This window comes from Pan paniscus, chromosome Y (genome assembly GCF_029289425.2).
Source record: "Pan paniscus chromosome Y, NHGRI_mPanPan1-v2.0_pri, whole genome shotgun sequence".
NCBI lineage: Eukaryota > Metazoa > Chordata > Mammalia > Primates > Hominidae > Pan > Pan paniscus.
Window position 1 is genome coordinate 21,726,205 of NC_073273.2, and position 60,948 is coordinate 21,787,152.

A 60,948-nucleotide genomic window follows, 5' to 3' on the forward strand; every position below is an offset into this window, starting at 1 on the left:
CCATTCCTTTTCAGCCGAGTCACATCCCATCACATGGGTACACCACATTGTTTATTTATTACTCAGCTGACAGACATCTGACTGAGTCCACTTTTGGGCTATTATAAATAATGCTGCCATGAGCATGTATGTAAACATTTTCACTCGTACCTATGATTCCATTTCTCTTGGGGACACACCCAGGAGTGGGACTGCTGGCTCATGTGCTAACTCCACATTTAACTTCACTCTACATTTGACTTCACTCTACGTTTGACTTCACTCTACATTTAACATAACTCTACATTTAACTTCACTCTACATTTAACTTTTTTTTAGGGCTTGCCAGGCCGTCTTCCTCAGCGGCAGCCACATGTTAACCGATACCAGGGTTATGGCTCAGACAGTAATTCTCTTCCCACTGCTGTCATTTGGTCTTCAAGCCTTTATCTGCATGCTCAGTCAGGAGCTTCACACCGTGGTCAGATGTGTTTGCCCTCAGTCACCAGACCTCAGAGAGGTATCAAGTCTCAATTAATACACATACGCACACACACACACACACATGCACACACACACATTTCAGATCCTTATTTTAGTGACTGTCATATGGGGAAAACCCTACGTGTAAAAAAAGGTATGTGCTCAAAGCTTTGTTCAGTGGTGCATTCAACCAATATTGGGCACCTGCAATCTGGCAGGGCCTGCCACGGGCCCCGAGGATGCATCAGTAAACAACATAAAGCCCACACACCGACCTCCCCTGAGCCATCAAAGAGACAGACATGATAGTGACAGTTTAAGACAATTAGCAGTGCCCAAAAATTCCTCTCAAGATGGAAAATTAATCTTCCAGTCAGGCCATGAGGAGCTCCTGCAGATGACAGGCATTCATCTCCCTCAACTGTTCCTTATCCACAGCAACCACGTGCCCTCTCCCATATTCCAACTTGACAAAGCCGTGGAAACCTGAGGCACTGCAAAGAGAGAGGCCTCGGCTACGAGAAGCACCTCTGCCCTCATGGATATATGAGATCCGTTGTGATCCCAAGGATGAGCATATCCTTCCATGCCTCAGGAGAGCTGCGCTGCCTGCCACTGCCTGCCCAGAGATTGTGCTGAGCTGGCATGTGCCACAAAGGGTGATCACCACACTGTGTCCACTGCACTCCAATGCCACGATGGTTGGAGCTGCTGCTGCTGCTACTCACTTGGTCACAGATGGCGGTCACCTGCACAGCAGGGGCTCATGAGTGAGGGTCCCTATGAGCCAGTTCTCTTTCAAGCCCAGACACCAATGACTTCAGCTTTAAGATAAATCAAGTGACTATTCCCATTTTATAGATAAGAAAAGCAAGGCTGAGAAGTATAGGTCACAGGTTCACAGCCAGAGTGGGTACAAAGCTGAGACATGTCCACGCCCAGCACACAGGGTAGTGGGGCTGGCTTTTAAGTCCAGAAGGAGCACATCATCTCCCGCCAGAGGATGGCGGATGAATCTGTGGGAAGGAGGCAGGGACGAGGCACCTACTCCAGTTCCTCCAGCCACCCTGACCCAGGGAAAAAACCTGCCTCCTGGAAAATGCCCAGTGGCTTCTGTCAATGCCAAATTTCAGAGGCATAGCCATGAGCCCTCCAAATGGATTAGGGTCCCCTGTTCTACAGGATACTGACCAATTATTGTTATTTGTACAAGTCCTGGTTTATCTGATTCTCTGATTCTTCACAGCTGTGTGGAAGACGGTTGTACCCACATGGCTCACGGGTACACAGTAGGTGCTTTATCTCTGTGTGCCAAGTGAATGAATGGCTGCTTGGCAATGAGGGTGCAAGGCGCATAAACAACTCCCTGCCTTTAAGGCATCTGCATGGGCCTGGTGGACATATCCTTCTGCCGGGTGGCAGCCCGGATCAGGACCTCACCCCAGAGGCCACTGGTTCCCCAGCCCCATCCCCTCCTCATTCCTCCCCTCGGGGCCTAGACAGGTCATGGAACCACATCTCAGAATGTGCACAGAAGCACAGAGGGGACACAACCAGCCACTCTCTGCAGCTCAGGTCCTTGTACCTTAAGAACTGCCTATCTGGTGGGTGGGCAGGTGACTGAACCCATTTCAGAGATCCATAGACTGAGGTCAGAGAGGTGAGGGTGCTCCCAGCCCCTCAGCCAGACAAGGCAGAGCTAGGACCCGGGTCTTCCAACTCCATGCTCAACATCATACCCACATCTCAGACTACGCATCCTCAGGAGCTGGCTTCCAGGTGGCTCTGCCCAGGTGTCAAAAGGGGTCGATGTTGGCCAGAATGACACATTGGGAAAGCAGCCAGCACACAGAGTCACTAAAGGTGACCTTTGGAAAGTCTCTGAGTCATAGGCCAGCCAGAGCACACTATGGACAATCCTCTTGTCCATGTGGGATTCCTGACCAGGTCCCACCCAAAGGGCACAGCAAGGCTGTCTCCATCCACCTGGCCAGCTCCACTGCCCGCTGTGCCAAAGTCACCTGCCCTGGTTAAGTCAATGAGCATGCAAGGGGCAACAATGAGCATGGCACTGACGCAGGGTCAAAGCCATGGGAAACTGCCTCGGAAAAAAACGGAGCCAGATGCCACCAGGATAGTTGCCACTGGGGCTGGGTGACTTTGACCCATTTTCTCTGTTTTCCAAATTTTCTGTGGGGCAGCAAAATAAGAAGTAAATTGAGATTTGGAAAATACTATGTGTCCGCAGGACTGCACACACAGGCATGTTCACGGAGCAGGTGGGCCTGTGGGGTTCCAGTGAGCTCAGGTACCACCTGCAAGGGTGGGGTCAGCTTTTGGAATCAAGGGTCACACCAGCGTAATGACCATCTGTGAGAGGGAGGTGCAGGGTCTAGGGAGACGTGCCCAATTGTCTGCTGGAGATGGTGAGGAGGCAGTGAACTTTTGCCAAGACTTTAGTGGTCAGCATTTGCCAACAAGTCGATCTCCCACATGCGTAAGAGATAAGTGCTATGATAACCCCTATTTCAACAAGAAAATAATCAGATATAAGAAGTATCTAAATCTGAGAGCTAATAAATGGTCAAACCAAGATTTGATCCTGTGCAGCTTGGACCAGATGCCAGACATTTTAATACTATGGTGCAATAAAGGGTTAACTCAGCAGGCCTGGGTTGTCCAAACCCCACACACTTCAAAGAAATACTGGGTCCCCAGGAGAATTGCTTGAACTGGGGAGGCAGAGGTTGCAGTGAGCCAAGATTGCACCACTGCATTCCAGGCAACAGACCAAGACTCTATCTCAAAAGAAAAAGAAAGAAAAGAAAGAAAGACAGGGTCCTTACCCAGCTCATGGGAGATCCCCTCTGAGCCCTGGTAATATCCTTTGTGGTAAGAGTGCCTCAGTTCACCTGGGGCCTTGAGCAACATCAGACGGCCTGTGCTAACAGGCATTACAGTGGGGACCCCAGTCCACATGGCAGCAGCATGACCTCTGGGGTCCTAGGGACTAAGGCCAGTCATACCTATGTGAAGAACCCCCAGGAAAAGCCCTGGCTCCAAGGCTCTGAAGCAGGGTGCCGGGGGCTGGACTCCTTGTGTGCTGTCACACATCTTTGGGGGGAGCCATCTATGTGCTGCCCCAGGAGAGAACACGGGAAGCGGGTGCCTGGTCTCTCCTGGACTCTGCCCCACATGCCTTTTGCTTTTGCTGATTCCACCCTTCGCTGTGATGAACCCTGCCTGTCGCTAAAACAGCTTCACTAAGGACTCTGTGAGTCCTTCTCATGAATCAGTGAACCAAGTTGGGGGGAGGTCTTGGGTAGCCCTGAACACAGCTGTCCTGTTCCGAGGAAAACTGCAGGCCAGGGGTGGGGAAACTGAGGTCTGGCTGGATTTACAAGAACATAAGTTACTTTTATAAAAGTCAAAGATGTAAATCCAAAAAATCCCCATAAACTCCATGGAAATGATCTGGAAGGGGAGTGCTCCCATGGTAACTGCAGCACCAGGCAGCCAGCTCAGGGCACAGGCAGAGGGCCCCTGCTGGGCTGGTGGTGTGGCTTGATAGGAGTGTCCCATGGGCAGGTAACAGGACCCGGCACACCTCCCATCTGCGCTGCCTCTGTAAAGTGAGCCTGTGTCAGGAAGGGACCCCATGGACACGTTCTCGGGTGACAGGCTCCAATGTGAAGAGGCACCACAGGATGCTGCTTGCTCACCTCCTCTCCCCTGGGTGAAGGCTGTGGCAAGGGACTGTTGAGGCAGGTGCACTTCACCCTGACACCTGGACACCTGTACCCTGCCAGCCATGCCCTTGCACTTTAGGGGAAGATGGGGTTTCTGAGAACAGGGTCCCCTCAAGGTTTCAGCTGGGGCCACTGTCTCCTTCCTAGACAGGCCCAGTCTAAGCCTGACCAGAGACACAGAAAACAAGACCAAGAATGCACTCATTCTGGGACCGCTAAGTGATGAGGGCCACCCTGGAGCCACGCCTGGACAAGTCCTGGGAAGGGGGCAGGAGGCAGGGGCTTGGAGCACTCCACCTCCCCAATGGCCCATCCACAGGATGCTGACCACGGTCAGACAGGGAAGGGACACCTGGTCCCAAGTAGGAGGGTCCCTCTGCAGATGGAGATGGCGGAGGCAGGGGACAGCCAGCTCGGGTGATGTCAGTCTTGGGTTATGTCAGCCTGGCCTCCCTCCCTCCCTCCATCACCTGCCCTCTCTCCTCTTCCCCATGAAGGCAGCCCCAGCAGGGTCCCCCAGTTAACACCAGAGGCAGGAAGGCCCCAAGTGCCCAGGGAGTCCCAGCCCTGGATTCTGTAGCACCCTTGTGTAATGAGCTACTCAGACCCAAGTTCCCGTGGCCTTTGCGGCCAGAGGCCTGACCACAGAAGTACCCCAGGCCACGGCCTCTCAGCACGGGCCCATCCTGTGGGGTAGCCCCTTTTCTCACAGTCACCACCCCGCATCCAGCCCACATTCTCCCCAGCTTTGGGTCATCTGAAAATCTGGTGGTCATGCCTCTCTCTGGTCAGAGGGTGCTGACCAGGGCCACCCTGACCCTCAATCAGTGGCAAATCCAGCAGAGTCCTGTGACTCTGTCTCATACCCCTGCTGGGCACTCCTGCAAGAACCTCCAGCCTCCAGCTCCTGCCTGTGCCCCTCTTGCTGGGTTCCAGTAGAGGCTGCACAGCCCCTCAGGAGGCAGTGCCAGGAGACCCCCGTGCCAGGAGGGAGAGTCCCCTTCAGCCTCCTTCCCCAGTCCCTCTAGCTGTTTGTCAACTTTGGGAAGTCCAAGTTTGGCCACCCAAAGGTTTCCAAGATGTCACGGAATCACCACACTTCCAAATTTTACCAGGAGGAAAGTTCCAGAGAAGAGTAGGTCTGCTAATGCTCCCTCCCTCACACCTACCAAGCCACTCCTAATGTGCATCTGGGCATGTTGGGTCAGGCGTGTTATTTATCCAGTTGTTGGTGGCAGGGTGGTGGCAGAGTCCACAGGGTCACTGTGGGAAGATGGCCAGGGACAGTCTGGGACAGCATCTTGGGGCCATGTCAAGAGTCATTTCTGGATGGCTGCTGAGATCTGGGAGAAAGGAAAGGCCCCTTAGCCCTGTGTCCCCCCAGGGCTGCAGCAGGTGAAATGAGGTTGGGGTCCTCTGGGGAGAAAAGCTCCAATCAGGGCTGAGCTCTCATCGGCCCCATCCCCATCCAGACAGGAGCCAGGTCCAATTTCTCTCCGTGTGCCCCACGCCAGCCTGCATGGAACCCTCCATGTTTCCTAAAGTGGCTACTCCACGAACACAAGGGGAAAGAATAAGTGAACGCACTCTGCAAAGTACACATCTGCCCATGCTGATGGAAGAAGAAGGATGCTAGTGCAAAGTCTTCTGTTTCTGAATTCCCTCCCATTGCTTCCCTCTCCGGACAGGCACACACACAGGGCGACTCCAGAAAGGGCTGGGACAACACCTGCATGTGATCAACAGCATCCGCCCACCCGGATCTCCTCTGCGCGTTTTAGTTAACTATTCCTTAGAGGTTACATTGTGACTGTTAAACAGCTATTGGAAGCCAACTCTTCCCTCTGAAAACATCCAGACAGAATTAACACTGGAAGGTGGATCTGCAACTGCCACTCAGAGTGGCAGGAAGCACAGGAGCGTAAATATTTAGAGAAAGCCGGGAGACAGCAGTGCCGCACCCCCGCCAGCCTACATCCAGACAGACAGAGAGATCGCACTATTCTCAAATCCACAGTTACGGAACCACAGTAAAATTACAGAGCTCATGTCCCCATACCTCCAAAAGACTAGCTTGCTACCTCGGTAAACAGTCGATAATTTGTAATATAATAAAAACATCAAGGCTGCGTGCAGTGGTTCATGTCTGTAGCCCCAGCACTTTGCAAGGCCCAGGCAGGAGGGTCACTCGAGGCCAGGCATTTGAGATCACCTGGGCACCATAGCAAGACGCAGCAACTATAAAAAATAAAAGTAAAAAAACTAGACGGACGTGGTGGCACACCCCTGTAGTCCCAGCTACTCGGGAGGTTGAGGTGGGAGGCTCGCTTGAGGCCAGGAGTTTGAAACCACCCTGGGAGACACAGCAAGACCCTGGTCTCTACAAAAAGTGAAAGTAAAAAAAAGATTAGCCAGGAATGGTGGTGCATGCCTGTAGTCCCAGCTCCTCAAGAAGGTGGGGAGTGAGGATTGCTTTAGCCCAGGAGGTCGAGGGTGCAGCAAGCTATGATTGGGCCACTTTGCCCCAGCCTGAGTGACAGAGTGAGGCCCTGCCTCAAAATAAAAAAAAAGAAAAGAAAAAAATCATAGAATGAAAGAAAAAGAGAACAAGAACATTTGGATTCAACCAACACTTTAAATTCTTTTCTTTTTTTTTTTTTTTTTTGAGACAGTCTTCCTCTATCAACCAGGCTGGGGTGCAGTGGCACAATCTCAGCTCACTACAACCTCTGCCTCCAGGGTTCAAGTGACTCTATGGCTTCAGCCTCCCGAACAGCTGGGATTATAGCCTTCCACTACCACATCCAGCTAATTTTGTATTTCTAGTAGAGACAGGATTTCAAGATGTTGGCCAGGCTGATTTTGAACTCTGGACCTCAGGTGATCCACCCACCTTGACCTCCCAAAATGCTGGGATTACAGGCATGAGACATCATGCCCAGCCCATTTTAAATGTTATTTCTAACAGTCTCAGATAGGCCAAGCCTCCTACATTAGGTTTGTTTGCTTGTTGTGGTGAATTACATTCTGATTCTTCCCTTCTTGTTTCCAAGAAAAGGGGAAACTAGCAAGTTTCTAATCTATTTTCTGTGCTTTGCTGACATGCAGGCAAAGTTTAACCAAGAAGCAAAAACAAATCAACAGATCAGGACAGCACTGACTCCAGGGCCAGCTTCCCCGTGTGACCCCATGTCTCTCCCTCAGCCAGGTCTTCCAGTCCTTGTTTCCAGAATCTAAACAGCTCTAACTAGTCCTCAGTGTGACACCATGGCTGGAGGCTGACACTGCACCAGGCCTCTCTGGAAGGTGGCACACTCAGGGTCACTCTTGCCTCTCCAGGCTGGAGAGTGAAATGCTGAGAAAAGAATTCCTCTGCGTTCCTGCCTGCTTCTGAGGCAGGCTTACTGAAATTTCAACAAATTCCACTAAAAAAAAAAAAAAGAAAGATTGGCGTCTGAGGGGTACACTGGGTTTGGCAGTCTGAGGGCTCCCAAGAAAGCTTTTAAGGGCCTTAAGACACCTAAAACCCACACATGAAGAAATTCACAGCTGCCCTGAACATCCAACTATTCCAGTGTCCCTGTACTTAAATCTGAGGGGGGGGTGGGCAGAGAAAGCCATGCAGTGGTGTTCCCAGGGGCCCCACTGTGCACCCGGTGTGGCAGGAGGGTGCCCTGGAGGGGCATGAGCTTGAAGTGGGCATTGCTGGTTGAGTGGGATGTGCCAGGGCAGGAAGAAGCTGTCCTGGGAAAGAGGGCAGCCCCAGTAGAAGTGTCAGGGGAGATGGGGAAGTGGGGGGGAGAAGGGACACACACCAGAGCCAAGTATGTGCAGAAGGCTCCAAGGCTGGACTGGGTGAGGCTATGGAACAAGGGGAGAAAGAATCTCAACCCCATAAACCCTGGCCCAATGCTGCTTTCCAAATCTCAGATAGCTCCACCGGATGTTACCTTGCCAGGACAGGGCTGTGCACCCAAGTGTTCCTCCCCAGCCTCCCTTCCCGAGTCCTAGGCAGGTGCTGTGGACAGTACAGGTGCGTACAAAACAGCCCTGCCTCAAGGGAGCTCCCAGGATAGAGTGGCTCGCATGGCTAAGGGGACTAACAGGCAGTCTCTGGGATACGAAACACTGGCTTGGAATCCTGATTCCGATTCCCCTAGTTGTGATCCTTGGTGAGTTACTGAATCTCCAGTCTCAGTTTCCTTATCCATCCAAGGCACCCTCCAAGCCTCTTGGAGGCTTAACAAGAGAGTCTAGGAAGACTGGACTTTTTATTGAGACAGAAGTGCTCAATAAATTGCATCTAAGGCACGCACACACACACACCCTGTGACTTAGAGCAGAGGTTGCTAAACTCTGGGCGATCACAGGCCAGGAAAAAGAAGAAAAAGAAATTTCATCATCCTGTTGGGATGACCAACATTATATGTCTCCAGGAAAAGGCATCTGCAGAAGTGAGATGCACCATCAGCCACCGTTCCTCACCAGAGAGGACACTCGGCCCCATTCTCAGGGGAAAGGTCAGAGCAGAATAAAGCCCAGTCCTCTGAGTCTAAGCCACTGTGCTTCAAAAGCAGAACATCCCTCTCAGGCCCTGGCTCTTCTCATCTCACCACAGATGGAAGGAGCTGGTCAGGAACCAGCCAGGCTGAATCAGGAAGCAGGAGTCTCCTCCAGCCCAATCCCCAGGCCAGGATAAATGTCGCTCTAGGTGAGGACTTGAGGAAAACCACAGGGCCTTGCAAGGACTGTCATGATTGTTCTCATCAAGAAATCCCCTTCACAATTTGTACTGGGCCACTCCCGACACAGGCCAATCAGACACACCCTCCCACGCCCTGCCTCAAGAAAACCCACGTGCAGGGCTGAGCCAGGAGGGAGCTTCGGTTCACAGAAGCCCAGCCAAGCATGGTGTGGAGGTTCAGGTCTCAGGCTTCCCTGTCCAGGGACACACCTGGGTGCTCGCCTTTGCATAGGTCATGCCTCCTCTCAGAATCGGGAACAGCCATGGCGCTCCCTCCCACCAGCACATGCGTGGTCATACCCAGACCCAGCTCCTCACTCTTGACTCAGTGAACTTCTGAGAGAGCTGCAAAACCAGGCAGCAGCTGTCCCTTGTGGCAGAACACACAGCAGACAGGAGCCCTGTGTCGGTGTCAATGTGCTGGGTGCTCCTGCAGGAGACCCTCCGTGCTGCATGTCCCTGGACTACCAAACAGCGCATCTGCTCTGGAGGTGAGGGTCTTCATCCCATTCCATCAACAGAGCACCTACTGTGAGCTGCCTAGAGAGATATACTGGGGGGTCTCTGCCAGACTAGATCCCAGAGGCCTGCCTGGCACTCCTTGGGGGCTCTCTGGGACAGCAGGACGCGTCCATTCTTCACAAGACTCATCAGATGACTGGCGCCCCGTTGGGTATCTCTGGTAGTGGCAATAAACCACTGAGGATTCAACACAGGATGTGGGTGTGTGCCGAGGCATCCATTCTTCACAAGACTCATCAAATGCTCAAACGAGTCCGTGACCCCAAAATGTGAAGAACAGAAGCTTTCGATCATCTGCAAGGGAACTTCAGAAGGCAGCCTCAGTCCCAAGGGGTCTCCAGGGGCTGCAAAACCATCCCTGGTGCTTAGTGGTACATACTTGGTCTCAGCCCTTGCCACCTGGTCCTCTTCATTGGAAATCCACAGGTATATGTGTGTATATATATATATTTTTAATTTTTTAATTAATTAATTAGGTTTTTTTTGAGACAGTCTCACTCTGTTGCCCAGGCTGGAGTGCAGTAGTGTGATCTTGGCTCACTGCAAGCTCTGCCTCCCCGGTTCACACCATTCTCCTGCCTCAGCCTCCTGAGTAGCTGGGACTTCAGGTGCCCACCACCACACCCGGCTAATTTTTTTTGTATTTTTATTAGACATGGGGTTTCATCATGTTAGCCAGGATGGTCTCAATCTCCTGACCTCATGATCCACCCTCCTCAGCCTCCCAAAGTGCTGGGATTACACATGTGAGCCACCGCGCCCGGCCCAGATATACATTTATATTCATGTAATGTGCTTTCGTTTCTGTTCACACTTGGCTCACTTCTTCCCTACCAGCAGACTGTTCTGCAAGTGACAGGAAATCCACTGCAACTGGAGACCAGATCACTCCATCCACCCACTTCCCTCCACTTGACCTGGGGCTCAGTGGATACCGAGAGACCCAGGTGTCTGCTGAAGGAACTGGGGACAGAGCACCATTGTCCTAAATAAAACGTTCTACACCTGGACAGCACTCTCCCTGCTCCAAGAATGAGCCTGGCAGCCCCAGGACTGAAGAGAAAAACATCTCCAGGGCAGTGAAGAGAGAGTGATGAAGCGCCGGCACTCCCCTCGTCATCACAGATTTGGGGAAACACAACGGTGTCCAAGACAGAAGCAGGAGGAGAGGACAGGGGTGTATTCCAGCTCAGTCCATCTACACCACTGACAGGATCCTGCCACTTGACCCCTCGGGATCCTGTTTCAGGGGGTCCCCCGGGGCTGCTGCAGCCCTAATTGCTCCCCTTACCAAGTTCACGATGACAGCTCCTTGAGACACTCACAGGCCCCGTGGCTACTCCATACTCCCTGGCACCCAACCCTGGATTCAGTCCAGCACACTGAGTCCTATTGGTCAATTTCCTTTTTTTTTTTTTTTTTTGGAAAAAAAATTGAGATTTTAAAATTCACACATCATCAAATTCACCCATTTAAAGCATGTAACTCAGTGCTCCCAGAACTTTGGGAGGCCGAGGAGGGCAGATCGCTTGAGCTCAGGTGTTCAAGACCAGCCCAGGAAACATGGAGAAACCCTATCTCTGCAAAAACATAAAAATTAGCCAGGCATGGTAGTGTGCGCCTGTAGTCCCAGCTACCTGGGGGGCTGAGGCAAGAGAATCACTTCAGCTAGGGAGGTCGAAGCTGCAGTGAGCCATGGTTGTGCCACTGCCCTCCAGCCTGGGCAACAAAGCAAGATCCTGTCTCAAAAAAAAATAAATAAACACAATAAATAAAATATATAATTCAATGGGTTTTAGTGAGTTCACAGAGTAGGGTATCTATCACCACAATCCATTTTTGAGCATTTGCAAAAAAAAAAAAAAAAAAAAAAAACTTGTATCCCTTAGCCATCACTCCTCAAGCTCCCCATCCTCTCCCTCCGTCTCTCTCCAACCACTAACTATTTTCTCTCTATATAACTTGGCCACTGAGGCATTTCATATAAATGGAATCACATGATGTATGATGAGTCAATTCTCTTCCATTCTTTTTTTCATTTATTTTGAGAAAAGCTTTGCGGTTTTCCAGATCTCCTCTGTGCCTGGTTCTTCAAGTTGCATGCCTGAATCACTTCAAAATATGAGATGGGAACACGCTGGAACCGCTTTGGCTTAACGTCCACCTCAAAGCCTATTCATTATGTCTTCAGCTTTCACTGAGGTCAAAGGTATTTGAAACCATTTTGCTTTTTGCGAAACCCCACCTGCAAACACCGTGTCACATTAAAAAATTCTTCCTAGATGAGAGCAGCAAGAAAAGTCTGCTTTCGAAATGAACTGATATTAGACAAAAGAATTCTGTTATTCCATCTTTCTCTTCTTGCCCTGGCTGCCAGGAAGCTCAGAGATTAAAAACCAGATGTAACTGTACAAATGCTCTCTTATGCTGCAGTTGGGTCTTAGAGACTCCTCATGCTTCAGGCAGAGTTTTACCAGCATGGCATGCAGCAGACTCATTTGGGAAATCAGCTAAAAAGACAGATTCCTGCTGAATCTGATATCCTATAGATAAGGTCTTAAAATCTGCAATTTAAATAACATGCCTAAAAATGTTCTCAGACCTGGCTTTAAAGCCAAAGCAAAATGTCACAGCCCTTTTCCTAGGACTTAAAAGACATTCTGGGGAAAACAAGCCTCGTTCCTCCTCTTGTGTCATCTTCATCATCACCCAGTGAGCACCCATGTGCATCATGCGGCTGTTTCCAGGGGCTGCAGTGAACAGAACAAATGTGCCCATTCCACATGAAAGGGTTGCCATTGCTCTAAGATGATGAGACCATCTTTGGCTGAGATGGGAGGATTTATAGAAATGAGCAGGCTGAACACAATCCTGTTCCCTGGATGCATAAACTCATTCCAAGTCCTCAAAGGGTTCCAGCAGTTTCCATGAATCCACTTCCTCAATGTCAAACACCAGAGCTTTGCAAAGCTTTAGGATGTTCTTGCCACCAGGAATCCCTGCTCTGGTAGGAGAGGTTTCTTTCCCCATTTCCTGCACTGGGTAACCAGGTCAGAACAGCAGGTGGAGGCACCAGGAGAGGAGCAGGAACCCCAGGTGGAGGCACAGGGAGAGGAGCAGGGACCCCAGGAGGAGGCACAGGGAGAGGAGCACGAACCGAAAAACACTGTGCCCATTTCTACAGAACCTGCAGGGTGCAGGACAGCTGCTGCCACCCAGGTAAGTCCAGGGGGCTTAAGGGCTGAGGTTCTTTACAGAGAATGAGCAAAGTTGAAAAAGGAGAATCTTCCCGGAGCAGCAGGGACTCCTAGCAGCTGAGGGGCAAGGCACAGTAAGGGGTGGCTCTCAGGACAGAGGCAGATATTTCCCACACGGCCAGCAGCCTGCACAGCTGTGCCTGCCAACAATTGTCTGGTATTTTGTGAGGACGCCAAGATTCCCGTACTCTTTCATCCCTCTATTCTGGAAAACACAGTTTGCTCCAACCTTTCACTATCCTAAATAGTGCCAAGTTGGACATCTTTATGATGACAGTTTCACTTTACTCTTCCCTCTGGATAAATCCCCGGGGGCAAGGTTTTTAACTCAAAGTCCATTTTCCTGTAAAACAGAGGTTCAAACACCACACAGAGGAGAGCACAGACTCTGTCCTCTGTGCTATGGAATTGTTTTTAATCACTGCATGAGCCATGTGGGGCATTAGAGCTAAATAGCATTGTTGAACTCTGAGGGTCTCGTTCTGATGTTCCCCACACTCGGAAACTGAATCCCTGTGGGAAAAGGTGGCGGCCACACCTGAGCACCCGGCTGATCTTCCTCCTACAAACACGTCATCTCCCTCTCTGGCTCTTGCCAGCCTGCTGCCTCCATCCACACAGAAGAACGGCCTTTCTGATAGGCAAACTGGACTAATCATGTCTTTTATTTTCTGTCGTAGGACGTTTTAACATCCAGGGGAGCCTCACAGACACTGGGAGAGACTGCCCCTTCCAGGGCTGACTAATTCCCACAGACAGTAAGTGGCTTTCTTGGGCCACTTACCATGCACTCACAGGCACAAGCCAACCACCTCTTTTTCAACTCCTATTCACCCAGTCAATATGAACCACCCCTGCCCTAAGGTTCCCCAGGACCAGGTGCCAGGCAAGCAAAGACCTCTGCTACGGCCCCAGGCCCACTGCAATGACTCACCCAGCCTGGCCCTGCCTCTCTCACAGAAACCCCCAGAAAAGCTCTGGCCTCAGTTTCCTCCCACATCCTGCCTCTTGACCAAACCCTGGGGCTTCCCCTGTGCCCCCAGGGCTCACACCCCCTGCTCTTGGGAAATGTAAGCCATAAAACCTTGTTTTGGGGAATCTTTTCTCCTCACTCAGCCACCTCCATCAGTTAAAATCCTGCAGCACAAATGAGACAGACACAACAAGGACGACGGTTTCCAGCCAGGTGAGAAACTGCACGCTGGCTCCCCTCTAGACCCCACAGCAATAAACCAGGGCTCCCCAGGCACCAGAGGGATATGCTCCCTTCTTTTCCACCCACAGCCGAAACACACACAGCCGGGAGTTCTTTCTTCTGTAGCCAAAAGACATCGTGATTTAGCGCCATCAGCTTTGCTTGAGAAAACGACCTTCCCTAACCACACGTTTCCAAAGAATTGTCGTCTTTGCTTAGCCTATGTTGGGAGACTAAAATGTGAAGATGGGTCTGGCTCAGGGTGCCACTGCTGTCTCAGCAAGTCTGGCCAGAAGCTAACTGGAGTCAGGCCAAGGGGGCAACACTGTCAGACCCTTGGGACACCCAAGTGCCCACCCACACATCTGTCACGTGCAACCCCAGGGCTGCCCTGTCCTCTGGGGTGGGGTATTGTGCAGTTCTGATTGGGACCCATGCAGCACTCCTCTCGTGCAAATTGCTAAGAAGATGAAGTGGGGTCACAAAAGGCCATTCTAGGACAGCAGGTGCTCGATGGGAGGTCTGGGGGTGACCACAGACTTTCGTTCTGGTCTCCAGGTATTGAAGGCCACCAAGCATCCCGTCTTCCACACATCCTCCTCTCAGCAGGGAGGGAGAACAGAATAGGGCTGTGTGGAGGTTTTCTCCTGGATCCCACAAACCCAGAGGAGCTGGCTGTGCTGCAGGTACATGGGGCCTTCCCGTCAGCCGACAGCTCCCTCCACCAACCATCCTCTCACAGCCCACATGGTCACACCATCAGGCAGGCATGCCCTGATGTATGATGTCCTTCCCTTCATCAAAACCCCTCATGATAGTGCAGCTTAATGCCATCCGAGTGCTGGAAAGAACCAGAGGCCCCAGCTCTCACCCTGGAGCCGCAGCAGGGCCCACGCTCTCTCTGAGCCTCGGTGTCCACCAGTCTCAGCGGGGGCAGCACCAAGTAACGTCTGGTCCCCTTGCCCCCTGCGTCTGTACTTTTGCGGCCTCCCTGGCTCCCCTCACCCTGTCTGAACACACCACTCTGTCATCTCAAGGCTTTGTGTCTCCCACGAAGCGTTCAGCAGGTTCTGCCCTGGTCACCCCTGGCTGCCCATCAGGAGGCTGAGGTCCCAGCGGCACTGAGGGAGCTTCAGACGGTGCCTCCTGCCAAGACAGGCCCCCTGAGCAAACGTGAGGTCAGGCCTGAAAAGAAAGCAATGAAGGCCTGCTGAGGATATACCTCCTTTCCCAGGCAGGCACCTGCAGAAAGCCACAGCCCCAACTGTTGCCCGAGGAGGTGTCCCCATATAGCCATCCGTGGCAAAGTGGCTCCCACTCAGGGCCCTGCTAATGTCCTCGGACATCCATCTACACCTCTCTCCCTGCACACACTGTAGTCATGCCAGCTCAGGAGCTCAAACCACTGCAAACACGATTATTCGGCAAAACCCAGACATGACACCCCAGAAGCGGCACCCCCACTCTGTATAGTCAGACCACCACCTTTTTAGGGACAAGGAGTGGAGTCAGGCTCCCGCAGCACCTACCACCAACTTGGGCACATTGCTGATGCTCAAATCAAATCTTTCCAACCACAATGAGACAGCATCCCCACCATCTCCAACCTCCAGGATGAAGATAACCAAGAAGAGAGACGGGAACAGAAGCAGGTGAGGACGTGGAACAAGTGGAGCCCTCATCCGATGCCGGAGAGGACGTCCAATGGCGTGGCTGCTCTGGAACACAATTTGTCCCCCCTCAAAAGGTTGAACACCGAGCTCCACATGGCCCAGCAGCTCTACTCCTAGGAATCTACCTGAGAGAAATGAAACCACATCCACACAAAAGCCTGTACAAGAATGTGCAAGTGTGTAAAAGCCAAAAAGTGGGAACAACCCAGATGTCCAGTATGTGATAAACATAATATTGGATTAAAAAGATGCTATATCATATGGTGCAGTATCATTCAGCCTTTAAAAGAAAGGAATCACTGAATCATGCTAAACGTGGGCAAACCTTGAAAACATGATGAGTGAGAGAAGACAGACACAAAGGTCACATATTATATGATTCCATTTATATGAACTGTCCCAGATGGGCAAATCCGTAGAGATGAAATGGAGATTTGCGGTCACCAGGGCCAGAGGTGATTGGTTAGAGGGATTCAGGAGGAGGGAGTACCTGCTAATGGTAAAGGTTTTGGGGGGAATATAAAAAAAAGATTACTCTTCACAGATGTTAATATTGATTTTGGTGATGACTGCACCACTCCGAAAATATAGCCACGTGCTGCTGTCAATATTTCAGTCAAGGAGGGACTGCATATGTGATGGCAGTCCCATGAGATTGCAATGGAGCTGAAAACTTTTTATCACCAAGTGAGGTCACAGCCACAGGGACGTCGTAGCTCAATGCATTCCTCACGTGTCTGTGATGCTGCTGGCCTAAACAGACCTCCTGCACTGCCAATCTAATTAAAGTCTAGCACATACAATTTTGTAGGTACATATAGTACTCAATAATAAGAAAAAACTATGTTACCGGTTTATGCATTTACTATATTTTTTAGAGTATGCATTCTACTTATTAAGAAAATAAAGAGGCTGTGTGCAGTGGCTCACGTCTGCAATCCCATCACTTTGGGAGGCTGAGGTGGGAGGATCAGCTGAGATCAGGAGTTCAAGACCAGCCGGGCCAACATGGTGAAACCCTGTCTCTACAAACAATACAAAAATTAGCAGGGCTTGGTGGCAGGCGCCTGTAGTCCCAGCTACACAAGAGGCTGAGGCATGAGAATCACTCAAGCCCAGGAGGCGGAGGTTGCAGTGAGCCGAGATCATGCCGCTGCACTCCAGCCTGGGCAACACAGCGAGACTCCACCTCAAAAAAAAAAAAAAAGAAAAGAAAAGAAAAGAAAAAAAGATGAAGATGGTAAATTCTGTATTACTTGTATCTTGCTAAGACTTTAAAAATAAAAACAAAATTTCATTTACAAAAGCAAGCAATGAGCAGGATCGGACCCTCACACCACAGTCTGCCAACTTCTGGCTGGGCACAAGTCAGTGGGTGCCCAGCAGGAGACGGTGGCTGCAGCGCAGGTGCAGAGGACAGGGTCCTCACCCCAGTCCAGCTCTGGCAAATGCTGCTTGATCCCCTGTTTCCCCACCCAGGAGGGTGCACTGGAGCATATCCTCTTGGGTCATGTCATTAATCATTAGGGGGCATCTGATTACACCCACAAGTGGAAAATATATTTTGAGACAATAGCAAAGAACACCTCAGGAAAAACCACATCTTCAAATTCATCTAATCTAGTGTCTTCAACAGTCGATGAGAATTGCAACATTGTCAATTAACTCCGTTACTCCTAAGTGGAACCCTTCTGCCACTAATTATGCGATACCCTGGGCTGCTCACTAAATTACCCCTCGAGGGCAATTTTCCAGTTTTTTTTTCTGAGCAGCAAGGGGAGGTGATCGGTAGACAAGGCTAGAAACCCAGGATGTGTTCAGGTGCCTAGGCGCTGGGAGTCTCCACTGTAAAATGACGCTGCAGCCATGCAGAAGCCGCTGGAGGGTGAAGCACCCAGGTGAGCATGGCCGGGTTGGTGATTCTGGCTCACCCTTCTCTGCACCAGGACCAGCACCACCTGGGCCTCCCAGATCATCGACATCCACAAAAGGAAAACCCCACCCACCCCACCCAGCACCACCATTCTGCCTCCAGCCGAGGAGACTGATCTTCCCAGAAAGCAGCCCAGCTCCCCTCTCCCGAGGTCACCAACTGTGTAGGCTGAAAGTGCCCTGGCCAGAAAAACAAAACTAAAACAAATTCACTCCCAGCCTTCATGAGTTGCCCAGACAAGTTTTCTTTCTCTCCTTCCCATTAATTGCAGCCACCAGGGTTGCAGGGTTGCAAGGCTGCTGCTCTGGAAGCAAGTGCTCCCCATCACCTGTGAGCCAACAGCAGCTCCTGAGAGACAGGCTCCCAGTGACAAGCAAAGGCTCAACCCAACAGCCCGAGTGTCCCTTTCTTACAAAGCTCCCAGAGGAGCTAAGAAGGGAGTTTCAGGGAGACAGGTCCCAGCTGTGAACCGAGGCCAAGCTGGCCGGATGCAGGCACCTTCCAAAGGCAGAAGTGCATGCGCACCATGGGTGTTAGCTCTGCCCCAGCCACAGGAGAGAGTATGAATAAATAGCAAGTCCCAAGTCCAAGCTCCAAGGAAGCCAAAGGCAGCTGACTGCTGACAATATCTTATGGCTCAATCTCGGGCCTGCAGGGACACGTGCTCCTTCCCAGGTGGACAGGGACTAATGTCCTTCCCTCTCTGAGTCTGCTCCTGCTCTAGGATAAAGGGGTGGACCACCTTCTCCAGCAGGGTCACATGTTCTCATATGCATCCTTGTGACACCTTTTGAGCAGGAACCGTTCACTGGGACAGTGTTTCTGCACAAGGGACAAGTATGCAGCATCAGCTAGAGATGAGGGGGACTGTGGAGGATGCAGACTCAGCCCTCGGCCATGGCAGCCAGGGAAGGCAGGAGCACCCTCCACAGAGCCGTGTCACCATCCCTCCACCCGGGAGGACACTTGTCCACATCTGGGAAGGGAGTGACAGCAGAGGATAGAGAGGGAGCTCAGAGATTTGGAGGGACACGCGGGTGCATAGAAGGGCTTGAACATGGGGAGTGAGAGAGTCCGACTGGATTTCAGACAGGATTGGTGAGCTGCGGAGCTGGAGACAGGAAAACCAGGCAGGTGAGGCCACCCAGCTGCGATGGTGGCCAGGAACAGGGTAGTCCTGCATGGGGCTGTGACTCCGACATTCCATTCCTGCCTGCCGTGTTTAGGACCCCAGGGTATGCATTCTCATTTGGTGGTGGATGGTGAAGCAGAGATACACAATCGGCACATCAACAGCCTTCCATATGCATGGCTTCAGTTACTCTGAACTTAACCAACCATGCACACATTGGAAATATTTTTTAGTTGCATCTGTAGTGAACATGTACAGACTTTTTTCTTGTCATTATTCCCTAAACGATACAGTATAGCAACCATTTACATATCATTTACATTGTTTATGTATCACATAATCTGGAGATGTTTTAAAGTATATGAGAGAAAGTACTTAGGTTATATGCAAATACTGCACCATATTAAACCAGGGATTTGAGCATCCATGGACTGGCATTCACGAGAGGTCCGGGAACCAATCCCCTTTGGTTGCTGAGGGATGACTGTATGGCCTTTCCACAGTATTAAGATCTCATGGTGCATACAATTAGGAAAGCATATCTGACACAGCTTCTTGGGCAGGCCCGTGCAGCTCAGAGGCCCTTCCCTGAATGCAGGCACCACCAGGTACACCCCGTCCACGTGAAAATGACGGAGAGGAGCTGGAAGCACCTGCACTACTCATCTGTCTGAAGCTACACTCTCTGGGTCTGTCATGGGCACGTTGGTAAGGATAGCTCAGAAGGATTGAGAAATTGCCCACGGGGCTCTGGACCACACAGATCTGTCTTTATGGTCCCTGATATACATAGGCCATGCCAGGAGGCAAGGGTCCTGTACCAGCAGGAGCCCAGTGTGCAGACAAGCCAAGCTGGATTCAGCGACTCAATACCCACGTGACCATGACCAAGTATCTAACTGCTGAGAGCCTGTGTCCTCACTGTAATTGGTAATTCCACTTTCCGCATGGAGCTGGTGGTAGTCAGGATCAACGTTGATAAGATATTTGGCAGACGGGGCCTTTAAGCACATTACATGTGAGGTGATACCAGCAAGACACAGAGGAGGCACTCAAGAATAGAGCCACTGAGCACCAGCCCACACTCTGGCCTCTGCAAAGCACACAGACCTGGGCTTCACTGCATCCTTCCCTGCACGTGGGCACCACAAGGCGCACCCCCATTCATGCGAAAATGACGGAGAGGAGCTGGAAGCACCTGCACCTCTCACCTGTCTGCAGCCACCCTGACTGGGTCTACCCTGGGCACACTGGTGAGAACAGCTCAGAGCACAGTCCAGAAGCCAGAGGCATAGTCCCTTTCATGCCCCACAAGGTCACACAAGCGGGCCACCAAGGACAATGCCATCCACCCTCTTCCCACCCAAACACAAGCACAGGGCCCACAGGGCCTGATAACAAGAAACTGAAAGTCCCTGGCCACAGTGCAAAGGTGGGGAGGTGGACAAAACCCAGACAGTGGCCACTGGCTTGCAGGTAACAAGGACAGGGGAAAATGTTATAACTCACCAGAGGTGTTGGGAGACTGAGCCCCACAGATGGCCTCTTAGAGCAGGAAATGTCTGTATTCTAGGGGGCCAAAGCAGGGTGCCTGGAGAGATTTCCGGACGTGTGGAAAGATAATGAGACCGGGGCATGGTCAGACACAGGCCGTTGAGAGGCACATGTTAAAACTTCATGTAGATTCTGATATTTCTGCGCTACAAACCAGGGATCGAACTTCTGCTTCTGGGCAGATGGAGTAGACACATTTTTCCCTATTCCTCACACAAAGCACAACTAAAACTCAGGATGCTGTATATAAAACAAACCTAACACTCTGCAAGGTGGAGAGAAGGCAGACCAGGCAGGGACATGGTGTGAGCTCTCTGGGTTTTCTTCTTGCCTCATACATCCCAGACGTGGTGTTGAATAAGCCAGCAACCCAGAAAAGCCAACAGGAGCAGGAACAATACCACAACAAAAGCATATCCTCTTTAGTCGAAAGACTAGGAAAGCGGCAGCTAACAGGGCAATACATTTAGACAACAGGTCTACTCCAGCCAGATACTGCAGAAAAATCTGTGGCCTCAGCCCCACCCACAGCAGCAAAGGCCGAGTAGGGAGTCTACATTTCCACCCTGTGTGGCTATAATGAAGCACCAAATCCCTGCCAGAGTGGCATCAAATAGACCAAAGGAAGGAGCTGGCACATTCATCCCCACCAGGCAGTAGTACATCCTCCTTTCACTCTGCCATTAGTATCGGCAGCATGAAGAGCCTGGATTTCTATAGCACCTGTCAGTAATGAGGTGACACCCCTTTCCACCTTCCCTTGTGGAAGTGGCGTCCGGAAAAGTTAGCTTACAAAAAAAGTTTAAGTAAGACTAAAAGTCTCATAACATAATACAAATATGTCCAAGTTTCAATGGAAAATCAGCCATCAAACCAAGGATCAGGAAGATTTCAAACTGAAAAAAAGAAAATCAATGGATGCCAACATAGAGGTGACCGAGATGTCAGGATGATCTGACAAAGAGTTGAAAAGAACTATGATTAATGCTTCCATGAACAATTACAAACATGCTAGGAACAGACAAAACAGAAAGCCTCACCAAAGCAGTACATCTCACCAAAGACATAAAAAAGAATCAAATGAAAATGATAGAACTGACAGGGTGCAGTGGCTCATGTATTCCCAGCAATTTGGGAGGCCAAGGTTTGTGGATCACTCGAGGTCAGAAGTTCGAGACCAGCCTGGCCAACATGGTAAAACCCCATCTCTACTAAAAATACAAAATTTAGCCGTCTGTGGTGGTGGGCACCTGTAATCCCAGCTACTCAGGAGGCTGAGACAGGAGAATCACCTGGACCCAGGAGGCAGAGTTTGCAGTGAGCCAAGATCATGCCATGCACTCCAGCCTGGGCAACAAGAGTGAAACTTCATCTTACAAAAAAAGAAAATGATAGAACTAAAGAATACAGTAACTGAAATAAAGGACTCAGTAGATGGACTCAACAGCAGGATGGAGGGGACAGAGGAAATAATCACTGAACTGGAAGACAGAACAACAGACATTATCCCAACTGAACAATAGAGTGAAACAGACTGAAAATAAACACTCTAGAGTCTCAGGGAGTTATGGGACAATAATAAAATATCTAACTTTAAATGCTTGAAATCCCAGAAGGACAGATAACAGAGGGAGCATCTGAAAAAGTACTCAAAATGTCCCAAATTCGATGAGAGATATAAACCTACAGATTCCAGAAGCTGAATGAATCCCAAATAGGATAAACCCAATAAAATTCACACCAACATACATCAGAATTAAACTTCTGAAAACTAATAACTAAGAAAAAATATTGAAAACAGGCAGAGAAACCAATACTTCCATTTCTCATCAGAAACTGTGGAGACCAAAATAAAGTGGCACAGTAATTTTCAAGTGATGAAAGAAAAGAACTCTCAATCCATAATTTTATACCAGCAAAAAATCCTCTAAGAATGAAGGGAAAATTAAGATAGTCTCAGATGAAAGGAAACTTGCTACTGGCAGACCGATGCTAGAGCAATTGGACATCCATCAGCAAAACAATGAACATCAACCTAAGGGTCATGCCTTATACAAAAATTAATTCAAAATGAATCATGAACTTACATGTAAAATACAAAACTACAACTCTTAGATAAAATGGGAGAAAATCTTCAGGATCTAGAGACAGGAAATGAGTTCATAGACCCAGTAAAAAACACAATCCACATACAAAAATATTGACAAATAAGTTCTCATCCAAATTAAAAACTTTTGTTCTAAGGAAGACCTGCTGAAAGGAGAAAAATGCAAACCACAGAGTGGGAGAAAAATGTCTGCAAACCACATATTTAACAAATAATTTGAAATAATTTCTAGAATAAAGAACTCTCAAAGCTCAACTTTTTAAAAAAAAAAAAAAAAAAAACAATCCACTTAAAAGACCAAAAGATAGAAAAAGACCATTTATCAAGAGGATATACACATGGCAATAAGCACATGAAAACATGTTCAACACACCAGCTATTAAAGAAATGCAAATAAAACAAATATGACCGTACACCTATCAAAACAGCTAGAATGAAAAATGGTGACACCAATTGCTAGTTAGAAAATAATCACACTGCCTGTGGAAAACCTGGATCTTACACATCGCTGGTGGAAATACAAAATGGTATAGACATTACAGAAAACAGTGTAGCCGTTCCTTAAAAACTTAAATATGTAACTCCCATGTGACTCAAAAACCACAATCCTAGGCATTCGTCCCACAGAAATTCAGACTTATGTTTATGGGCCACGTGCAGTGGCTCACGCCTGTAATACCAGCACATTGGGAGGCCAAGGCAGGTGAATCGCTTTGACCCCAGGCATTCAAGATCAGTCTGGTCAAGGTAGTGAAATCCAGTCTCTACTAAAAACACATAAACTAGCTGGGCATGGTGGCATGCGCCTGTAGTCTCAGCTACTTGGGAGGCTGAGATGGGAGGATGGCTTGAGCTGGGGAGACAGGCAGTGAGCCAAGATCATGCCACTGCACTCTAGCCTGGGTGACCGGGCCAGGTGTCTTCAAGAAAAAAAAAAAAGACAAGGAAACCTATACACTAAAGTTTATAAGCAGCTTTAATCATAATAGCCAAAAACTGCAAACCACCCAGATGGCCTTCAGAAGCTCAATGGTTAAACAAATTGATACATCCACACCAGGGAACATTTACTCAGCAATAAAAAGGGAAGAACATTTGAAACACAAGACCTGGGTGGCTCTCTAGAAAGTTGTGCTGACCAAGAAGAGGAAAGCCAATCCCAAAAGGCTACTTACGGTGTGATTCCATTTCTGTATAATTACTGAAATGACAAAATTACAGAGATGGAGAAGAGATGAGTGGCTACCAGGGGTTATAGAGCAAGTAAGGGTGGAAGGAAGTGTGTCAGGCCATAAAAAGGGCACCGTGGGGGGTCCTGGTGTGGACAGCAGCATTTGAATCTTGACCATGTCAACATCAGCATCCCAGCCATGATACTATAGTACTGTCCCAGGACGAGACTATGGGGTTAAACGGGGTGTATCTCTGGACTATTTCTTACAACTGCAATCTTAATACAGTTGCCCCTTAAGCAACACAGGTTTGAACTTCACAAGTCCACTTACACGTGGATATTCTCCCACCTCTGCAGCCTCTGAGAAGGCAAGACCAACCCCTTTCTCCTCCTCCTCTTCCCCCTCCTCTCCTCCTCCTCAGCCCACTTAACATGAAGACAATGCAGATGAAGACCTTTACTACGATCCACTTCCACTCAGTGAGGAGTGAATGTATTTTCTCTTCTTTATGATTCTCTTAGTAACATGTTCTTTTCTCTACCTTATTTAAGATAAGGTTATTTGTTTTTATAACATACAAAACATGTGTTAATGGACAGTTTATGTTATCTGTAAGATTTCCATTAAATAGTAGGCTATCAGTAGTTACATTTTGGGGGAGTCACAAGTTACACCTGGACTTTGACTGTGTGGGAGTTGGAACCCCTAACCTCTCCATTGTTCAAAGGTTAACTGTAAAAATTTTAAGTCTTTTTAAAAGTACATTGTGGAAAACAAAAGAACAAAACTTTCACACAGTTTCAATGAGGCAGCAATTTCACTCCTAGGCATACAACTAAAAATAATAAAACATGCATGCCAGCCACAGTGACTCACACCTGTAATCCCAGCACTTTGGGGGGCCAAGGTGGGAGGGTGGCTTGAGCCCATGAGTGTGAGGCCAGCCCTGAAGTACAGGAGACCCCATCTCTACCAAAAAAAAGAAGTGTATATGAATGTTCTCATGGCAGCATCCCTAACAGCCCAAAAGTGGAGGTAACCCAAATGTCCCTCAGCTGCGGAATGCATAAATGCACTGTGGTCCAGCCTTAAAATGGAACATGATTCAGCCATCAAAAAGAATAAAGGCCTGACCCAGGCTACAACACGGATGAACCTCGGTAACACGATGCTAAGAAAAAGAAGCCAGTCACAAAGGATCTCATTTTGCACAATTCCATTTACATGAAATGCTCACGAAGGGCAAACCTACCGAGATGGAAGGCAGATTAGTCATTGCCAGGGACTGGGAAGAGGAGGGAAGATCGGAGTGGGGAGCAATGCTGATGGTTTTCGCGTCTTTATTAGGGAGGATGAACATGTTCCTAAGTAGACTCTGATGGTTGCACAATCTCCCTAATTTACTAAAAAACATGGCAACCGCAGGTTTTCAAAGGGTGAATCACAACGATATGTAAATTACATGTCAACCAATTCTCTAAGAAATCTGCAACTGGGTTCTAGGAAATTTTAATGGCATCAATTAAAGGGAAATGCTCCTTCCCCCAGTAGCGAATAACTGAATTACTGAACTATTTAAAATGTTGGCCTGCAAGCCAGACACAGTGGGTCATACCTGTAATCCCAGCACTTTGGGAGGCTGAGGTGGGAGGATCACTTGAGGTCAGGAGGTAGAGACCAGCCTGACCAACATGCAAAACCCCATCTCTACTAAAAGTACAAAAATTAGCTGGGGGTGGTGGTGCACATCTGTAATCCCATCTTCTTGGGAGGCTGAGGCAGGAGAATTGCTTGAACCCAGGAGGCAGAGGCTGCAGTGAGCCAAGATCATGCCACTGTACTCCAGCCTGAGCAACAGAGCAAGACTCATCTTAAAAACAAATAGGGCCGGGAATGGTGGCTCATGCCTGTCATCCCAGGACTTTGAGAGGCCAAGGCAGGCGGATCATGAGGTCAGGGTTTTGAGACCAGCCTGGCCAACATGGTGAAACCCCCTTCTCTACTAAAAAAAAAAAAAAAAAAAAAAAATCAGCTGAGTGTTGTGGCACATGTCTGTAATCCCAGCTACTCAGGAGGCTGAGGCAGGAGAATTGCTTGAACCCAGAAGGCAGAGGCTACAGTGAGCCAAGAGCATGCCATTGCACTCCAGCCTGGGCAATAGAGCAAGACTCGTCTGAAAAATAACAAAATGTTAGCCTGCAGATGCACCTCTATTTCTGGAGGTGCTCATCACTTCTACAGAGGTGGAAACCATCATTGTGAGGAGTTCTGAAACAGCTCTGGGATCCACAGGAAATGCCCCCCCCCTCCAAAACTGGTCCTCCACGTGCTGGACTCCGAGTCGGGGGGCCTGCCTGTAGCCAGCCAGACCCAGTCTGCCTGAGCCTTGGGCCCCTTTTCTGGAAGGTGCCACAAAGCAGGGGCCTGGTCTGTGGAGCAGCCCACCTTGCCTGACCCCAGCCCCCTCCATGGCTTCCCCACTGCCCACATTCGAGCTAAGTCTGTGTCCTCTTCTGTCAAGGGGGGGGATGAGTGACCACACTCATTCCAGAGTCCTGGGCACTGGAGGAGCATGGCCAGGTGGCCCTGCTGCCCCACAGGCACCCCATGAACAGGGAGGAAATGTCACACCCTCCCCCTCTAATGTTTGAAACATGCATACAAATGTTCACAACAGCACATTTTGCAACAGCCAAAACCCAGAAAGAACAAAACACTGATCCACACACAATGGAGACACAAATATGAGCTACCGTACAATGGAGTACCTTCAGCCATAAAAAGGAAGGAGGCACTGATTCTACAGCACGAATCATCTGTGGGATAAGAAATACACTGGGCTTTGTCCCCAATTCCCTGCACAGAGATCCTAATACCCTTAGAATTTCCTGAGTAGAAGTGAGTCCCTTTTGACCCCACTGGAGCTTATGCTAATGAGGTGACAGGGTGGGGGCCCCAGTCTCAGACTGGGACTGGTCACCAAGAACACAGGTGTCTAAGAAGGTGGGAACTTCTGGCCCCACTTGCTGAGCTCCGGAAGGTACTGGAGATTAAGCTCTATAAAAACTCTTGCACAGGACGGGCACGGTGGCTCACGCCTGTAATGCCAGCACTTTGGGAGGCCAAGGCAGATGAATCACCTGAGGTCAGGAATTCAACATCAGCCTGGCCAACATGGTGAAACCCTGTCTCTACTAAAAATACAAAAATTAGCCGGGAATGGTGATGTGCGCCTGTAATCCCAGCTACTCGGGAGGCTGAGGCAGGAAAATCGCTTGAACCCAGGAGGCAGAGGTTGCAGTGAGCCAAGACCATCCACTGCACTCCAGCCTGGGCAACAAGAGTGAAACTGTCTCGGGGGAAAAAAAAAAAAGTTAACTTTATGTTATGTGTATTTTACCTCCATAAAGAAACTAAAAAGAACCTCTCATTCTCAACAGCTCACAAGGGTTCAGTATCCGCTTCATGGAGCGAGGGGAAAACACTGAAGGCAAAAGGCCACCATGTACAGGCATGCAGCAGGGACAGAAGAGCTCCGATCTTCAGTTTTTGTTGGAAGCCACCTCCTGAGGTCTATGTGACACAGCCTGTGGGGAGTGGCTGCCTTGACGATGGGCACACATTCTCCTCACATGTGTGTGTACACCATCTCCCATCCTGCTGGCTGCCTTTGCTGAAGTCTGTGCCAGAAGCAATTATGACTTTATCAGATGCACCCATTCTCCTGCTGAGAAAACTGAGGCCAGACCAGCAGGTGCTGGCAGCAGAGCCAGGACCAGGAGGAAGCCAGGCTGGCCATTCCATTCTCCCTGCTCAGCCTCCTCCAACACCTCCATGGACACTGTTTGAAAGGCAGGACCAGACTGAGGGTGATGTTGCTGGGGACCCATCTCACCATCCATAGAACACTCCTCATTCTCCTTGTCCCCAGCTCAGTGGCCAGAGAAGGCAACGGGGCAGGCTGAAATTAGCTTACCAACAGTCACTGGGCAAAATTCAGGAATAAAATTAAAACATGCATTATGCCTCCTGGTTGAACCAAAATGCTGTGACCAGTAAAAGCATCAAAACCCAACATGGGGGCAGGTGTTGTGGCTCATGCCTGTAATCCCAGCACTTTAGGAGGCTGAGAAGGCTGGCAGATCACTTGAAGTCAGGAGTTCTAGACCAGCTTGGCCAACATGGTGATTACCCCATCTCTACTAAAAATATAAAAATTAGCCATGTGTGGTGGCATGCACCTATAGTCCCTTCTACTCCAGAGGTTGAGGTTGCAGTGAGCTAAGATGACACTCAGCTTGTGCCCCGTTCCAGTAGGCAACTTACAGAACCGTGACCTCAATAAATCACAGTCAGCAAGTGACCACCCACGGGCCAATTCTAGCCCAGGCCTGTTTTTATAAGTAAAGTTTTACTGGAATACAGCTGCGCCCATTCCTCCATGTATTTGCCTTTCACTGTTTTTTCGGAGAGACAGTACACAGCCCACAAGCATGACATTTTTACTCCAGCCTGGGTGACAGAGCAAGACTGTCTCAAAACAAACTTACTTTAGGCTTGGGAGACAGAGTGAGACCAAGGCCCAGAGAGGCCAACTGGCCTGTCCAAGGTCACACAGCAACATGGCAGAGATGCTCTGCAGTGCAACATACCACTTACTACATACAGCAAGGAATCCAACACTCCCCAAAGCCCAAAGATGTCAGGGTAAGAGCGGAGAGGCCAGAGGCCCCTCCTGGCCAGTGCTATGCTCCCTCTGTGGCCCAAGTTCTCCAGGCAGATCGCCCGTCACCATGGCCTAGAGAACAGGGTGCTGAAACACAGTGACGTTCAACTCTGCTGGACAAATGCACTATCTGTGGCCAGAGCTTGCTCGAGTCAATCAGTAGAAGCGTTGAAGAGCTGGGGCCCTGTCAGACACCAGCACACCCCCACGGGGTGACCCCCTCACAGGGGACCCCCAGGGGGTGAGCACCAGCAGTGGGGAGAGCACAGCAACGGGTCTCACTCCCTTGGCCCCAGGATTCGGTGAGTGCTGCTGCCCGGGGGGCTGTAACACTCAGGGGGGTTCAGTCCCTCCACTGCCGCCGCCGTCACTGCCGCCTCGACCCACACGCCCTCCTGAGGGACAACTTGGTGCCGGGGAAGATGGGGGTGGAGGGAGGATTGATGGACGGACAGGGCCCCCCCAGCCACCTTCCCTATCGGGCCTTCCTAGCCATCCTGGAGCCGGTCACGGCACACCACCACAGTGGAAATGCACCCTGCTGCGGCCTGTCGCCTGTTGCGGGATGGTACCCCGCCAAAACCCCTCCCCCACCCACCCACCACCACACCCACCCACCATGCCCACCGGAGCCCACCCCCTCCTGAGGAGGGGTAGCAGGGGAGGGAGGGAGGCTGGAGGGGTCAGTAGGAACCGGGGGCGGGGAAGGTCTGCCGGGCCACTGACACGGCTGGACCCATGGCCAGGTTGAATCCTCCAGGTGGACTGCACAGATGCCAGCCGTTTACCTCTTAATGGTTTCATCCCCTCTCGAACTCTCTTCAAAGTTCTTTTCAACTTTCCCTTATGGTACATAACTATCGGTCTCGTGCAGGTAATTAGCCTTAGATGGAGTTTACCATCTACTTTGGGCTGCATTCCCAAGCAACTCGACTCCAGGAAAACCTGGGCCCAGCACACGGGGGGCCACTACCGGCCTCACACCATCCACGGGCTGGGCCTCAATCAGAAGGATTTGGGCCCCCCACGGGCAGCACCAGGGAGTGGGTCTTCCATACACCACATATCCCATGCCCCAGCGCAGGGGGAGGATTCAGCACTGGGCTCTTCCCTGTTCACTCCCCCTTACTGAGGGAATCCTGGTTAGTTTCTTTTCCTCCGCTGACTAATATGCTTAAATTCAGCAAGTCACCACTTCTGATCTGAGGTCAAGTCTCAGGGGAAGGAGGCAAACGGGCAGGGCAGGGCGGGGGTGGGCTGGTCGGCGGATGGACGGAACGCACCAGCCAGCCCACCCGACCACCCGGTGCTCCGTCAGGAGAAGGGCCCAGCAAGGGGAGAGGCAAGAGAGAGAGCATCACAGCCGACGGCACCCCCGCCACCCCGCCAGAGCAGGAAGATGGGAGGGAGGGGCACGGGGTGGGACAGACACGGCACACCCCGACCCGTCCCCCACACAGATGTGGGGGACAGGTCCAAGGACGCAGAGGTGGCGGAGCTGCCCCACCCCAACGCAGAAGCTCAGGACGGGGCCCCGGCAAGGCACAGCGCGGCCACGCGACAGCGGACAACACCGCGGCATCCCGCAGGTCACCGCCAGGGAGAGGCAAACCCCGGGATAACAGCCATGAGCACAAACAGGCGGGCCATGGGGTGGGCTTCCAGCCCCAGAAAACGCACCACAAAGCGAGCTGGGCAGGTGGGAGGGCGAGGAGGACGGGGCCTCGGATTAGGGGTGGCGGGGAGGAGGAGGGGCATGGGAGCGGCAGTCAGCCGGATGCCAGCCAGGCCGCCACCAGGGGCAGGTGGCAAACTGCAGCAACCGGGACACACTCCCCCACCCGATCCCTTCCTTCCGGGCCTGCCTTCCTCCCCCCACATGCAACACGCCCCCGCCAACGCACAACAACGATGGGCACGGGACCTTCCACCCGGCCAGGGCCGACAAACCCCAAACCCCAAGCCACGTGCGGCACAAGGGAGCCCCCTTCGGAGGAACCCAGACTGCAGTGGCAGCCACAGGAACTCAGCCAGAGCCGGCTCTCTTCCCTCTCCATCTTCGCAGGCGGCAGCGCCACCCTCTGTCTCTCTCCCAGCCGGGCCCCCTTCCCCCTGCCACCCAACAGGTGACCATGCAGGGCCCACAGGGGCAGGCGGAAGGGGCGGGCATGACAGAAGGGGAGGGCAGACGTCACTGGGTCTGCACTTGAGGGGACAGAGGGCCCTGGCGGGCCCTGCGAGGGAACCACCAGCCATGCATCCCATGGATCCTGGAAGCATCCCCGGGGGCGATTGATTGGCAAGTGACACTCAGGCATAGCCCCGGGAGGAACCAGGGGCCACAACAAGGGCGTTTGAAGTGTCCATGATCAATGTGTCCTGCAATTCACATTAATTCTTGCAGCTGTGTTCTTCATCGATGCATGAGCTGAGTGATCCATGGCTAACTGTTGTACGAGGTCCCCAGAGGGGGTTGCCTCAGGCCAGCCAGTGAGACAGCAAACAGGACCAGACTCTGGGGAGGGGTCAGAAGGTTTCACACCACTTGGAGGCGCACACTGCCCACACAGGGTTGAGCGCAGACACCACCCCACAGGCACCCGGGGGTTCCCACCCCCACAGCACAAGGCACACACCACAGGCACGGCACGCGCGCAACTGCACGACGGCCGCCGGGTAAAGCCCCCACCCAACAGCCGCCAGGACTGCAGCATCAGCACCTGCACGCGAGTGCGGTGCGGCCCGGCCGTGGGGCGGAGTCCGTGGTGGAGGCGTGGGAGGAGCCAGGCCCTCCTGACGGGACTCCCCGGAGGGCCCACCACCCCCAACCCATGGGCAGACAGGCAATCCCCCAAGGGGTCTTTAAACCTCAGTACCATGAACGCACTAGGTACCTGGACAGCAGGGGTGGCAGACGAGGAGGGGGGAACCAGCATCCAGTACCCGACCCTCAAGACACCTTAGCAGGAAGGCCAGGGAAAGCAAGCAGGCCGGGCCCAGTGGCACAGCGGAGGCAACGGCGGCGGTGGGAATCCGGCAAGCCCTGACGGGAGCCAGCGGGGTGGGGCCAGACAACGGGCCCCAGCAGGGAGTAGGGCACCAAGACCCCCCAACCCCGCCGTGACGCCGCCGAGAACCACCTCCGCACCCACGGACACACACATCGGGGCCACAACCAGGGACCACTCCCAGCCACTCACCAGGCCAGCCAGCCAGCCCCACAACATGCACACACACACACACACCTTCCCTCTCCCCCATCTCCCTCCCCAGTTCTCCGGCTCTCACGGCCGGCAGGGCTGAGCAGCGAACTAATGGCAAGGGCCCCACCCGTGCAGCACCGCAGTGGGGGAAACACGGTCAGCCGAAGAGGAAGGACACGGCGGCAGCACCAAGCCTTGCTCTTTGCTCCGTTAATGATCCTTCTGCAGGTTCACCTACAGAAACCTTGTTATGACTTTTACTTCCTTCTAGATAAAGTTCGACCGTCTTCTCAGTGCTCTGCCAGGGCCATGGGCTGACCCCGGCAGGGCCAATCCAAGGTACTCAGTAAACCATCCAATTGGTAGTAGCGATGGGTGGTGTGTGCAAAGGGCAGGGACTTAATCAATGCAAGCTTATGACCGGCACTTCCTGGGAATTCCTCCTTCATGGGGAATAATTGCAATCCCCAATCCCCATCATGAATGGGGTTCAATGGGTTACCCGCACCTGCCAGCATAGGGTAGGCACACACTGAGCCAGTCAGTGTAGCACACGTGCAGACCCGGACATCTAAGGGCATCACAGACCTGTTATTGCTCAGTCTCGGGGGGCTGAATGCCACTTGTCCCTCTGAGAAGTTGGGGGACACCGACCGCTTAGGGGTCATGTAACTAATTAGCATGCCAGAGTCTCATTCGTTTTCAGAATTAACCAGACAAATCGCTCCAACTAAGAACAGCCATGAACCACCACCCACAGAATCGAGAAAGAGCTATCAATCTGTCAATCCTGTCCGTGTCCAGGCGAGGTTTCCCATGTTGAGTCAAATTAAGCTGCAGCCTCCACTCTGGTGGTGCCCTTCCATCAAGTCCTTTGTTTCAGCTTTGCAACCATACTCCCCCCGGAACCCAAAGACTTTGGGTTCCCAGAAGCTGCCCAGCGGGTCATGGGACTAATGCCGCCACATTGCCAGTCAGCATCATTTATGGTCAGAACTACAACAGTAACTGATCTTCGAACCTCCAATTTCGTTCTTGATCAATGAAAACACTCTTGGCAAATGCTTTCGCTCTGGTCCGTCTTGCGCCGTTCCAAGAATTTCACCTCTAGCGGGGCAATACAAACGCCCCCAGCCATCCCTCTTAATCATGGCCTCAGTTCCAAAAACCAACAAAATAGAACCACGGTCCTATTCCATTATTCCTAGCTGTGGTATCCAGGTGGCTCAGGCCTGCTTTGAACACTAATTTTTTCAAAGTTAACACTTCAGGCCCCGCGGGACACTCAGCTAAGAGCATCGAGGGGACACCAAGAGGCAAGGGGCAGGGATGGGCAGGGAAGTGGCTCGCCTCATGGCGGATGGCCCAGCTGCTCCCAAAATCCAACTACAAGCTTTTTAACTTCAGCAACTTTAATACACGCTATTGGAGCTCAAATTACCACAGCTGCTGGCACCAGACTTGCCCTCCAATGGATCCTCGTTAAAGGATTTAAAGTGGACTCATTCCAATTACAGGGCCTCAAAATGGTCCTGTATTGTTATTCTTCGTCACTACCTCCCTGGATCGGGAGTGGGTAATTTGAGCACCTGTTGCCTTCCTTGGATGTCGTAGCTGTTTCTCAGGCTCCCTCTCCAGAATAGAACCCCTGATTTCCCATCACCCATGGTCACCATGGTAGGCATGGCAACTACCATCAAAAGTTGACAGGGCATTCGAATGGGTCATCACTGCCACAGGGGGCATGCACCCACCAAGACCCACCTCACAAGCCCCGGGTCCCACCACCAGGGCCCCAAAGCAACCACAGCCACAAACCCACCAGGGGCACATGATTCTCATCCATCCTGCAACCCAGCCCCGCTCTAGGAGACCAGCACACCCCCACCGTGGGACGCTTTCCCAGGGCCAGGCAGCCCGACCCTGTGCCAAGCAAACACACTCATCGGCACCAGTTGTGACTCGGCACAGGAGCAGGTAGAGAGCCGACTCACACCAGAGGGTTCACACACCAGACAGAACGCCACGCACACCCACCGCTCACTGACATCCACATCCTAACCTGCTAGGACACCAGGCCCGGCCCAGCGGGATCCTCCCCCTACTCAGAAGGGGGAGGCATGGGCCACAGTAGACAAACAAGCCACACTCAGCCACCACCGCAGTGGCCGGCAGAACCCTCACTCTCCCCACCTTCACCCCGTCAAGGGGGAAGCGGAGGAGGGTCCTCTGCAAGCAAGTCACTATGGCAGCACTACCATAAAGGAGACAGAGACAGAGGCGGCCGGCCAGGGGATCCAGTACCCCAAGGCACACCTCTTGGATCATTTGAGAAGGCTTTCTCACCAAGGGTGGGTCACACTCCCCACCTGACAGCCACCCCTCATAGGGCCCACAGAGGTACTCAGGGATGCCTGGGGAAGGGAGGGGGCCTGCCATATAAGGAAATACCTGTGTGCAGCCACCTTGAGCATTCACAGTCAGGGTGAAGGCCCAGCCGGTGCACACGTGCACGCAACCCCACAAGGCCCCCCCATTCACCCGCCTCCTTTCTTCCCAGGCAAACCACCTCCAAGTAAACACACACACAACCAGTCGGAGGCAGAACGGTAGCCCCTCGGTGGCCAGCCAGTACACACATCACCGGCCCGAGCCCACCGCGATTGCTCACACGGCCCACACGCACCCACCAGAGGGGAGCACGGAACGTGCACTCACCAGACCAGGCAGGCACCCTTCCCCGCGTGGGAGGGACGCATCTCATCTCAATCAACCACCTCAAACCCCACCCCAACGAGCTCTCTCAGGACCCACACACGGACACCACAGTGGCAACTGCAAGAGGGGGCACCTGGGGTGGGAATGACACACCACCACTCGGCCTCGTGCACCTGAGGGACAACCCAGAGCGCACCAGAATCACTGCAAAGGCCCAGGTGGAACCAATGCTTGCACAAACCCCCCAAGAGGGCAGCACGACGTGCTGGCGAGACAGCACCCCCACCACCACAGAAGCGGGTATCCCACAAGTTGACAACCACAGGAGGCAACAGTGAGGAGTGAGTGCCTGCCGTGTCAGAGGACCCCGCCAACCCACCCTGCAACGCAGAAAGCGGCGGCGGGACACCGAGGTCAGGCCAGGTTCTGCACCTCATGCCTTCCCAACACACCACCGGCAGGCGAGAAGAGAAACAACGGGCCCCCACAGGGCGGGGCAAGAACAGTCCCATTCACCACGAATATCCGCCCCTCACCCGTCGCAGCTCAGACCCGGCCAGGGAGAGCATGATATCACCACATCCATCACGAAAAGCCCCCCGGGAGCGGGGATTGGCCAGCCATCCATAACTGCCAGCCGATCAGCCCAGCTACTCCCCATTCCGAGGAAGGGGAGGCAGACAACCCAGTGGAGATGAGAACGCCTGACACGCACGGCACAGAGCCAACGGGGTGGGGTTGTCACGGCTGCCCCAAGTGCCTAGAGCAGAGAGCGCACTGGGGCAGAGTAGCCCTCACCGCTTTCCCCACCACCCCCCCTTGGTGGGTCAGAGACCCAGACCCGGGCTAGCACCGGGAGTCGGGACGGTCGGACGCACGAGAGAGCAGCAGGCCTGCAGGCTCCAGCAGGCGGCTCAAGCAGGAGCAGTGCCAGCTAGCCAGGTCACCGGTAGGCCAGAGCCCCGCACGCATCCAGAAGCCCAACATCTCCAACGACAGGTTGTCAGAGAACATGTCAGCAACAACCCGCTGGCCCAGAATGCCGACTCGGAGTGAAAGATATACCTCCACCGGGGGCATGAGGTTGAGTCACCGACCACGCTGCTGGTCCAGGAAACTCACGACACGGACATCTGTGTCCAAAAACGTCACCATTGCAGCCAGACACGGAGCACCCGGGACCCTCTGGTCGACCACAAGACACACGCGGGATCAACGCTGGGCCAGGGACGCCCTCCCGGGCGCCCGTGCCACACGCAGGGTCCGGCATGTGTCTCCAGAGCGAGATCAGGAAGCATTTTCGGCCGGCCCCTCCTACGACAGGCCGGCCAGGTGTGACCTCTCGGGCCGCACGTGCGCTCAGGGAGCGCTCTCCGACTCTGCACGGGGACTTGCCAAAAAGGATCACAGCAGAGGGACCGTGTCCCGGCCCAGGGACCGCTCCCCGGCACCCGGGGGACGGGGGCAGGATGGTGCCCGGCTCCCCACGGGGACTCGGAAACAAATTCGGCCGCCGCCTCAGATGGCCAGGATGAGCGCGGGCCTGCGACCGGGCCGGGAAGGGCGTCCCCAGCCTCCTGCGCCACGCGCTGTGTGTCCCAGCGGGTCGCCGCTCGGGCCTCGGGAGCTGCGGCGCGCTGGTCGACCAGCCTGTGCAGCCCTACGCTCGGCTTGGGCCCAGAAGCGCAGCGACAGCCTCTCTCCCACCTAACCCTGCACGCCAGAGCTCTGACTCACAAGTGATGCGCCACAGCTCTGGCGCCACCGGGCCAGCCGGGCTGATGACCGCAGGCTTTCCGGAGCTCTGCCTAGCTCACAGCGGGGACGGTCCCCTCCCTCAGCAGCTGCCACCGCAGCTCCGGAAGCCGAGAGCACGATCTAAAAGCGGCCGCCAGATGGAGCCCGACAACCGCCGCGAACGTCAGCAAGACAGATCCGGATGGCAGGGCGGCCCGTGGACCGCAAAAGCGAAAGCGTGAGTCGAGAAGCTCTTCCCGAGGCCGAAAACGCAGCCCCTCTACACCAACCCCACAGAAACGGTCCCCAAAATGTGTCTCTGCATCGACTGCGACAGAGTCAGAAGACAACCCACGGCGTGTGGGTGTTTGGAGATGCATCTCGGTCGGAGGGAGGGAGGGAGGGACTGAGAAAGAACAAACAAGGAGGGAGGGAGGGACGGAGAAAGAACGAACAAGGACTCGGTAGCAGGTCGCTGCAGACACAGGGAGACGCAGAATGCGTAGGCTCTTCCAGAATCCACACAGAGACAGACAGAGGGAGATAAAGAGGGAGGGAGGGAGGGAATGGGGAAAAGAGACAGTTGGTCAAACGTAAGGAGGGAGGGAAGGGAGCAGAGACGGAGGGAGGAATAAAATGGAGAAAAGAGACAATTTTAAAAATGTAGATACAGAAAGAAAACTTTTGAAACACTCCATTTTTAAAAGAGAGATGGAAAGGAAAGAAACATGAAAAAGAGAGAAAGAATGAGGAAAGAAACGAAGGAAAGAAGGGAAAAGAAACAGAGGAAAGAAAAAAGAAGGAAAGACAGGGAATGAAAGAGTAATGAAGCACGAAAGAAAAACAGAAAGAGAGAAAGAAGGAAAGGAAGAGAGGAAGAAAAACCTAAAGAAGGAGAGAAAGGAAGAAAGGAAGGAAGAAAAACTTAAAGGAGAGAAAGAAAGAAGAGATAAATAAACATACTTGTTTATTTATAAACATAAATACAACACTTTTCATAAGTAAACATAAACGTATTTGTCTACAATCATTTCTTTATATAGCAATGTGTATTTATTTGTATAAAATAAATACCTACATGTATTATATAGAAGCATATTTCTATATAATAAATACGTATTTATTATATAGAAGTGTACTTAAATATAAAGATAAACATTTTCATTTATATATAAATGTATAAAAACGTTTATGTTAATAAATATAAGTAAATACATAAAATGAAAGAAATAAAAAACAAAATAAAATGAGTAAATAGGCCGGGCGCGGTGGCTCATGCCTGTCATCCCAGCACTTTGAGAGGCCAAGGCGGGCAAATCACCTGAGGTCGGGAGTTGGAGACCAGCCTGACCAACGTGGTGAAACCCCGTCTCTACTAAAACTACAAACATCAGCCAAGCCAGGCGTGGGGGTGCCTCCCTGTAATCCCAGCTAATCAGGAGGCTGAGGCAGGAGAATCGCTTGAACCGGGGAGGTGGAAGGTGCAGTTAGCCAAGATCGCGCCATTGCACTCTAGCCGTGGAAACAAGAGTAAAACTCTGTCTCAAAAAGACGAAAGACAAAGAAAGCAAGTAAGAAAGAAAGAGAGAAAGAAAGCAAGCAAGTGAGTGAGAGAGGCTGGGCGCGGTGGCTCACACCTGTCATCCCAGCACTTTGGGAGGCCAGGGCAGGCGGATCACCTGAGGTTGGGAGTTGGAGACCAGCCTCACCAACACGGAGAAACCCCGTCTCTACTAAAAATACAAACATCAGCCAAGCCAGGCGTGGGGGTGCCTCCCTGTAATCCCAGCTAATCAGGAGGCTGAGGCAGGAGAATCCCTTGAACCCGGGAGGTGGAGGTTGCGGTGAGCTAAGATCGCGCCATTGTACTCTAGCCATGGAAACAAGAGTGAAACTCTGTCTCAAAAAGATAAAAGAGAAAGAAAGAAAGAGAGAGAGAAAGAAAAGAAGAAAGAAAGAAAGAGAAAAGAAAAGAAAGAAAGAAAGAAAGAAAGAAAGAAAGAAAGAAAGAAAGAAAGAAAGAAAGAAAGCAGGAAAGCAAGCAAGCGCGAGAGAGAGGCTGGGTGTGTTGGCTCACCCCTGTCATCCCAGCACTTTGGGAGGCCAAGGCAGGCGGATCACCTGAGGTTGGGAGTTGGAGACCAGCCTGGGAAACATGGCAAAACCCCGTTTCTACAAAAAATACAAAATTAGCCAGGCATGTTGACACATGCCTGTAATCCCATCTACTAGGGAGGCTGAGGCAGGAGAATCACTTGAACCTGGGAGGCGGAGGTTGCAGTGAGCCGAGATCATGCCATTGCCGTCTAGCCTAGGCAACAAGAGTGAAACTCTGTCAAAAAAAAAAAAGAAGAAGAAAAAAGAGAAAGAAGAAAGAAAGAAAGAAAGAAAGAAAGAAAGAAAGAAAGAAAGAAAGAAAGAAAGAAAGAAAGAAAGAAAGAGAGGGCAAAGCAAGGCAAATCTACCTGCTTTCACTACATCTGGGGAGAATCAGGAAAGTCCCCACCAACAACAAGGCCTAAAGTGGAGCTGCCATCTGTAAAACCCAAGCAGAAGAGTCCACGCAGGTTAAAGACATGAAGAAAGACAAGGAAACAACTGACCAAGGAGAAGAACAATCTGGCCCAGCCAGGGTCTGTCTCCTGAGGTTGTCTGGGCAACCAGGGAATGGGACGGAGGAAGGGCGGGCCTCCGAGGCTCCTTTTTGAAAAATAAATCATGATAATACAATAAAATTTAGTTAAAAAAAGAAATTACAAAAAGAATAAATACATAAATAAATAAATAAAAGAAATTACGCATAATTCCTAACGTGTTTGATGACTTGAAAGGCGAGAGGCATATGTGTATGTCACGGTGTTTTGTTTTGTTTTTTTTTTTTCCTGGAAACTCACTTTTTAATTATTTTGTTGCATTTCATTTTTATTTTTATATGTTTTTCAAGTCCAGCGTGACAAACATGGTGATTCTCTGTCTCTACTAAATCAAAAAAATTAGCGGGGCCTGATGGCAGGTGCCCATAATCCCAGCCACTCAAGAGGCTGAGACAGGAGGATCGCTTCATCCCTGGAGAGGTTGGTTGCAGTGAACCGAGATTGCATCACTGGATTTCAGCCTGGGTGGCTGAGGTTGCCTCCGTCTTAAAAAAAAACAAAAAGCAAAGACAGAAAAAAGAACAGACCAAAATAGCTCATTGTCTCAGAACTTTCCCCCACAGGATCGGAAACCCCCTGACTCAGGTCAAGGAGGTGGTTTTTCGTTTTACTTCTCTCTCTCTCTCCCCCTCTCTTTCTCTTTCTCCGCTAACTTTTATTTCTTATTCAAGCATACATGTGCAAGATTGTTACATAGGTAAACTTCTGACTGGGGGGTTCAGTGTGCAGATGATTTCATCACCTGGATACTCAGCGCTTTACCCGACAGTTTTCATGTTTTGTTTGTTTTGTTTCTTCCTGAAGCTGTCTCTCCTTCCACTCCTCCTCCTTCAAATAGGCTTCCGCGTGTCTCGTCCCCCTCATTGTGCCCACGCATTCTCATTTATAGATGAGTTTAGTTCCCCCTTATAGATGAGAACACGCGGTATTTAGCTGATTGTTGCTTTCATCTTCGGTGGTGGCGGTGAAAGAGGCATGACACTAAATCGACCCTTAGGACGCTCCCCTCCGTCCACACCCCGCACCCCCTCCCCCCACACACCAACTTTCCTGCACCCCCTCCTTAAACGCAACAAAGGAAGAAATAAATCAAAGTAAGAGTTCAGCATCCAAGGCAGTGGAGGCGGGGGATCTCAAAGGGTGAGCAAGTGATGGGTGTCGGGGGATGTCGTGGCCTAGGTAGCAAAAGTAGGGGAATGACTTTCCAGCCCCAACACACCCCCTAATCCTCAGCCATAGCTTTGGACTTCATCCAAGGAAGACTGGTCTCAGGGACTCCAAACCCACCCTCTCTGGATTTCTAGAGGATAAGATGTTATGGCCGGACGCGGGGCTCACTCCTTTCATCTCAGCACTTCGGGTGGCCAAGGTGGGTGGTTCGCGTCATATTGGGAGTTCTAGACCGGCCTGACCAATATGGAGATACCCAGTCTGTATTAAAAAAAAAAAAAAAAAAAAAAAAAAAGCCAGACCTGGCGTTGTGTGCCTGTGGTTTCAGCTACTCGAAAGCCTAAAGACTGGAAAATCTCTTGTACCCAGGCGGCTTAGGTTGCGGCGAGCTGAGGTCGCACCACTGCACTCCAGCCTGGGCAATAAGAGCGAAACTCCACCTGAACGAACAAAAAGAAAAAAGAAAAAAAAAGAAAAGAAAAGAAAGGAAGATTTTATGAAGTATAGTTTACATCAATCTGCTCTCACTGTACCTTGAGATATTCAGAAAATCGCTACTTAATGACAGAAGAAAACACCAGCTAACATGTTTTGGGGGAAATACACATCTTCCTAAAATTGGTAAATTCTACTTCACCTGAAAAGAGATAAGTAAAGTAAAAAGTACAAACAAAACAAAACACAAAAACAAACACGGGCCAAGGCATCATTTGTGGAAATATTATGTAGCAAATTGTTACTTTTTAGAAAGCATTTCTATGTTGGGCAAATATCAATAAAGCCCACCGTAGAGCTGTGAAAGGTGACAGCGTCCACCATTTTAAGTGCTGAAATCCGTGTGGCTCACTTCTTTCATCTCAGCACTTTGGGAGGTTTGGGCTGGTGGATACCTGGAGGTCAGGAGTTCAAGAGCAGTCTGGGCAACATGGCAAAATTCTGACTCCACTAAAAAGGCAAATGTTACCTGGGTAATGTGTCACACAAAATTATGTTCCACGAAGAAGCAGGCCAAATGCCCATGGTCCCCAGTCAAGAAATGAGCTGAGTTTAGAAATTTTTAGTGTCATTGCTGCCTCAAAAGGTGAGAGGTGTATGTTTGTGTCACCGTGGGTTTTTTTTTTTTTTTCTTGGAAACTCACTTACTTATTTTTAACTGATTTTTTTCTTTTTTTAGATGCAGTCTGACTCTGTCACCCAAGCTGGAGTCCAATGGCAGGATCTTGGCTGAATGCAACCTCCACCTCCCGAGTTCAAGGGATTCTCCTGCCTCAGTATATCAAGTAGCTGGGACTAGAGGTGTGTGCCACCACACCTGGCTAATTTTTGTATTTTTCATAGAGACAGCATTTTACTATGTTGGCCAGGCTGGTCTCAAACTCCTTAACTCAAAATCTTCCCACTTCCACCTACCAAACTGCTGTGATGACAGGAGTGACCCACTGCACCCAGCCTACTGGTTTATTTTTAAAAATAGCAATTTGGATCGCGTGCAGTGTGTCACGCCTCTCTATATCAACCAACATTCTTTCTTGAGTCTGATGAGATGGGGTCTCCCAGCACTTTGGGAGGCCGAGGACAGCGGATTCCTGGAAGTTGGAGTTCAAGACCATCCTCGGCAACATGGGGAAACACTGTCTCTACTAAAAAGGCAAAAGTTAGCTGGGTATGGTGGCACAGACCTGTTATCCCAGCTACTCAAGAGGCTAAGGCAAGAGAATTGCTGGAACCTGGGAGGCGGAGGTTGCAGTGGCCCAATACCGCGCCATGGCCTGACCAACAGAACTATACTCCATCTCAAATAAATTAATAAATAAATTAGTTGATCAAAAAGTATAAAAATAAAAATGCAAGGAAGTGGCAGGAATGCATGGAAAGGCTTCACTGGTTCCTAAACATCAGAGCAGAAAAACAGTACCATCAGGTTGAGATACAGGCCATTGTGAATCTCTTCTCACTGTGCTCAACTGACACCAAAGAAGGGCAGGTTTCCATACAGCCCTTTCATCATCACCGCTCTCCTCATGCCACTGCACTGCAGTCTGGGTGATAGAGAAAGACTCCATCTCTAAATAACTAGATAAATAATAAAAACAATAACTAATGGCAATGATACAGAGAAATAATAACAAACAGCAATAATTATAAAGAAACTCGTGGGAGTGAAAAAATATAAAAGGTAATTTAGATCACATTTAATTGTAGTTAATTTCAAGGAAATTTTTTTCTTTAACCTGTCTATCTTACTTTCTGAAACACTCAGACTGGAGGGCAATGGCATGATCACGGCTCAGTTCAGCTTCGACATCACAGAATTAAGTGATTCCTGTAGTCTCTGCCACTTGGAAGGCTGAGATAGGAAGATCACCTGAGGGAGCCCTGGAAAGTTGAGGCGGAGGTGAGCCGAGATTGCATTCTTACACTCCAACCCGCCTCAAAAAATATAAATAAATAAAAGGTAAATGTAAAACAACAGCAACTTCAGTGGGTAGAAAGAGGAGCAAGAAAAGTAAAAGAAAAAGAAAACAAAGAGCCACTGAAAGTACTGTGGAAACAATTGGAGAGGAAGAAACAACGCAGTGAAAAGCGACAACTAGTGAATGCAAGCGGTACTGCTGCTGACCAAAGTTATCTGGTCTACCTTAAAAATCCCAAGTTGACGGGCAAGTCCAACGCTTGCCGCAGACATCAGTTGACACGGCGACCGGCGACCTGAGGCCTGGGGCCTTAGGCCCTAGTCCCTGGTCTTCCAGTCAGAGAAGCTCGCGGCCATGTCAACTGGATGTTGCTTGCTTCCCACAGGCGGTCGACTCGCGGGCTGATCGAGAAGCCAAATGCCGGCGTCTAATCGACAGGGTCCACCATAAAGCACAAATGTGGTGCTCGTGGATGGAAGCGGTCAGACCCAGTTGGAACCTTATCACACAGAACCGGCCCAGCTTTGAGGCCATCTAACTTGGCAGACCTGCCAGCCATTCCCCCTCAGTCCGCTGGTTGACCCGGGCAGCGGAGAGGAGTAAAGACACAAGGGTGGTGACTGGCTAGTCTTTAATCCCAGCACACTTGGGGCGGGGAGAGGGACTGTGACCCCAACAGCCACCCAGTGCACGCGCGAACACTACTCGGACACGGACTGCAGGAGCACAACCTCTGACACCTGCGCCTCAACCATTCGCACCAGGGTCGAAGAATCCAGTCCCAACCCTTAGAGTAATTCCCAGTGGGGTGGGGGAAAGAAGCTCAATCACAGAGCTGGAACATCGAGCAGGGGTGCCAACCCTACCTCGGCAACCCCCGGCGCTGCATCTTGGAAAGTCCGCTGGTGGAGACCAGCACCTCCCAAATGCACGATGGGCGCCAATGAACTCTCGCGAGAGACAGCCGCTGCATGCCCGGGGGCTCGGGGGAGGGTGGGCATGAGCAGGCCAGGGAACTAACTCCCCGCGGGCAAAAAGAGGGAAGAAGGAAGGTAGATGTCGAGGGCTGAATTACACAGGACACGCCACAACGCCAGGTTTTTCGCACACTGGTTGAGAGACTCTCATGTGGAGGGCTGACTTTCAATAGGTTGCAGTGAGGGAGCTGCTCTGCTCCATAGGAAACCCTAACCCAGAAGCAGGGCGTTTACGAATGGTTTAGTATCAGATTCCACATAAATGTGTTATGTGATGGGCCAGGAAGCAAACCCCTTTCTGGCCACACGCCATTTTTTAGGACAAGGAGCTCTCTGCACCGGAGCCAGGTCTTGGCGCGCAGCGGGGCGGAGCATCTGGCCAGTGGGAAAGGCGGGGCACCGTCAATCTGAGGTCAACCGAGTCTTGTCAGCGCTGCTGCATCCTTTCTTCTGGGCAGGATTCTGACTTAGAGGCGGTCAGTCATAATCCCATAGATGGTAGCTTCACACCATTGGCTCCTCAGCCAAACACGTACGCCAGATGTCTGAACCTTTGGTTCCTCTCATACTGAGCAGGATTACCATGGTAGCAACACATGGGCAACAACACATGGAGAACACACGCAGTAAAACTAACCTGTCCACATGGGTCTAACCATGATGCTTTCCAGGACATGCACTCCGCTTTTAGGTGAATCCATTCCACTTTGCCTTGCCCTTCACAAAAGAAAGAGAACTCGCTAGCTTCAGTGGCTCAAGCCTGTAGTCCCGGCACATTGAGAGGCTGAGGCCAACGGATCACCTGTTGTCAGGAGTTCGAGTCCAGCGTAGCCAACATGGTTAAACCCTGTCTCTATGAAAATACAAAAATTAGCTCGGCATAATAGTTTCCAAGTTTGGTGGGGACAGCTTATGAAACAAACTGGCTCTGGAAATTACACAGAATTCATAGTATGATTGCTTCTTTGAAAGGTGAGCGGTTCATGATTTTTTTCTCAGCATTTATTCATTTACTTGTAGTAAGTGCCATTTAGTTTCTTACAGTTTACATGCAGCTGGTTTCTTTGCATCTACAGAGATTTAGGATAGTTTTTCTTAATGATAAGTCTACGGTGGAGCTATAATGCACTTTCCGTTGTGAACCCTGAAAACTTGAGACAGGTCTCAGTTAATTTAGAAAGTTTATTTAACCAAGGTTCAGGACGCACACCCGTGACACAGCCTCAGGAGGTTCTGAGGACATGTGCCTAAGGTAATCAAAGAATATTATCATTTTATACATTCTAGGGAGACATGGGACATCAATCAACGTATGCAAGATGAACATTGGTTCGGTCTGCAAAGGCGGGACAACTTAACAAAGGCGGGAAGACTTAAAGCGAGGAGGGGACTTCCTGGTCACAGGTAGTTAAGAGACAAATGGTTGCATTCTTTGGAGTTTCTAATTAGCCTCTCCAAAGGAGGCAATCAAATATGCATTTATCGCTTGAAACCAGGAGGCTGATGTTGCAGTAAGCCGAGATCGTTCCACTGGGCTCCAGCGTGAGAGTCTGAGTGAGACTCTATCTCATAAAAGAAAGAAGAAAAAAAAAAAAGGAAAAAGCAGAGGAGTGACTTTGAAATAGAATGGCAGGCAGGCCCTAAACAGTTGCCAGCTTGACTTTTGCCTTTACTTTAGTGATTTGGAAGCCCCAAGATATATTTTTCTTTCACACAATTTTTAAAACCCAGGTAGAACTGTTCATGCTTATTAAAAAAAAAAAAAAAAAGGAAGAAAGAAAAACAAATGATAGGCCAGGCACCCTGGCTCACGCCTGTAATCCCAACACATTAGGAGGCTGAGGTGGCTGGATCACCTGAGATCAAGACTTCGAGACCAGACTGGCCAACATGGGGAAACCACGTCTCTACTAAAGATACAAAAATTGGCTGGGCGTAGTGGCGGGTGCCTGTGATACTAGCTACTGGGGAGGCTGAGGCAGGAGAATGGCTTGAATCTGAGATGGAGAGGTTGCAGTGAGCCGAGTTGGCTCCATTGCACTTCAACCTGGACTGCAAGAGCGAAAATGTCTCTGTCTCTAAATAAATAAATAAATAAATAAATAAATAAATAAATAAGCAATGAGGCCCAGCCAGGGTGGAGGTTTCCTATGCAAAAAGGCATGGGGGGAGGGAGGGAAGGAGTGCCCCTGAGGTCAGGGTGGGGCCCGAGAGAAACCAGTTTTCCCTGACTGTGCACAGGTGGCCAGTTTGGGAGTGATGCCTCCATTTTCAATAACAGTGACCACTAGGTGACACCAAATGGCAAACAAACGACAAGCCAGCCTGGAATGGGTGGGGTCCCTGGTTTAGGGGTTGTCGAGGAAGGAGAAGGAGATGGAGGCACACGGGGTCGCCGGTCTTCTGATCTCTCTTGGATTACGTTTCCGGGCCCAGGACACCCACCCAGACAGTCCTCACAGCTCTTCAACCAGTGTCCCTGGGGAAAAGAGTATCAGTTCTCAGAAAACATTCAAACAGACACGCACATGCATTCATGTGAGCACATGATAAGTATACAAGTTTATATCGTGATAGTCACTTTTCTTTTGCAAAATGTCTTATTGATGCATTTCATTACATAGTATTGTTGAAAACATCAAATTATAGGAGTGAGCAGAGTGGCTCATGCCTGTAATCCCAGGACTTCTGGAGACCAAAGTGGGGAGGATGGAGGTCAGGAGTTTGAGACTAACCTGGGCAACACATCGAGAGAGATTACCACTACTTAAAAATATTGCCCAGCAGTGTGGCACATGCCTATATTCTCAGCTACTCAGGAACTTGAGACAGGAGGACTGCTTAACCCCAGAATTCGACGTTGCAGTGAGTGAGCTGTGCGCAGACGACCAGAGCTTTTTCTGTTCTGTACGGCTTACATTTTCAATAATGGTCGCCGCTAGGTGTCGCCCAAAGACAACCAAAACACGTGTCATCCTGGAATACATGGGATCCCTGATGGAGGGGTGGGCGAGGAAGTGGGAGGGGACGAAGGCACACGGGGTCGCCCATTTTCTCATGATTCCCCTTGGACAACGTTTCTGGGTGCAGAAAATTCTCCCAGAACGTCCCCAAAACTATTTAACCAGAGCTATATACATTTGTGTTCCCCCATCCAAATCTCCAATCTTATGTAGTTTAATACTTAAAGTTGCTGAAGTTAGCTATAGACAAAGGAAAAAAAAATTAGAAGTGCAGAGGGAGTGGGTTCCTTCATGTGGGTAAAGGAGAGACTTACAAGACCTGTTTAATGTAGCCTTTTAGTAGCCTTTTATCTGCTCACAGCTGAACCACATGAACTTCTCGTGTTTTGGACTCATCCAAGCCTCAACATTAGCTTTAAGAACTCCTTGATCTTTCCAGCAGGAGAAAAAAGAACATGCAAAACTCTCAGGCTCATTATTATAATCTTCTCAAGGATCAGCCTCATTAGCAGACAGCAGAGTCTTGATCCATTGTTTCACCAAACTTACCACTTGACTGAGAGAATTTGCTGTTGGTCCTAGGGGAACTTCTCATATCCCTTGCAAGCTCTTCAAGTATTTGTGCCTCTTCCCCTTTCAGAAAGTTGTGTTTATCTCAGCATCCCATTCTCATCTCCAAAATTAAAGAATTGTGAAGGATCTAAGATTTTATCCCATTTGTAAACCAACCTATTAACCTTCCATTTTCATGGATGCTGGTAGAAGGCATGAGACACTGAAGTGTGAAAAAAATACCTACTATTTACTGCCTACCTGGAGGCAAAAGCCTCATGTTTGTATTAGTTGTCCTTGTCCATATTACATTTTTTAGAGGGATTTCAAAAGGCTCAGATGGACATTGCACACAGGGAAGATTTGTGCCACAGCTGAGCAGACTCAAGACTAAGAAACCTCAATCTTTTTAAAGTAGGTTACATGCAAACCTGTCCAACCTTTGCCTCACAGAGAAAAATTGTCTTTATTATATTGATTGAGTAATTATCTGCCATTCACCTGAAGAGAAAAACTAGTACCCCTTTTCCAGGTTATTTGTGTACAAAAATCTTTCAAAAATAGCCTGGAACAGGACAGATATTTGATATAAGACACAACAAAACAACAAACTCTAAGAGAATCTTGGAGAACTACATCTCAGTAGCATGCATCTATTCCATTAAATGTTGCACTAAGCAATCCTGTGATAAAAAAAATCCATTGAAGACTTTTGACATGAAGACTAACTTTCGTTGTTTTTTGTTGTGGGATTGTTCAAGTGATTCTCCTGTGTCAGCCTCCAAAGTAGCTGGGAATACAGGCTCCCACGACCACACTCAGCTTATTTTTGTATTTTTAGTAGAGGTGGGGTTTTCCCATGTTGACCAGGCTGGTCTCGAACTCCTGATCTCAGGTGGTCCACCTGCCTTAGCCTCACAAAGTGCTAGGAATGTAGGCATGAGCCACCAGGCCCGGCCCCAGAAATGAAAGTTCTATGTGTGCAGCAATGTAATTCTGACTGATAAATGACAGGTGAGAGTCAGGGAAAATCTAACACAATTCAACATTTTTACACATTTAGACACATTGAAATTGGATAGCTTATTGGAAAAAGTTAAATGACTACCAATATATACAGCATATTTATTCTGAATGAATTGGTAATCTAGATTTGAGAGATAAAATAATTATTTTTACAAAACAGAAACAAAAACTGCATTTCCATATACCAACAATGAACAATTTGACAGTGTTGATTAAAAAAAGCTTAAGAAGTGGGCTCTGGATTAGGAGGGGATTGCTGGAAGAAAAGTAGTAATATGGAAAGTCATGAGACATGCACAGTCATCTCCTCTTGCTTCCTCACAGGTCACATGAATATTCAGGGAGAGTTAGTATGAAACATGCAGTGGAAATTTGGGCTCTAACATCAGCAAACTCATTCTCCATGGACTTCAGTTGACCATATTGGTTCCAACAAATTCCAGCCAATTTTTAAAAATCTTATAAGCAGAGGAAACGTAAGTGTTTCAACAAGCTGTTTCTTATCTTTCATTCTAAATATCCAATTTTTAAAGTCTTTTTTTTTTTTTGATAGTTTGGAGGCACAAATTCAGCTTTTGTCGAATGGAATACACAATAGTGTATGACTTTTGTATTAGTTCAGGCTGCTATACCAAAGAACCATGAACTAGACAGCTTATAGACAACAGGATTTAATTTCTCACACTCCTAGGGGTTAGAAACTTGAGATCAGGGTATTAGCATGGTTGAGCTCTGGTGATGACTCTTCTGAATTTCAGACTGCACACATCAAGTTTTATTCTCATTTGGTAGGAGACAGACATCCCCCTGGGGTTTCTTGTATAAAGCCAATAATCTCAATCATCATGGCCTCAACCTCAGGAGTTAATTACAACCTATCTCCTTATAGCATTACACGGGGGGTTACAATTTTAATACAAATTATTGTAACTCTCAAGATTTTTTTTAAAGCTGTCATTATTCCTCCTACTGGGTTTTTCCTATTTGCTTCCTCAGTCTTTCCCTTTCTTTCTGTCTCTTTTTGTGTGAACCTGTTTGCCTAATTCTGTCTCTCAATTGTATTCCTCGAACAGAGGAAGCAAGCTCCAATGCTATGAGATGCTCTATGTACAGACGCACATAACAAAGAACGGAGAGAGTGCTCAGGCCAGTAGACAGAAGTAAGGTCATGCTCTCAGTCTACACTTAACCCTGCCAATTTTCACAAGCATGAGCTTAAAGTCTGATGCTTTCCTGGTCCACCTTCAGTTGAGATCACTTCCGCAATCTCATAAGGGACGTGAAGGCAGAGGCAGCTAACTAAACTGTGTCCAGATTCTGGTCCACACAAATTGTGATATAGTATATACTATTGAAAGGTGCTAAGTTTTAGGGCCATGTTGTCAGAAGGAGCAGATATCTAGCCTCATCTCCCGAGCCCCAGGATTCTCCATGCCTCTGCTTATCTCTTCCTCAGGCTGTCTGTACCATATTGGTCCCTTTCTAATCTCTGCCAAACTCACACCTGTAAGACTCTTCACCAAGGGTGGCTTCTCGCTGACACATTCTTGTGCAGAGATGCCTCCCTGTTGTCATTCTCATCATGGATTAAAGATCACCTCAGTGAGGCCTTTGGGTACCCACATGCAATGACTTTGCAGCTCTTCTCAACATTCTACTTTATATGATAGTCCTTGCTCTTTTCTTTTATATATACTTGCTTTAGTGCTTTTGTCGAGCTGTCTTCAGACTGTTCTGTCCTCAGAGGGGCATGCAGCCATGATGTAATCATTTTCTGTGCTACATGTTGGGCCCACCAAGGTAGCTGGCAAAGGGTGAGTGCAAGGGAAAAGAGATTGGCTAAGTGGGCAATGTGGAAACTGTCGATAATAACATGAGGTGTGTGACTCTTACTTGCTCCAGCTGCTCCGGCAAATCTCAATAGGCACCAGAAACACAGCAGGCTGTAACCACCTCAAGGCCATCACTAACACTGCAGCCCCATGCAGGAACATTATGGAAAAAAATCAGGTACCATTTTTTTGCGTCCTCAAGACACTGACTCTTTAGAGTTCCAGGGGACAAAGGAGCAGGATCAGAAGGCTCCAAGTACAATGAGTGACCTTGGAATCCTCCATTGCCCTCTCTTTGCCTCCACCATTTGGGGTGTGCTATTTACTCATGAGGCACCCTCCCCTTATCCAGGGAAATTATTTAAAACGACTTTCAAATGAGGAGCTCGAAAACCCAACAGGAACTGGCATTTTCCCGTGACTTCAGAGTCAGGGTCCAGTGCTGTGGCACGTTTAGCTCTATCCCATCTTTATCTACCCAAAATCCCTCTGGAGTGGCCATGCCTCTGCGTGATTTGAAGGGCCTCAGGGAGTAGAAGCATTTTTGCAGAGTCTCAGAGCAAAGAGTCTTAGTTCACCAATGAAGAACCAAGGCTGGCAGACACTTATGAGTATGTGAAACAATCGAGGTTACCCACTTCGAGCACCCCTATTTATGAGGAAGAAAACAGTCTTTTCTGTAGCCATTGTCTACATCGGGCTGAGGTGGGGCATAGCTCGTTTTACTTCCAGCTCTCCACAGAGGTGGATGCAGAACCGCAGTCCTGTCCTCTTGAAACCGACCTGGAGAGGACCTCAGGTGAAGCACAACCCTGGAACTGCTCATTCTCTGTGCCCCTGGATATGTATCTAGGGAAGCGGATGCCCTTGCCTTATGGCACATCTGTCCACCCAGCTATTCATTTGTAATACATGGCCTTTAATACTTTGAAGTGAATTTATTTTCACCTAATTTGTTGAGAATTTTTATCATAAAGCGATGTTACCTTTTGGAAAAAAGTTTTCTTCATCTATTTAAATGTTATGCTTGATCCTGGGTCTGTCATTCTGATCAGAAGCTGACAGGTGCATCCATTCCTAGAGAAGAGCATGAGAACGTCAGATCTCACGTTCCGTGAACATGACCTGCTTATGATGTCCACTCTCAGTGTCTGACTCCCTGAAGTAAATTGTGGCCCAGGAACTGTCATCTGCTGTCTTCACTGAATTATGCCAAATGTCTGAAAACTGCATTATATATACGTGATGAATAAATAAGCCCTAACTACAACCTCTTTAGCTATGTCTGAGTGTGCCTGGGGCACACTCAGAGAGATAACAGGATCTCTCTGTTTCAAGGACAAAGTTCAGCTAACAGGAAGCTCAAACGCCCTTTACAAATGTAAGAACATGTTTGTTTTCTATATAATTGTCCAATTATAGAGGGACATGAGTCATTGTGACATGAAAGACCTTCTGGGGTGAAAGAAGAGAAAAAAAATAATAAATACGAAAAATCAGAGCATGCCCCAGCAGCCTTTCCACAAAGCCAAGCATTAGGGATCCACTTTTCATGTTTTATGCCATTCATTTCTCACAAAAACCATATAAGGTTGTGGGGGAAAGTTAAATATTCAATTTGAATTCAATTGAACATGGACAAAAGCAATGGTCACTAAGTCCCAGAACAGGTTGCATGAGCCGCTTGAAGCATTCGTCCAGCACTGTTTTGGAGAAGTATCTGTTTCAATCTATTCCTATATGTTATTGAAAAACAACAGACAATTGCAAAAACAAGTTAACCTTTTCATGTTCCTTGAGCCCAGTTGTGAAGAGCCCTCGTGACTGGGCCTCATGCCAAACAACTCATTCCAAAAAGAGCTAGGGCCCTAGGCCACGCCGAAAGTTCATAAGACCTCTTCTTGTCTGTGCACGGATGGGTGACCTACTCTGGAGTCGAGGCTATTGCTTCCCCGTCTGGTAATGAATCCTCTGCAGTCTGGTAAACGTAAATATGTATATATGTTTCCCTTCTCCCCTTCCCATTGCAATTTGCTTATTATAGCTGCACTGCCATTTGCATGAGATAAGGCTTGTTTACCCTTAAAGGTTTTTTTGTGTGTGTGTTTTCTTCTCCCCTTGCACGTCTCTCGTACAGAACAGAGGCTCATTTTACAATTCTCTATAGAGAATTGCAACTGCAAATTGAGGCTGATAAAGATGCACTGGTATCCTAAGACACAGTTAGTAGCTGGCAGAGTCACCACTGTGCCTTGGAGAAGACATATGCTCAACTACTACACAGCTGGTCCAGAAACTATAGAGTGGTGGGGAAGTCCTGGTAAAAGTTGAGAAAAATGTTAAAGAAGAAGAGAGTTTGACCCTGGAAGGTGCTGTCAGGGACTTTGTCAGCTTCTCCGTTGTGCCTGGTTTGGCGCATTGGCATCATTCACACCTCTAGGTTCAGAATAGACTCATTTCCTCTTGGGGAGGGGACAAGACCTTTCATGGCAAGACCATGAAACACCAGAGGCCTGGAATGTGGAGCTCAGATCAGGAAATCCCCATCCTTCAGAGATTTGGGCATGTGGAGGACATGGGTGTTTATGGTGAAAAAGATTTTAGGCCTCTGATATCAAACTTAATGTGCAGGTAGAGAATAATTAAACCATGAATACATTCAAGGCCTTCACGATATCATATCAGCTGTAAGACAACAGCACCCACTTGTATTAATAATCTTTATGAAGAACATTATCCCAGAGAATTCTCAAAAAAACATTCTCAGTCTACAAATGAGAAAACAAGGCTCTGTGATGTCAAATGGCTGCTCAGAAAAACACAGGTAAGAATGAGAATCTTCCACGGTGAGGGTTGCATGAAATTCCCTTTAAGCTACCTGAGGCTCTATGTCTGTCCCTGACATAGAGGAAAGGGCATGGGGAAGCCTCACTTTCTTTCTATTTTAGAGACAGGGCACAGGACAAGATACCCTAAGACAACCCTTTTGACTTAAAGCAACTTAACTGGGTCTTTTAAAACCTTAAAAGGAGTCTTGCGAAACAACTACAGCAACCCCACACCTGACAAAGGTGTCAGTGCTCGGGGACTCCAAGGTGAGAGAAACCCCTCAGAGGGCCAAGGAATTGAGCAGGTTAACTGAGGGAACAGAAAATCCAAATAGGTATAAATCAACTGAAAGGTAACTCAAATATATCAGTTGAAAAATTGAAATAGAAACATAATTTTTTGCCACATAGATAGCAGATTGACAAAAAAATTAAAAGAATGTTAACATCCAAGGGGGTCTGGATACACAAAAGTAGATAAATTCAGAAACTACTATTTACAGTATACCTTTCACAACCCTTTTGGAATATATTCCGGCTTTACCTATTAAAACTTTACACTTTCCCACTCTTTCACTGAGTAATCATTTTCCTGGGAGACTATAATCTACAAGGGATTAGTAAATGTTGTGAGCTAGATTGCATTCCCTTCCTAAAAATTATATGTTCATGTCCTAACACCTAGTGCCTCAGAACGTGACTATATTTGAACATATAGCCTCTGCAAATGTAGTTAAGTGAATTAATTGGGGTGCATCCTAATTCCAGATGACTGGAGCCCTTATTAGAAGAGGCAGGAAGGACAGAAAAGCACAAGAGAAGATCTTGTGAACACAGAGATAGAAGATGATCATCTACAAGCCAAGGATGGAGACCTCAGAGAAACCACACAGCCAGTAGCTTGAGGTTGGATTTCTAACTTCCAGAATTGTGAGACATTCCATTTTTGTCGTTAAAGAACTTCAGCCTGTGGTACTGTATTACGGAAGTCATAGCAAACTGTTACAGCCTATTAGGACACAGATAAGATATTCCCTGTAGCGGCCAGGCATGGTGGCTTACACCTGTAATCCCAGCACTTTGGGAGGCCAAGGCGAGTGGATCATGAGGTCAGGAGATGGAGACCATTCTAGCTAACATGGTGAAACTCTGTCCCTACCAAAAAAAAAAAAAACACACACACACACAGAAAAAAAATTATCTGGGCATGGCGACAGGCGCCTGTAGTCCCAGCTACTCAGGAGGCTGAAGGAGGAGAACGGTGTGAACCCAGGAGGCGGAGTGCAGTGAGCAGAGGCTGTGCCACTGCACTCCAACCTGGGCAACAGAGCAAGACTCCGTATCAAAAAAAAAAAAAAACAAAAAGTATATTCCCTGTAACATGGCTAAAGTGGAAATAGAATTTACTATGTCAGGCTCAACCAGTATTAAAAGGCTAAATTACTGAGGGAAAGGCTCCACTTATGGAATCTTATGAAGACATATGAGGGCAAATCTCCTGTCCTGATGAGGCTATAGAGGTGGGCTCTGGGAGACACATGTATAGAGTCTCATAAGACCCTTTTGCATAACTCCCACTTTTTGGGTAAAACCTCTCTCTGGTAACAGTGTGAACTTCTAAGACTTAGAGAAGGTCTGGCAAGGCAATGAAGCTGCCTGCTACAGGAAGTATCTGGGGTGGGTAGATATAACAATAAAAATAATAGCAACATGCAAAGATACTCACAACCTAATGTAAAGTAAAAACAACACAGAAGTGTTTCTTTTGACATTCCTGCAAGCATATGACTGGTTACTGTGCACCTAAGTTGCCATTATGGACTAATGGAGGCCAGATTCCTCTGGGAAGGAACTGTGGGTACTTAATGGAGAAAGCCCTAAACGGTTTCTGGGGAATCCTCACATTTGGGTCATGGTCCTGGGCTTCCCTGGTCTTTTCCATTTGGAGACCTCTCTGTGCCCACCTTGACTCCAGACTAGCACGGGCCATGGTTGTTGGCATGGTGCACCTGCCTTTTGTTCAATGAGATAGAGTAGTTGGACTCATCAAACAGCTCCTCAGGGATCTCCTGAATAGAGTTCTGCAAAGAGAGTGCCTGGAAGCCTGGCCAAGAGGCATCAATGGCATCCTGGCTTTCCCCGCAGAGGAAATTCCAGTTAGAAAGTCTACTCCCCATATCAGGCACATAGGAGCATTTGCATAGACCTCCAGCCAGGGAGAAAACAAGATGACAGCTTGAAGCCTTAGAATAAACATCTGAACAGACAAAGGTGATCCCCAGCACTCACCTTCCCCTCCTGCCAGCTGTAACCTGTGGTGTAAATTTGACAGGATTTTAGCCTCCCAACATATGGAAACCTGCTCCTGTCAAGAAAGGACCCATTATCTCTTTCTTTCCCACGAGACGTGGCGATGAGGAGGGGTGTGTGGCTACCGAGATGATATCAAAGGTGAGGCCTGGCCTGGATAGGCCTGCCATGGATGGCCTTGTGTTATCCATGGGTAACCCCTTCCAAATGGCCAGAAGAGCCAGTGGTGCAGAATGAGCACTGTCTCCATCATAAAAAAAAGTTTCTCAGTTCAAGCCTTCCTGAGATGAGAGCCTCAGAAATTCAAGACATAGTAGGAGAACATCTTGCTGTCTTCACACTCTCCTTAGTAAATACAAGGTTGTCTCTAGAATGAGGGCTCCAGGTTACCAGAGTTCTCAACTTCCTTTGAGTTTGTAACTAAGGAAGTGAGGTCACTTCGAGATTCCATCACCTGCGCTCCTGTGTGGGAAAGGCACGAGGGGAAAAGAAAAGGCACCCACAATAGTTTTAAGGATAAACAGCCTTTATCCCAAGTGTATGGCAATGCAGACATGATAAGCAAATAATATAATAAGCAAATTGCAATGGGAAAGAGAGAAAGAAAATATATATATGTATATTTATATGTATATTTTATATATATACACATATATATGCATCTATATATGTATATATACACATTTATATACATATATATATGTATATTTACACTCACCAGACTATGGAGGATTCATTACCAGATTGGGAAGCAAAAGCCTGGGCTCCAGAGTCGGCCACCTGTCCATGTACAGAAAAGGAGAGGTCTCATGAAACCTCGGCACAGTCTGGAACCCTAGCTCTTTTCGTAATGAGTTGTTTGGCATGAGGCGCAGTCACAGGTGCCCTTCACAACTGGGCTCAAGGAACACAAAAGATCGACTTGTTTTTGCAATTATCTGTTGTTTTTTCAATCACTAACGTATAGGAATGGATTGAAAGGTTTCTCTGAAACAGCGCTGGATGAATACCTCAAGGGGCTCATACAACCTGTTCCAGGACTTGGTGACCATTGTTTGTGCCCATGTTCAATTGAGTTCATATTAAATATTTAACTTTTCCTCCACCTTAGATTCCCAATTCTCAGAACCATGTCCACCACCACAGGGCCTGGCTGGGAATATTGTCACTCATAGAGTTTAGAAGATGCAATGCTGGTCAGTGGTGATGCTAGGGTGTTGGATGAGGACAGCTGGGACAGTCCCTCCAGGTTGAGGGAGGAGTTGGCCTCTCTTGCGGGGTCCTTGGCATGTCATTGCCCCTTTGGGCCTCTGTTTTCTTATGTGGAAAATGTAGGAATGATGAGCCTGTTGGGCAGGCCTCACAAGGCGATCATGGGGCTCAGGGAGAAAGAGAATCTGAGGGTGCTTGTGTCTGGCTCATCCTGAGAGGGATGACGGTGACAGCAATCATGACAGCCACATGAAACCGAGGTGTTAAGAGGCCTTGTGAGGTAGTTGGTTCCCACCACACTTTCCAGTTGAGGAAAGAGCTCAGGGAAACCCGACTGCATGCCCAAAATGACACATCCAGGGAGTGTTGGACCTGGGAGGGAGTCTAGAGTCAGAGCTCACTGGAGGTGGTCAGAGCACTAGACAAGCTGACTCAGGCCACTTATCCGTGTCCAAGGTTAGTGTGGCTGAGGCACAACTGAAAGAAGCATATTTTCACTGACCTTGTCCCTCATCCTAGCAGATGGAGACCTATAAGTTGTCTACCCTGTAGCGGAGCCCCAGAGAGCCCAGATGAAGCTGTGACAGCAGAAGGTGAATGTACCTGTAGTGGGGAAGGGCTCCAGGGTTTCAGAGAACAGAGCTTATTTCTCCCAGCTGGAGACCTCCAAATCAAAAAAGCAGAGGGGCTTTCTACTCCAGCCCTTTTCTCCTGGGGCTGCAGTGCCTAAAACACCTTCATTAGACAGACCAGAGGAAGGCCTGGGAGAGCTGGGCTCCCTGTGGCTTTTAAAACAGGTGGAGCCAGGGACCACATGACCTTGTGGCTTATTAAAATCCCACCAAGGAGGTAATTATGGTGAGGTTAATGGCCATAGAGGACAGCTAATGGAAAGACATAGAGAATTGGGAAAAGAGAGCTGAGGGTTTTCAGCTACTCCAAGTGGGTAACCTAGGTAGAGGGCGCCAGGAGGCAGGGGTTTATAAGATTTCAGGGGACAGGACTTGGGTGGGCACCTGAGAGCAGGTGCTCCTCACCACTACCACTCTGATGGTGCAGGTGTCATGCCCTCTCTGGAGACATTCCTCACTGACCTGGTGATGCTAGACATTGCCATGAAGGAGTGTGTGGATGTGAGTGAGCCTGGAGCAGACGGGTCAGGGACCAGGATCCTGAGGTCTGGGAGAAGAGAGTCTTGAACTGAGTTCCTAGATCTCAGTCCTTGCCAAAATTTCTTGCAAGGGCCTCACAGCCCTCCCCACCCCGTAAACAGGGTATTTTACTCATGAGTGATGGAGGCTGAACAGCAGCCATCAGTCCCACTCCCTGAGTAGTGAAGCTGCAGAGCTGCAAGGCCTCTTTTGTGCACATTCTCTGACCCTGGTGGCTCTGTTGGTGGTGAAGCTTGGAAATCCCAGGAAATGGAGGCTACTCATGGACCAGCGGACCTTTCTGATGGTCTTTGGCTTTCTGTCTTCCAGAGAAATATGATCAAAACCCAGAAAAACACAAAGGTGAGCAGTAGCTGAAGTCCTCACTTTGCGGGAGGGTGGAGGTGGAAATCAGAAATCACCCTGGGCAGGACATTCCCTGGTCCCGTCTTCCACATCTAAGATTTATTGAAAGGGAGTAATACACAGAGAAGGAGGAGACCTATCCTAATGCAGGGTGCAGTCAGGGGAGTGAAGTTGATGACAAGTTCCTAGAGGGAGGGCTGTTTACATTCAACTCTGAGAACAAGTTAGGGCTGCATGATATTGGAGGAGAGGTGACAGCCTCTTAAAAGAAACACCCCATAGACCAGCCCTGCTCCCTTCTTCTTTTATAAGGCCCCTACAGAGTCTCTCACCCAGGCCCTGTCAGCATCCTGTCTTTCCCTCTGTCTCCAGAAGATTAAAGTCCTCCAGGAGATGCAGCAGTTCCAGATAGCTGGAAACAATCATCATCTTCAGACTCAAGAGGAATTTCTGGCTTGGTTCCAAGCCTGGAGCAGCACAATCAGAATAAAAGGCAAAGACCTAGCAGATGAGCAGAGGGCAGGAGGGGAGCCTGTCTTGCCGCCAGCCTCACACAGCCTGTGGCCATGGTTCCCTGGCCGGCATCAGGCCCTGTTGCAGCTGGACCCCAGCTGCTGGGGAGGAACTGGGGGACCTGAGGTGTGGCTTCTGGAACCTCACAGCTGTCACTCTTCTCTGAAGTTGCTATCCATGAAGAACAGGCTGTGATAAAATCTCAGAGCCCTTAAGTGCCTGTTGTTGGAATTGCTTTCATGGTTCACTGAAGTTTGTACTAAGCATGGGCTCTGGAAGTCAGGCTGCTCGAATAGGGTCCCAGCCGCACCATTGACCAGCCCTGCGAGTGGGGCAGAAAGCTCACTGCTCTGGCACTTGAGGCATCACGTCGTAAATTTAATGCACCCAATCCCCTTTTCACTGTTACCTACCTTTCTCTATAATCACCATGACCTGATCTCTGCTAGCATTTTTCTTAAAATGGATAAACATATGTTATATAGTATACATTATTCTTCCTCATGATTTTTTTGCTATATTGTATGTTTCCACTCATAAGAGATATTTAGAGCAGTTAAGTTCATAGAAACACAAAGTAGAAGAGTAGTTCCCAGGGACTACACAAAGGGCAATGGGAAGGGAGTGCTGTTTACTGGGTACAGATCTTCAGTTTTAAAAGATTGAAAAAAAGTTCCTTATGAACGTGGACAATCGTTGCAAAACAATGTGAATGTATTTAATTTCTTTAAACTGCACACACACAAAACAATACTAAAATGGTTAATTTTATGTATTTTCATATTTTACTAAAATGTAAAAACTACTTTCTAAAATGAACAGACTATAGCTGCTTGCAAATGGTGGGTGAATATCACAAATGTAATGTTGCATAAAAGACAGTAGACATGCCAGCTTGGGCAACATGGTGAAACCCTGTCTCTACCAAAAACACAAAACAATTAGCCGGGCATGGTGGTGCAAGGCTGTGGTCCCAGTGACTCAACAGGCTGAAGTGGAAGGATATCTTAAGCCTGGTAGGCAGAGGTTGCAGTCAGATCATGCCACTGCACACCAACCTGCAGAAAAGAAAGAAAAAAGAAGAGAGAAAGAAAGAAGGAAGGAAAAAGAAAGAAAGAAAGAAGAAAGAAAGAGAAAAAGAAAGAAAGAGAAAGAAAAGAGATAAAGAAAGACAGAAAGAAGAAAAGGAAAGAAAGAAGATAGAAAAGGAAAGAAAGAAAATAGATGTACAAGTATACATACTATATAATTTCATTTATATAAAATACTACAATCAAATAAAACTGAGGTTCTGACTTCCACTAACTGTGGAGTAGCTTGTTCAACTCTCACAAATAACGATGATGAAACTTGAATAAAATATATTATTTTAGAAAAACGCCTATGCATAATACATATATGACATATGTGTTTAACAAGTGAATGAAGATTTCAGCTATGCCCACTGGAGCGGAGATAAGCATTGGTTTGACACTAGCCCAATGAACCCTGTTTATAAAACAAAAGTCTTCAAGGTAAAACAACAAAATCCAGAGTTTCTATCTATAATTGTCATTTATAGTTTCTAGTACACAATTTTAAAATCCATAAGACTTGTAAAGAAACGTGAAAATGTAATCCATACACAATATCAAAAGCAGGCAGTAGAAGCTATCCTAGGATGTTGCAATCAGCAGACAAGAATTTGAAGGCAGTTTTTATGAATATGTTCATGGGGAAAAAAGAAAATATTCTGTTCATAAACAAACAGATGTGGAACTTCAGCAAAGAAATGAACTTATATATAAAAAAAAAATAGATAAGGAAATGAAAAAAAATTTTGAGTTTGTCCACAGATTTAAAACAGAAGACACAGCAATAGAAATTATCAGTCTGGGGAAAAAAAAGTACAAAAAGTTTAAAGGAAATGAACAGAGTTCTCGAGACCTGTGGAATGATTGAGTCTAAGGAGAAGGGAGAGACAAAAAAAAAAAAATTAAATAGGGAACAAAAGCAAATCAAAAACTAATAGCGGAATACTTCCAAAAACTATCCAAATACCTAAATATTTATATCCAAAAGGTCAATAAATACAAAACAAAATACAAATAAAACCACAGCAAGGCCATATCGTGGTTTATGAAACAGTCAAGGCAGGAATTTTGCTTGACTTGCTATGATTTCTAATTGCTACTATTTATGGATACTATGGAAATAAATAGTAAATAGAATGGAAGATAGGTTATTCTCAGAGTTTTTTTTTTTTCTTTTTTTGCAAAGATGACTGTTATTAAAGGTAGATGACTTTCCAGCTGTCGAAAGGGGCGTGACAGGGGAGGGGCGAGGAGAAGGGTCGGGGCTGAGGGAGGGGCCCTGCAAAGGTCTGGGCGCGCCCAGCTCTCCGCGAGCAAGCGTTATGGCAATGCTGGGCAGGCTGTCGGAAGCTCCCGGGCTCTATCTTGTCAGAGAAAAATCAAACTTCAGGCACACAGTCGTGCAACTGGCACGTGGGGAGACTGTGTCACAATTACAAGTGAGACCACCTGCCCTGGCCATGCTGTCTCCTCGCACGCAGAAGTTTGGGAACAGATAGGCTCCCCACAGCAGGGAGGAATTGCACTGGAAACATGGAGGGGCGGAGGAGAAGATGAAATTTTCCCCGTAGTGTTGGAACTGTAGTCTCAGAGAAGATGAAACTTACCCCGTAGTGTTGGCACTGTAGTCTCAGATCCACTCCCAGCCTTTTTGTCGCGACAGTCGGACTATAATCCCAGCATGCGCTGGGCTTAGGGGCGGTGCCCAGCCCTGGAGGAAAGGTCAACAGGGTGGGTTCCCTGGCATGGCATCCTGGGAGTCATAGTCCTTAAACGGTTTCCAGCACGTCGATCGCAAGGCTACCGAACTACAATCCCGGGATGCACAGGGATTGGGGCGGTGTTTAACGCGCCGGGTGGGGGGGGGGCGGGGGGAAGGATAGAGAGGCGCGTCCCTGGCCAGGCATGCTGGGAGTTATGGTCTCTTAACGGTTTCCAGCGACTGGGCCCCGGCCTGCACACTACAATCCCAGCAGCCACCGGGCTTCGAGGCGGTGTGTAGCACTGGAGGGAAGGATAG

The 60,948-nt window shown here is 49.0% G+C and overlaps 2 long non-coding RNA genes across 2 annotated transcripts; both read right to left on the reverse strand.

The window, feature by feature from the left end:
* Positions 1-32,978: 32,978 nt before the first annotated feature.
* Positions 32,979-42,532, reverse strand: LOC134729873 (uncharacterized). The gene is made up of 2 exons (XR_010111375.1): positions 40,077-42,532; positions 32,979-39,972 (listed from the first exon to the last, which is right to left on the reverse strand). It is a non-coding gene; the product is annotated as an uncharacterized LOC134729873 (long non-coding RNA).
* Positions 42,533-43,983: 1,451 nt separating this feature from the next.
* LOC129395695 (uncharacterized) lies at positions 43,984-60,744 on the reverse strand. The gene is made up of 3 exons (XR_008622966.2): positions 60,536-60,744; positions 50,462-50,552; positions 43,984-45,581 (listed from the first exon to the last, which is right to left on the reverse strand). It is a non-coding gene; the product is annotated as an uncharacterized LOC129395695 (long non-coding RNA).
* Between the last annotated feature and the right edge of the window lie 204 nt (positions 60,745-60,948).